General features: G+C 47.7%; 4 protein-coding genes and 1 long non-coding RNA gene across 7 annotated transcripts in view; 3 read left to right on the top strand and 2 right to left on the bottom strand.

Moving 5' to 3' along the window:
• Arhgef15 (Rho guanine nucleotide exchange factor 15) overlaps positions 1 to 4,756 on the top strand; it is a 14,359-nt gene extending 9,603 nt beyond the window's left edge. For both annotated transcript variants that reach the window (XM_006973484.4, XM_015992350.3), the window contains exons 11-16: positions 1 to 88; positions 163 to 323; positions 425 to 577; positions 943 to 1,025; positions 1,133 to 1,240; positions 2,957 to 4,756. The exon at positions 1 to 88 is cut by the window's left edge and continues 5 nt beyond it. In XM_006973484.4, coding sequence (XP_006973546.1) covers positions 1 to 88; positions 163 to 323; positions 425 to 577; positions 943 to 1,025; positions 1,133 to 1,240; positions 2,957 to 3,108 — 745 coding nt within the window. In that variant the 3' untranslated portion in view covers positions 3,109 to 4,756. The remainder of the gene's footprint in view (positions 89 to 162; positions 324 to 424; positions 578 to 942; positions 1,026 to 1,132; positions 1,241 to 2,956) is intronic.
• An 8,857-nt stretch (positions 4,757 to 13,613) lies between these two features.
• On the top strand, positions 13,614 to 19,034 carry Odf4 (outer dense fiber of sperm tails 4). Of its 2 annotated transcripts, XM_042282242.2 has the most exons (6): positions 13,614 to 13,728; positions 13,972 to 14,032; positions 14,207 to 14,496; positions 17,897 to 18,070; positions 18,353 to 18,487; positions 18,683 to 19,034. In XM_042282242.2, exons 2-6 carry the CDS (start codon positions 13,986 to 13,988, stop codon positions 18,850 to 18,852), a joined length of 816 nt encoding a protein of 271 aa, XP_042138176.1. In that variant the 5' UTR covers positions 13,614 to 13,728; positions 13,972 to 13,985; the 3' UTR covers positions 18,853 to 19,034. The 2 variants fall into 2 exon arrangements, with proteins under 2 accessions (XP_042138176.1, XP_015847838.1); XM_015992352.3 differs by lacking the exon at positions 13,614 to 13,728 and having other exon boundaries at positions 13,864 to 14,032.
• A 19,602-nt stretch (positions 19,035 to 38,636) lies between these two features.
• Rpl26 (ribosomal protein L26) lies at positions 38,637 to 41,903 on the bottom strand. Its single transcript, XM_006973486.4, has 4 exons — positions 41,756 to 41,903; positions 40,861 to 41,033; positions 39,825 to 39,965; positions 38,637 to 38,809 (listed from the first exon to the last, which is right to left on the bottom strand). Exons 2-4 carry the CDS (start codon positions 41,026 to 41,028, stop codon positions 38,681 to 38,683), a joined length of 438 nt encoding a protein of 145 aa, XP_006973548.3. The 5' UTR covers positions 41,029 to 41,033; positions 41,756 to 41,903; the 3' UTR covers positions 38,637 to 38,680.
• Positions 41,547 to 46,654, top strand: LOC143266888 (uncharacterized). The gene is made up of 3 exons (XR_013041697.1): positions 41,547 to 41,898; positions 44,113 to 44,254; positions 46,395 to 46,654. It is a non-coding gene; the product is annotated as an uncharacterized LOC143266888 (long non-coding RNA).
• Positions 46,359 to 52,898, bottom strand: Rnf222 (ring finger protein 222). Its single transcript, XM_076542646.1, has 3 exons — positions 52,765 to 52,898; positions 49,438 to 49,624; positions 46,359 to 48,811 (listed from the first exon to the last, which is right to left on the bottom strand). Exon 3 carries the CDS (start codon positions 48,783 to 48,785, stop codon positions 48,150 to 48,152), a length of 636 nt encoding a protein of 211 aa, XP_076398761.1. The 5' UTR covers positions 48,786 to 48,811; positions 49,438 to 49,624; positions 52,765 to 52,898; the 3' UTR covers positions 46,359 to 48,149.
• Between the last annotated feature and the right edge of the window lie 16,468 nt (positions 52,899 to 69,366).

Genomic DNA, 69,366 nt, shown 5'->3' with positions numbered 1-69,366 from the left:
CGAGCGCTGCAGCGCTGAGGTGGGGCGCATGAAGCAGACGGAAGAGCTGATCCGACTCACCCAAAGGTTGCGCTTCCACAAGGTCAAGGTTGGTGCCCAGACTCTCCATCGCGCCTTTCCTCACCATGCTGCGAGGCTAAACCCTTCTCCCTTTCCTCTCAGGCTCTGCCCCTGGTCTCCTGGTCACGGCGCCTGGAATTGCAGGGGGAGCTGACAGAGCTGGGGTTTCGGAGGGGGGGTGTGCTCTTCACCTCCCGCCCCCGCTTCACTCCCCTCTGCCTGCTGCTCTTCAGTGACCTGCTGCTTATCACTCAGCCCAAGAGGTGGGTCCTGCGTGGGAGGGGAGGAAGTCCAAGCCGGGGTGGAGGAGAGGCGTCTGGCAGGACGCCCCAGCTCTCCTCTGAACGCCCTCTTCCCTGGGCAGTGGGCAGCGGCTGCAGGTTCTGGACTATGCCCATCGCTCCCTGGTGCAGGCCCAGCAGGTTCCTGACCCGTCTGGACCCCCTACATTCCGCCTCTCCCTTCTAAGCAACCACCAGGGGCGCCCCACCCACAGGCTACTCCAAGCAGCCTCACTGTGAGTCATGTCTCTAGAAAACACTCGGGGGGTTGGGGGTGTGGCTCAGTGGTACAGAGCTTGCCTAGTATGCGTGAGACCCTGGATTCAATACCCAGCACTGCAGAGGAGAATAAAACAGCGTGGTGGCATACCTCTATAATCTGAGCACTGGGGAGCCTGGGGTAGGTAGGAGGACCGTGAGTTTGAGGCCAGCCTGGGCAGCTTTGTCAAAACATGCAAACAAACAAGCCACCCTAGGACGGTCACCTGACCTCCCCGACCATATTCTGTTGCTCCTCTCTCTCCTCTATGGCCCCTGTTATTTCATCCCCCAGGAGTGTCTGTCGGGCCAACCGTGACCCCCCTCCTATGTTCTCCACTAGGTCAGATATGCAGCGCTGGCTGGGAGCTTTTCCCACTCCGGGTCCCCTTCCCTGTTCCCCAGACACCATCTATGAGGACTGTGGTAAGCATCCGCCAAAGGGAGGAGGGAAAATGTGAGTCTTAGGGGGATCTTGGACGGCGACTAAACAGAATGGGGGTCCCACCGTAATGTTACCCATACTCCACCAGAGTGTTCCCAGGAGCTGTGTTCATCAGAGCCATCGACACCTTCCAAGACGGAGGGCCAAAGTCTGGATTCCAAGGTCCCCCGCAAGCATCCACACAAGAATCCTGAAGGTGAGAGAGCCTTTCACGGACTCATTCAGCAAATATTCATTGAGCACCATGAGCCAAACACATACCGTTTCATGCTCTGCTGGGGAACAGTTTTTCGCCCCTGGCGGTGCTGGGACGGAGTCCAGGGACTTACATGTGATAGGCGAGTGCTGCACTAATGAACTACACCCCCAGCCCTGGAGGATACTTTAACAGAGGAAGCGGACAATAAAGGCTAAAGGAGCCAGACATAGTGATGCTGGCGCTGGTCTCTGATTCTGTCGACAGGCAGGCAGATCTCTGTGAGTTCAAGGTCAGTCTGGTCTACACGGTGAGTTTTAGACCAGCAAGGGTTACATAATGAGTCTCTCTCTCTCTCTCTCTCTCTCTCTCTCTCTCTCTCTCTCTCTCCCCCTCTCTTTCCTAAGGTAGGGTTTCTCTGTGTACCTCTGGCTGTCCTGGAACTCTCTGTAGACCATGCTGGCCTTGAACTCACAGAGATCTGCCTGCCTCTGCCTTCCAAGTGTTAGGAGTAAAGGCGTGCACCACCACTGCCTGACTGAGACCCTTTCTCAAAAAAAAAAAAAAAAAGCCGGGCAGTGGTGGCACACGCCTTTAATTCCAGCACTCGGGAGGCAGAGCCAGGCAGATTTCTGTGAGTTCGAGGCCAGCCTGGGCTACCAAGTGAGTTCCAGGAAAGGCGCAAAGCTACACAGAGAAACCCTGTGTCTCAAAAAACAAAAAAACAATAAACAAAAAATCCAGTTCTGGGAATTCTTTATTGACAGCCTATTTGTGTAGTCCGAGTACTGGGGAGGTTGAAGCAGGAGGATTGTTGTTTCATTGGGTTACAGAACGAATTCTGAACCAGCCACAACTAGATAGCAAGACACTGTCTCAAACGAAACGAGTCTAAATGGTCTAAATAAGTATAGATTGTGTGTAGTGTGTTGGAAGGGGATGCGTGCCATGGGAAAATGGAGTAAGGGCGGGGAGTGCCAGGGTTTGGTAGGATCTCAAGTCCTCAGGTGAGGTAGACCTCACTAGGAGGCGATGTGTGAGCGGGACAGGGGTGATCAGTCTAGGCGTTCGGGGTCTGGAGGAAGGGTGGACCAGCTGCAGGGCACAGGCAGGGCGAAGGCCTAGGACCTGCTGTGCAATAAGGGAAGGGGGCCAGTGCCCAGACCGATCCAGAACAGGGGCTGGGAGCAAACGAGGTCACAGTGGTAACAGATAAGATCTCGCCCCTTCTAAGAGTTCTTTTTTTAGATTTATTTTTCCTTATTATTTATTTAGTAGATTTATCTATTTTATTATTTTGTGTGTATGAGTGTTTTGCATGCATTTATGTCTGATGCCTGCCGAGGTCAGAAGAGGGCACTGGATCCACTGAGACTGGAGTTACAGATGGTTGTGGGTTACCATGTGGGTGCTGGGAATCGAACCTGGGTCCTCTGGGAGAGCACCAAATTCTCTTAACCGCTGAGCCAGCTCTCAAGCCCAGAAGTTCTTCTGATTGACAGGAGCGGTCATTGCAGGACCCAACACAGAACTGCCACAGACCCTCTCAGATGCTGACGTCACTTCCTGGAGTGGGTAGTAACTGAGTTGAATTCTCGGCTCCATGCTTCTCCACTAATCCCCAACCCACTATGACCTGAGATCCCAGAGGGTCTCCTTTCCCCAGTCACCTGACCTCTGTCCCTGCTCCCCAGAAGCCTGTTTTTCTTTCCCCAGGTTGGCTGAAGGGGCTTCCTGGAGCCTTCCCTGCCCAATTGGTGTGTGAAGTCACGGGAGAACATGAAAGGAGAAAGCATCTTCGCCAGCACCAGAAGCTCCTCGAGGCTGGGGGACCCTCTTCAGGCACTTCTGACACCCCTCAACCTTGATCCAGGCTGGGGAGGGGGCGCAGATTGGGACTCTGGCAGCAGAGAGGAGAAGACAAAGTCTGCCCATCTGTCCATATCCATCCATCATCTATTTGCTGTCGGTGGGAACACTACCTCTAGTGGTACCCAATAGAGAGAGAGCTTCAGGACAGAGCAGCTAATGAAAGAGGCCATCTGAGCCCACAACAAGAAAGAATGAGGATGGCTTGAATGTGTTGCCAATGGAGACAGAGTGGCCAAGGCCAAGACCCTGGCTATCGAGTATCACTGAGGAAGAGGAAACCAGGGTGATGCGTTGAAATGGCGTCGTTGGAGTATCCCTGTAGACAACGGGGATGGGCAGGAACCCATTCAGCCAAAGAAGATGGTGACTTGGGTCCAAGAGACCAGTAACCACCCTACTTGGTTCTACAGAAGCCACTGGTCCTGTCCTTTGAATATAGGAAGTATTAAATTAATCTAATACTTCTATTTCTGGATTACTTCTTCTTCTTCTTCTTCTTCTTTTTTTTTTTTTTTTTTTTTGGTTTTTCGAGACAGGGTTTCTCTGTGTAGCTTTGCGCCTTTCCTGGAACTCACTTTGTAGACCAGGCTGGCCTTGAACTCACAGAGATCCGCCTGCCTCTGCCTCCCGAGTGCTGGGATTAAAGGCGTGCGCCACCCGGCTATTTCTGGACTACTTCTTATGCCCTTTCAAATCACTTCCTTTCTTCTAGAAGAATCCAGGGTGTATCTCGGAGAACATGTGTGCATGTGTGTCCATGTGTATATGTATCTAGAAAGGCAATTCTGCTGAACGTGGTGTGTGTGTGTGTGCATGCAAGAGAGAGAGAGAGGGAGGGCCAGTCTTGTTAGTGACTGAAAATGTCATTTTTTTCCCCTGTTATTTTCTCCAAAGAAGACGTTTGGCCAGAGTTCTAAAGAGAGTCCAGGGTACAGCTTGGCCAGAGGCTAGGACTGTGGATGAGAGCCATGGAACCTGGGTCTCTTGGATGTCTCCGGGTTTCACGACAGCTGAAGGGTGACGTTCTGAAGCAGTCAAATGGCCTGGCAGGGCACCCAGGAACTAAGTAGCTGGGATGAAAGATCCTCTGCAGTCTGTGAATATTTTCCTGTCCCAAACACTGACCTCCATAACCCGGGTCTGCTCTGCATGTCTCCCAAGCTGAACTGTCATCATGTCAGCCAGCCTCGGGCTGCAGAATGAGTCCCGGGCCAGCCGCTGACCGTCCTGGGATTCACTTCATCAGAAACAGAGGGCTGAGCTCAGTGGAGGGAGTAGAGAGCTGGGGGTGTTGCCCAGCCTCAACCACAGTTTCTGCCGATGAGAACCTGTCCTGCGTGATGCTGGAGAGGTGAGGGCAAGGACGGTAGAGTGGACGGTGCCTGGGGTTGGAGCTCAAGCCTGGGCAAAGTCTCTCTGCACGATTGCACAATGCCCTTCCTTCATATCCTTCATGCTCTTCAGTGTTCTTCTTACAACCTGCCCAGGCAGAAACCGCCGTGATGACTATGGGAGGTGACTCGAAGGCAGAAGGGCACTTGGCTTGTCCACAGCTTTCACCCAGCAAAGTGCCAGCCGCATGGGAGACCCTCAATAAATGTTGCTGGCTTTATCCCGAGGCTCATCGGGGCGTGAAGGAGCAAATGGTCTACAAATGAGGTGTTTTGTGGGGATGACACTGGATACAGGGGTGCCGAGGACAGGTGTCAGTTCCGCTGGAATTCGGGCTCAGAGCCCAGGTGCAAGGCCTGCCTGGAGCGTGTTGGCCCCTGCACAGCTTCTTAGAGCTCTGTGCCTGCAGTGGACTAGAGCAGCTGCGGCTGGGGCTGGGGCAGGCTGGGGAAGAAGGCAGGTCGGGGTCAGCCTGGCTGCAGCTGTGTGGAGGGTACAGCGGGAGGTCCCAGGAGCAGAGAATGGACAGCGGCCTTTCACTGACCGGCCAAGTTTGATTCCGTTCTATGCCCGCTTCTTGACCACCTCCTGTGTGCCATGCACAGTTCCAGGGGATAAAAAAAAGACAGTGTGAAAAGCGTCCTTCACCTTAGGAGGCCTGTATTGGTTTGAGTGGACTCCAAAATCAGCAAATGGATAGGTAAGATATAGTGAGGTCACCCTGTTAGGAAGAAAATACACCCAGCAAAGGCTGTGACACAGAATGGTGTTGGGGTGAGGGAGAGTAGCTTCAGGGAAGATCCTGGAGGAGACGACATCTGAGCTGAGACCCAGATGACAAGAGAGAAGCTGTGGAATGATCTAGGGTGTGTGACAAAGGGACTCTAGGCCGGGAGTTGTAAGTAGAAGATGGTGGAGATGGACCTGGTATATCTACACCGGTTTCTTTTCTTTTTGGGGGGTGGGGCATTGAAAGAGGGTTTCTCTGTATAGCTCTGGCTGTCCTGGAACTCTCTTTGTAGACCAGGCTGGCCTTGAACTCAGAGATCCACCTGCCTCTGGGATTTAAGGCATGTGCCCCCACTGCCTGGCACATGTTAATTCTTTTAACCCTCTCAATAATCCTGTAATTCAGATACAAATATTGCCATCATTATTGTTATGTGGATGAAGAAACTGAGGCACTGAGTTGAGAGGTCAAGTAACACAGCTAACAAACTGTAGACTGGGCACTGGAACACAGGCCAGCCAGCTCCAGGATGCAGGTGGGCTAATCACTGCCTTAGAGTTCAGTCTGCCAAGGCCCTTAACTACTCTTATAATTTCTGCTACTTGGCATCCATTATATGTATTTTCAGGGTACCCTGATCAGAGATTCATCCCTATAACAAGGGCTTACTACCCACCAAACTGTTCAGAAAACCCCTGAATTCTCAAGTAGATGATAATTTAATAGGGACACGTGAGTTTGGTTCAGTGAATCATGGGACCAGGCTGAAGAAGGATTGGCAGGATCAATGGATCTCATTTGTTTTGTCTGAGAACACAGTCTTGCAGTGTGTAATCGAGGCTGTTCACAAAAGCACCACAAGGAAAAAAGCGCAGATCTAAGACTGTACAGAGTGAAATTTATTGGGAGGTGGGGAAGATTTACTGACAATTAGATTAATAGTAGTAGCAAGAACAAGCAGATCCCTGTGAGAAGGGTGTGTATTTTGGATAGGACAAAATGACTTCTCCCAGATCAAATGTACTTGGTTTGCCTTAAACCAAAGGGAAGAGTTAAGCACATTTTTGGTGTCGGATTCTGCTCATAAACTCCACCTGAGCTGTTCTTAATTACCTACAGTTTACCAGGAAAGCAGAGGGGTTAATCCTGAACAATCTTGTTGTTGTAACTCGCCTCGCTTGACTTTGAGTACCCAGACAAACCCAGCTTGTAAGGAAAGCTTTGTTTTAACTCAGGGTTTCAGAGGTTTTAGCTATGCTTGCTTGCTCTGGCGCTCCAGGGCTGCAGCAGAGCAGAGGGTGCCTGGCAGTGGGAATCTGCACACCTCATGGTGGATAGGAACCAAAAGAGGAAATGATGGACGTTCCAATGTCCCTTCAAAGGCATGGTCTCAGGGCCCTAACTTCTATTAGGCCCTGCATTCTAAAGGTTCCTCCCACCAACTAACCTCAACTAAGCCTTCAATACATGCCCTCCAAAGGACATTTAAGATCCAAACCAGCAGGATCTGGTGGCACAGGTATGGACTACCTGTATTTAGAAGGCTAAAGCAAGACTTTGATTCAGTGTCATCCTGAGCTCCTAGCAAGATTCAAACAAAACAAATAAGGTCTGAACCATAATACAGCTCAAAATAGCCACAGTCAAGTCAAGCAGAGTCAAGCAGATAGCCTAGGATCTGAGTCCTAAGTAAGGGAAGAATCTTCTTCCAAATCCACTCACTCGTTGGTGGCATTTAGATCCCCCACTAACCTAGCAATGGCCACACTGCGCATCACTTTAGCCCTTCATTAGAACCTAAATCACTGAGTAAGGTGTGGCGGTGCACATTGTGAGGGAGAGGCAAGAAGATCCAGAGTTCAAGGCCAACTTCACAGAAAGTTTGAGGCCAGCCAGGCTGTTGAGCCAAGCCAGGGTGCATGCGCGAGCACGGCACACACACACACACACACACACACACACACACACACACACACACACACACACCTCGATCACTAAATGCCTATTCAAAAGGCAATACCGCTTATATAAACATGAACAGCTAGAGCAAGGAATGCTGATGCCTACCTGCTGTAGTCACTAAAGGCAAATGAAAAGCTTCCTCAACTCATCTTCCTTTAGTTAGATGTCAGTAATTAATTGTATTTTTGTTTGTTTCATTTTTCTTTTCTTTTTAGGCAGGGTCTCACTATGTCACCTGGCTGGACTGCTACTCTCTATACAGACCAGGGTGGCCTCAAACTCACAGAGATCCTCCTGTCTCTGCCTCTTGAGTGCTGGGATTAAAGGCATACACCACCGTACCCAGCTTTTGGGTTTGTTGTTGATGTTGTTAGTTTGGTTGGTTGGGTTTTGTTTTTGTTTAGTTTGTTTGTTTTTGAGACAGGGTCTCCCTCTGTGTCTGACCTCCAACTCACAGGAATCCTCCTGCCTCAGGCTCCCAAGTCCTGAGATGACAGACATGAACTACCAGACCTGGCCTGATTTTTATAAATCTTGCAGAAATATATGCCCATGTCACTCTACTTTAGGGTTCCCCAAGGGGGGTACCTAAAAAAAGCCAGTGCAAGTTAGGAGACCTGAAGCTTAAGATATAAGAAGCTGCCGGGCGGTGGTGGCGCACGCCTTTAATCCCAGCACTCGGGAGGCAGAGCCAGGCAGATCTCTGTGAGTTCGAGGCCAGCCTGGGCTACCAAGTGAGTCCCAGGAAAGGCACAAAGCTACACAGAGAAACCCTGTCTCAAAAAATCAAAAAGAAAAAGAAAAAAAAAGATATAAGAAGACAATATGTATTTATGTATTTAAAAGATATTTAAAGTTAGGGAAGTCATCTGGTTTACCTGACACAGAGTGTGGGGGGAGAGTCTTAACTTTGCTCTTGGTTTTAAGTCTGAATAGACGCTGCGCAAAATCAGTGTGGAAGTTCATCCTGCTCAGTGGTTTTAAAGAAATCTAGTTGTTCCAGTGTGTGTGTGTGTATGTGTGTGTGTGTGTGTGTGTGTGTGTGTGTGTTTTCTAAATTGCAGATGAAATACAATTTAGACTAAAGCTTTAAAATAAATAAATAAATTGCATTCCTGTGCCCACATAGAGCCATACCTCTATGTATTAGCTAGTACAGTATTTTAAAAAGTGGCATATCAGCCGGGTGGTGGTAGCCCATGCCTTTGATCCCAGCACTTGGGAGGCAGAGGCAGTTGGATCTCTGTGAGTTCGAGGCCAGCCTGGTCTGCAGAGTGAGTTCCAGGACAGTCAGGACTGTTACACAGAGAAACACTGTCTTGAAAAAAAAAAAAAAAAAAAAAAAAAAACCAAACCAAACAAACAAACAAAAAAGGTGGCCTGTCATTATTTGGGTTTCCTAAGAAGTAGACCACTAGACAAAGGTCAGAGTGTAGGAAATTACTGGGGAGGTGAAGCCCTGGCACACTTGAGAAAGATGTAAGGAAGTGAGACAGGAGGAGCCCAAGATCAGTAAGGGCTATCGAAACTGGAGACAACCGGGACAATTAGAGCCTAATCCCACCGGGAGTAGGTGACCCAGAGGATGGGGGGACAAAGTGTTATATACTGGAACAGCTGTCTGTGGAGACTTTTAGACTCCGCTAGCCAAGCTGGGTAGTTGTAAAGACGTACTCAAAAAACTTAAGAATATTCATGCGCGCGCGCGCGCGCGCGCGCGCGTGTGTGTGTGTGTGTGTGTGTGTGTGTGTGTCTGTGTCTGTGTCTGTGTCTGTGTGTACCTCAGTGTATGTCTGGGCATCATCTGCATATAGTAGTTTGTGGCTGTCACAGCAGCACCGGCTTCCCTAGAACTGGAGTGACAGTTGTGAGTTACCGTCCAGTGCTGGGAACTGAACCTGGATCCTCCGTAGGAGCAGTGAGTGCTTTTAACTGCTGAGCCGTCTCTCCGCCCTATAAAAGCCCTGTGTATTTATTATGTGGCCTTTTACAGAAACACAATTCCAGTTCTTCTTATAGGATGTGTCACTTACTCCAGTCAGGGGTTGAGACCTTGAGGAAATGGATTCACTGAGCCTGAATCTGCCAACCCTCCCTCTACTCACCTCTCTGCTTTACTCTTCCAGACTTCTTATTGGGTAACGTGGAGGCTGCTGTGTTCACCCGTGTCTGTCTTCACTGCATTCTTCCAAGCTTTGTAGCTTTGTCTGTCTGTTGATGCTAAGAGTGGAAATCCATCAAGCAGTGTTTACCTTATGTATTGTGACTCCGTAAACATTCTGCTGCTGAGCTGGAAGCCACTAAGATTACATTTCCTTTCTTGAACTGTTCTCCTTTCTTTACTGCACTCCCCACCCCCTTATTCAGATAGGATCATACCATGTAGCCCTGGTATGATTAAATATGTGTGAAACACATCTGGATTTGTCTTGGCTGTTGAGACAGGGTCTCCTGTAGGCTTGGAAATTCATTACACAGTTGGGGGTCATTTCGAATGCTTGATGCCCTGCCTTCGCCTCCCACGTGCTGGGATGAGAGGCGTGTTCTCGGCTCGAGCTGTTTTCAGGTATCTTCTGAAAAGTAATTCTTAAAATTTAAAATTGGAGCCGGGTGGCGGTGGCAGCGCACGCTTTTAATCCCAGCACTCCGGAGGTAGAGCCAGGCGGATCTCTATGAGTTCAAGGCCAGCCTGGTCTACAGAGTGAGATCCAGGACAGGCACCAAAACTACACAGAGAAACCCTGTCTTGAAAAAAACAAACAAAAAATTTTAATTGGATTGGAGAGATGGCTCAGAGCTTAAGAACACTGGCTGCTCTTCCAGAGGTCCTGAGCTCAATTCTCAGCACCCACATGGTGTGACTCACAACCACCTGTAGTGAGATCTGGTGCCCTCTTCTGGTGTGCAGGCAAATATGCAAGCAGAACAGTGTATAAGTGTATACATAATAAATAAATAAATAAATAAATTGAAATGACATTTATTTATTTTTAATTTATCTATTTTTATTTTATGTGCATTAGTGTTTTGCCTGCATGTATGTTTGTGTGAGGGTGTCAGATCTTGGAGTTATAGACAGTTGTAACTGCCATGTGGGTGTTGGGAAATGAACCCAAGTCCTTTGGAAGAACAGCATGTGCTCTTAACTATTGCACCATCTCCCCATCCCCCACATATATTTATTTTTAAGTTACATTTTATTCTCCCTTTCACTCTGTGTGTGTTCGGGGCCACAGGGATCAAAAATCGTCTCTAGGCTTGGCAACAGGTACCTTTACATTCTGAGCCACCTTGCTGGTCCACTGAACAACAATTATTAATTTTTTTTAAGATTATGGACTGGAGAGATGGCTGAGCGGTTAACACTGGTTGCTCTTCAGGACGATTTGGGTTCGGTTCTCAGCACACACATGGTGGTTCACAATCATCTGTAACTCCATTTCCAGGGGATCTGATGCCCTTTTCTGGCCTCTGAGAACACCAGGAGTGTACACGGTGCACAGACACCCATGCAGGCAAAACATCCATACGCATAAAGTAAAAATAAACCTGAAAAAAATAGTTCAGGTGTATGAGCGCCCACCACTTCACCCAGGAACTTGACTGTGATCAATAATTGCATGTATAAGCCGGTGTGGCCCCTCCGCCCACTCTTCAGCCTCTTCTGAGAAGTCACCACCACAGGAGACTTTTGCTTATTTTCCACTGCTTTTGAAAAAAAACAACAACAAAAAACTATGCAATGATGTGTGTGTGTGTGTAGTGTGTGTGTGTGTGTGTAAATCATGCTTTATCTAGTGGTCCTTGTTTGTAAGCTCTATAAAAAGTGGTATTGCATTCACGGCATAATCTTCCAGAAGTTACGTTCTTTAGAAACACATTTTCAAGAGTCTTCCAAGCGTTGCTGTGAGATCTGCTCGTTGTTAATAGAAGAAAGGCTTGGAAACTCGAGGAAACCCCAAAAAGGATCTGAGAAAGGAAACACTGGCGATCTCTGGCTCTGCAGAGTGACCATCCTACCGTCCTACCATCCTACCGGGTAGCCTCAGGGTTCAGCCTTGGATTAGCTGGCTGTTCTGAGGACAGTACTTATCTCGTAGGGCTCCAGAATGTTTGCACGTGGAACAGGGGCTATGGGATTAGAGGCACAGCTTGGGTGCTGGACCACCGTGTGCACAAGAGTCCTGGTCTGCCGAGAGGCAACAGGCTACTCAGGGAAGCAGGGAGGCCAGAATAGGAGGATGAGTCCCCAGTTGGAACCATCCCTGGCATCTGGCTGCTCAGTTAACTCTGAGATTCAGTGTTAACACTTCTTTTGCTTCAACTCCCTTGAACTCTGCAGCAGTAATGATTATGCGAGGATGTCAGCCAGGCACGGTCCTCTGTGCTTTTGTCTTTTCTCTGTTGCTGGTGAGACTTCAAAACAACTATAAATAGAATTGAACAGAGACAATACCATATGCTGGGAGCCAGCAAGGACTCCGTTCTTTATCTCAACCGTCAAATGGAGTCCCTGAGACAGTCTTACGGTCTGCCTTCCAGATGAATGGACTGAGGTACAAAAAAAGCGGTGTGGCCACATCCTGAGCATGCGGGACGTGCCACCTGGAGCTTGAGGAGCCACATGTGGGTACCGGAGACAATGCCAGGGACGGATAACTAAGGAAGAGATCCAAGAGTGGAAATGCACACCGACAGGAAAAGTGAAGAGCAACAAAAGAGCAAAACCAGTGAGAAAATTAAAATACAAAACTAATATCATAAGGGGGAAACACTGGAATGTTTTCTAACCAGGCAGGAAGAGCTTGCCTGCTACTCAAAAGGCCTTTCTCTTGAACCTCTGCAGTACTCCGTGAAAATGAAGCGAAGGAAGCTTTAGGATCGAGGTTCAGTTGTAATAAAGACACATCAGATACTCCACCCTCAAAAGATCAGTAAATTAGATGTTTCAAAAATACAGCCACGCTGGGCGGTGGTGGCGCACACCTTTAATCCCAGCATTCGGGAGGCAGAAGGCAGGCAGATGTTTGAGGCTAGCCTGGGCTACAGACTGAGTTCTAGGAAAGGCGTAAAACTACACAGTGAAACCCTGTCTCAAAAAACAAAACAAAACAACAACAAAATACAAAGCAGACAGCTGGCAGAAGCAGATGCAGAGAGGCAGAGAGGCAGAGGCAGGCAGATCTCTGAGTTTGAGGCCAGCCTGGTCTACAGAGTGAGGCCCACGACAGCCAGGGCTACACAGAGAAACTATGTCTCAAACAAACAAATGAACATACACATAAACGGGCCAAGAGGCAGCTCAGCAGGTAAAAGCTCTTGTTGAGCTTATCAATCAATCTGAGTTTGATCACCAGAACCCATGGTTTTTTTTTTTTTGTTTGTTTTTGTTTTTTGTTGTTGTTGTTTTTGTTTTTTTTTTAAAGGGCTAGAAAGTTCATCAGTCTACATGACACCTTAGTCTGTCTTCATTCCTGTCCTCCCTCTTCTGGTACTGAGAAGAAAAGATGAAGATGAAGAAAAAGAAAGAAGCCAGGGATGGCGGGTCTGGAGAGATGGCTCAGTGGTTAAGAGCACTGGCTGCTCTTCCAGAGGACCTGGATTCCATTCCCAGCACCCACATGGTGGCTCACAACTGTCTGTAAGTCCAGTTCCAGGGGAACCGGTACCCTCACACAGACATACATGCAGACAAAATACCAATGCACATAAAAATAAATAAATCCTAAGGAGAAGAAGAAGGAGGAGGAGGAGGAAGAAGGAGGAGGAGGAGGAAGGAGGAGGAGGAGGAAGGAGGAAGAGGAGGAAGGAGGAGGAGGAGGAGGAGAAAGAAGAAGAAGAAGAAGAAGAAGAAGAAGAAGAAGAAGAAGAAGAAGAAGAAGAAGAAGAAGAAGAAGAAGAAGAAGAAGAAGAAGAAGAAGTAGTCAGACACCGGTACCTCACCCCACACCTGGGAGGCAGAGGGAAGAGGATTGCTAATGAAGTCCTAGGTCACTGGTGCCTATTTAACATATCAAAGCAGACACTGGCTGCCGGTTCTCCCAGCATCCCTCAGTTCCTATATCCACCCCGCTGCCCTAAACTTCCCTATGTAGCCCAGCCTCTTTGGTTGCCCCTTGTCTTTTGGGTCTCCCGGCTTTTGCAGCTGGTTCCCCCCTCTCTCCCCTCTCTCCCCTCTCTCCCCTCCCGTCTCTTCCCGTGTGACTCCCCCAGGTGTCCCTGTCCCTGCCTCTGCTCTCATTGTATCTACATAAACTTCCTCCTCCACCTTACCTAGGAGCAGTCATGTCCTTTCCTTTCCTCTTTATTTCTTTTTTCATTCAGTCCTCCTGGGATATACAGTGAGTTCCAGGCCGGCCTGAGCTGCATAGGAACTCCTTGTCAAGAGAACGGGGCAGTGAGGGCCGGGGCCACATCCTTGATGGGGACTGAGTAGAAAGGCCTGACGGGAAAGCGGAAAAGCTGGGAAGAAGTGGGAAGGGTGCCGGATGTGTGGAAGAAGCATCCAAAAATAAAGAAGGAAGCTATTTAGGTCTTTCTCCCTCTCCTTCAGCAGCTAGGGGGGAGGCATTGGATCCACAGTTAGGGGGCTGGAGCCAGAGAAATAAAATTTTGAGAATGGGTCGGAGCTGAGTCCACAGCCCATCCCCCATCTCCCTGCTCCCCAGCAATATTCCATGGCAGTTAGGGCCCACTCAGCGGAATGGGGCGAGGCCTTCTCTTGGATTTGGAGCTCAGGTGCCTGACAAGAGGTCTCCCCATTCTTCTTCCTCAGACACTTGGCTTGTGATGGAACCTGATCTGACTGAGGAAGAAGTTGAGGAGATAAGAGCCAGGTGAGTGTGGAAAGGGTAGGGCGTGGGAGGCTGGAGAGGACAAACACCCAAGATGGCAGAGACTGGGCATCAGAGGCCTAGGAAGGAAGAGGAGGCCTGGTGGGGAGATGGAGGAGGGCTGGCCTGGGCAGGGCAGAGAGGACGTGGGCAGGACTCCTCCGGCCCTTCTCGCAGCAGGAACAGGCGGTCACTCACGGAGCAGCGCCGCAACTCCGTGCTGCCCCTTCAGTGGAGAATGAGACACAGCTCCCGCTGGATGGTCCAGGTGGTGGCCTCAGAATTCAGCCTGGTGGGCTTCCTCCTTCTTCTGGTCATGGTCTTCTCCAAGAAATGGCTGTACCCCTCCAAGAGTCGTTTCCATCAGCGCTACCCCAAAAACATCACCAATAGAGTCTACACCTCGATCCATAAAATGTCCACAGGGCTTCTGTACGTCTGCCTATCTGGAAGCTGCAGCGGGAAAGGTGAGTCCCTTCATCCCATCCCAGGTCTCCAGCCTGCCTTCACCCCGGGGTGGCCCCCACAATCTTGCTCCCTCCTATCAGCCATCTTCATTTGACTTGCAAGATGGCTCTGCTGGCATGGTGGCCTCTGAGGGTTATTTTCTTCCTTCGGTTTGGCCAAATCAATTCACCTGATCCAGTAGCTGTCACCTCTTTGGGAAAAGTCCAAAGGACTTTGCTTTAAGAATGTCAAGACGAGCTGAGCAGTGATGGTACACACCTTTAAACCCAGCACTTGGGAGATAGAGGCAGGCAGATCCCTGTGAGTTTAAGGTGAGTTCCACGACAGCCAGGGCTACACAGAATGTTGAGAGATGTCTGGATCATTCCCAAATAACTTCATTTTTCACCTGGGAGGAGCGGTTTCCGCCTAGGTTTGCATACCCAGGACCCTGAGTGTTCTCTTGCAATGCTTCCCCAGTTCCTGCCGGTTTCCTCTCCTTCTCCTGACGTCATGCCTCTGGGGGCCAGCTCTGCACTTCCACTTCATTGTTGGGCTTCCTCAGTCCTTCCTTTCCTAAATTCTCACAGCCGCTTCATTTCTGACTCAAGTTTCATTTCGTGCTCTCCCCTCACCCCTTCCGAAATGTCCAGTTCTGGATGTCCATTTCTGTCTGTTCATTCTCCTTCACAGAAGCAAAAAACAGGTATATAGCCATTGTCTCTTCTTAAGGAGAAATATGGGAAAACAAAAAAATATCGTCTATGGCATGCTATTTGTCCAGCCAAATTGTCCATCGACCACAAGAGATGGGGATAACTGACCTTATTTTGTAGATGGGAAGATTGGACCCGGGGCTCACACCACACGAACTAGCAATACTTGAGTGCTTTTCACCTACAAAGAAAGCGTAAACTTTACAAAGGCAGATACAGGATTATATGTATCTTGCTCTGTGGTGCTACTCAAAGGTGGCTAGGCACTTTCTTTCTTTCTTTCTTTCTTTCTTTCTTTCTTTCTTTCTTTCTTTCTTTCTTTCTTTCTTTCTTTTCTCCCTTCCTTCCTTCTCTTTCTTTCTTTCTTTCTTTCTTTCTTTCTTTCTTTCTTTCTTTCTTTCTTTCTTTCTTTCTTTCTTTCTTTCTTTCTTTCTTCTCCTCTTCCTCCTCCTCCTTCTTCATTTTTTGGAGACAAGGTTTCTCTGTGTAGCCTTGGCTGTCCTGGAACTCTATGTAGACCAGGCTGGCCTCGAACTCCTGAGTACTGGGATTAAAGGCATACACTGTCGCCACCACCACCACCGCCTGGTCAACATTTTCTTTTTGTGGTGCTCCCCACACATGCTAAGCGCCTACACGGAGTCACATCCCCAGTTTTTTTTTTGGAAAGTTTTAAATGGTTTTGCATAATTGTGCTCACTTTTTACTGCGTATTTGATTTTTATTTGTTTGTTTGTTTGTATTGTGCCAGGGCCTCACTCTGTAGTCCAGGCTATTCTAGAATTTGTTACATAGCCCAGGCTGACTCTAAACAGGCAGCCATCTTCAGCCTCCTGAGAGCTGGTGTCACAGGCATGAGCCACCACCCCTGGCCTCTGCACTCACTGCCTTTTTGCTTGTTTGGTTTGGTTTTTGGTTGAGACAGGGTTTCTCTGTGTAGCCCTTGCTGTCCTGGAACTCGCTCTGTAGACCAGGCTGGCCTCGAACTCACAGAGAGCCGCCTGCCTCTGCCTCCCTCTGCTTGGATTAAGGGTATGGGTCACCATGTCCCGCACTTTCTGCCTTCTAATCAGTGAAGAATCTATGCTTTTCACAGTTTACGCCCCACGCTCCCGCCACTGTGATGGCCCAATTATCTGGAGCCAAGTGACCACAGACTAAATTCCGAAGCCAAGAGCTCAAATAAATCTTTCTCATTTTAAGTTGTTCCTGTTGGGTATTTAGTCAGAGATGAACAGGCAACTAACACAGAAAGCTGGCTAGTCATGGAAGAGTGAGGGGGGCGGTCATTCCTGTAACCACATCTGAGCTCGTGGAAGGAAGAAGCCTTTGGGACTAGTGTGTGGGAAGAATCTGGTGCCATTTAGCCAGATTGCAGTGAGTTTGGGAGAAAAAAACAAAACAAAACAAAACAGGGTAAAGGGTCTGAAAAACATGCAGTCATGCCAGGAAAGGAACAACCTGAGAGGTGTGGCCCATGAGGCCATGGTCATTAACGAAGTTAGACTCATTCAGAAGGAGCCAACCACTTTGCCTTGGGACAATAGGGAAGATGTTTTGGAGTCAACCTCAGGAACTGGCCAGTTACCACCCATTCCAGGCTTCAGGGTCTAAAACTGTAAGTGCATTTGCAAGATTTCTCTTGAAAAGGGAGAGTCAGGAACACTTTTGCAAGTCCATTGACAGTTTGCATATTTTTTGTTTTGAGAATTACTGTTTGTGTCCTTATTTTTCTTTTCCTTCTTTCTTTCTTTTCTTTTTTTTTTTTTTTTTTTTTTTTTTTTTTTTTTTTTTTTTTGGTTTTTTTCGAGACAGGGTTTCTCTGTGTAGTTTTGCACCTTTCCTGGAACTTGCTTTGGAGATCAGGCTGGCCTCGAACTCACAGAGATCCACCTGCCTCTGCCTCCTGAGTGCTGGGATTAAAGGCATGCACTCTGTTGATTTTTTTGTTTTGTTGAGATCAGTTTTCTCTGTAGCCCTGGCTGTCCTGGCACTTGCTATATAGACTGGCTACATATATATATATATGACTGTATATATATATATATACACATATATATACATACATATATATACATATATATATATATATATGTGTGTGTGTGTGTGTGTGTGTATCTCTCTATATATACATATGACTGTAAGTTCAGACTGGCCTTGAACTTACAGAGATCTGCCTGACTCTGCCTCTGGAATGCCGACATTAAAGAAGTGGGCCACTATGCCTGGCTTTTAAAATTTTTTATTGTTTTGTTTTGCTTTGAAAGAGGGTCTCACTGTGTAGCTCACAGAGATTAGACCACCTCTGCTAGTGCTGGTATGAAAGGTGTGAGCCACCACACCCAGCTATTTTTATTTTTTTATTTTTTTGAAATACTACATTGTAGTCCAGCCTGGTCTGTAACTGACCATGTAGCTCAAGCTAGCCTCAAACCCAGGTCTCTCCTCCTCCTCAGCCTTGCTGGTCCTGAGCTCATAGGGGTGAGTCACCACCACCCTGGCTCTTCTTTATATATTCAAGTGGTTGGAATTACCAAGCAGTCTCTGGATCAGGAATGTTACTTGAGCAAAAGTATTTATGATCTTAGTTGTGCATTTCTTTGGTTCTGCACGACCTGAGTGGTTTTCCTCATATTTGTTCATTTGATCATATTTCACGTTTGCGAATCCTGAGTCCCTCCCTGTTTTATCATTTTCCCCCCAGACAGTTTTAAGCTGTGGACAATCCATCCACTTTTGGGGGTGGCTAAGATAAGTTTCATCCTGGCCTTGGGGCTGGGCTTTGCCCTCACCGCCTGGCTGCACCTGCCGTACCTGCCCCGCCTGCAGAGAATGCCTTTCTTTGGCTTGATTGGGATCGTCCTGAGCTTCTGTGAAGGTGCCCCCCAGCTCTGAAAAAGGTCCTTGATTCCCTGTCCCACGTCATCCTGGGCATGTCTCCCTCTCCTCTGGGGGTGGAGCGAGCGTTTGGGGCGCTGGGAGGCGAGCTGTGAGAGTGGGAGCGGAGATGACTCCTGGAATCCCGTAGACAGGAGGGTTGCTTTCCTCGAGCCTCCTCCTCCAGGGGTGTGAGTGGTTGGCGGCCGTAGCTCAGCAGATGAGGCAGAACTCCTGTCCGATTCTTAGGTGAGAATAAGATCTCTCCACCCTTGCCTCCCAGTCACCGTCATTTTCCTCACCCTCCTGTTGTTCCCCATTAACCTCTGGATCTACGAGCTGGAGAGAAACATATCGGTCCCCATCGGGTGGAGCTATTTCATTGGCTGGCTAGTGCTCGTCCTGTACATCACCTGTGGTGAGTGGTTAGCGCCCTCGGGAAGGAAGTGACTCGGGTGGGTCAGGGCAAGAGGATGTATGGGGGGAAGGGGCAGGCAGCCCCCACATGCCCACCCCGAGAATCCAGAGGGACCTAACCTCCCTCCCCCGTGGCTCACTCACCTGTCGCCTTCCATGCCTCTGCGGCTCCCTTTTTCTTGTGCCCCATCCCTAGGCGTCCTTTGCTACCTCAACCACAAAAACTTCTGGAGCCTGATGATGGGCAGCAGTTCCTCCTCCATCGACAGTCCTTGCAACAGCAGAGCCACGGGGCCTCTGATGACTACCGAACAGCCCCCCAGCAGCCAGAAGGACGTCCTGGATCCCGATAAGGAGGAGGATTAACCAAAAGGCACTAAATTTATCTAAAGGCGTCTTAGCCCCCTGCCCAGCCATCACTGGCTAGGTCTGTCCTCGTCGTGACAAAGAATGAGCACAGGAGGATTTGGGGACCAGCCTGCGTTCCCCTCCCAACTCGGCCTCGTCTGTGGCTCAGGTGATGTGGAATAAATTGTCCATCTCTTCTTCGTCATGTCTGGTGGTCATTGAGGAGACCTGGAGGAGGGATCGGAAGGGAGAGAAACAAAATTCGTTGCTGGGTTGGCTTCCCAGTCCTTCCTGCCTGTGAACTTTTTGACGCCCTTGGGTCCCTAAACCTACCTGCCCAGCCTCTACCATCGCAGATCCGTGGGTAGGTAGGAGGGACTCCATGCTAGAACACTTAACCTGGCGTTCCTGTGAGTTTGGGTTTGATGGAATAGCACTGAAAGCAGAAAAACCAAAGTAAACTTAGCCAGGCTTGGTATAGGCATAAGTATACTCATGCCTATAATCCCAGGAGGCTGAGGCAGGAGGATAGCCAGTCTGAGCTCCATAGTGAGACTATGGCCTCAAAAACAAAAATAAAATAACAAGCCAAACTACCCATGTGTGTCTGGCTGGAAAAAGCAACTGCAGCTTTTGCAGGGACCACAGACAAATACCTACAGGGCTAGCCAGACAGCACAGTGCAAATGGCACCATTCTCCAAGTCTGCATATAATCTATCCCCTTTAATAAGACCTAGTTTATGAGCTATTCATTGCTGGATGAAAATTTATTCCCTTGGCCGGGCCTTTAATCCCAGCACTCAGGAGACAGAGGCAGGTGGATCTCTGTGGGTTTGAGGCCAGCATGATCTACAGAGTGAGATCCAGGACAGGCAGAACTGTATCACAGAGAAACCCTGTCTCAAAAACAAAACAAAAAACAAACAAATAAAATGTATCCCCAACTTATTGCCTTGACGTAATACACATTATTTTACATAGAGTCGGAGGGACAGGACTCTAGAAGCACTTTAGTTAAATAGTTCTTTTTAAAAATTGGTTGTTCTTTTTTCTTTCTTTCTTTCTTTTTTTAGTTTTTCGAGACTGGGTTTCTCTGTGTAGCTTTGCGCCTTTCCTGGAACTCACTTTGGAGACCAGGCTGGCCTTGAACTCACAGAGATCCGCCTGGCTCTGCCTCCTGAGTGCTGGGATTAAAGGTGTGCGCAACCACCGCCCAGCGGTTGTTATTTTTCAATTGACAAATCAAACTTGTGTATATATGTACACGTATCATGATGTTTGAAGCCTGTACATAATGTGGAATGGCTTATGTGGGAAGATCACCTAAAATCTACATTTCTGATTTCTTTCAAAATATGATACAGCTGGGTGGTGGTGGTGGTGGCGGCGGCGGCAGTAGCAGCAGCAGCAGCAGCAGCAGCAGCGGTGCCGCACGCCTTTAATCCCAGCACTTGGTAGGCAGAGACAGGAGGATCTTTGTGAGTTCGAGGCTGGTCTACAGAGCGAGATCCAGGAAAGGTGCAAAGCTACACAGAGAAACCCTGTCTCGAAAAACAGCAGCAACAACAACAAAACAAAAAAACCAAAACAATAAAAAACTGTAGCAGCCAATATTCCATTGTGTACATATTCCATCTATTCTTTCACTCATCCCCCTTAGCAGGCACCTAAGGTGATTTCGTATCTTGGTTCCCGTGAGTAACACTGCAGTCGACAGGAAATGTAGACACCTCCGTGGCACGTTGATTCCATTTTCTTGGAATACAGAGTCAGGGAATGGAGTTGCCCTGTCTGTATGGCCCTTACCCAGGGTCTGTAATGAGGTTACAAGTCAAGATGATGGCTGCTGGGAAGGCAGGTGTGGTGGCGCACACCTTTAGTCCCAACACCCAGGAAGCAGAGGTGACTCTGTGAGTTTGAGGCCAGCCTGGTCTACAAAGCAAGCTGAAGGCAGTCCAGGACTACATAGGGAGACCTTATCTCAAAACAAAACAAAGAAAGAAAGAAAAAGAAAAGGACAAGAAGAGTGTCTGCATTCTTGGTTGGAGCTGGAGGATTCCTTCCGATAGGGTCCATTCCTGTCTGGTGGCAGAAAGCCCGAGTTCTTTGCTGCAGAAGGTTAATTGTGTCCAGAGTAAGCAGTCTAAGAGAGCAAGGAGGAAAACTAAGAGAGTTTGGAAAAAACACCAGGAGATCATCCAGGGCTGAGGCTATAACTCAGTGGTAGAGTCCTTGCCTGGCATTCAGAAGGCCCTGGCTTCCATCCCCAGCTCTGAAAAACAAGAGCAGAGGAAAACCAGGCACCCAGAGCCACCGGGCTTTTGTATGTGTAAGTAATTGCTCTCTTATAATTTTGTATTTTTTAATTAATATGAATACATTACAATTTGTTTATCTGTCCCCCTATAGGTAGACAATTAGGCTTTTAATTCTTTAGTTACGAAGAGGCTGCTATTAACATTCCTATACATCTTTTGTCTGTGTGCGGGTATGTGCATGTGTGTGCTGGTGCCTGGGGAGGCTGAAGGCGTCGTCAGATCCTCGAGGAGCTGGAATTACAGATAGTTATGAGCTGCCTGCTGAGGGTGCTGGGAATCTAACTCTGGTCCCCTGGAAAAGCAGCGCATGCTCTCAACCCCTGAGCTGTCCCTTCAGGCCCTTGTTTTGTTGCCAAGTCCTTGCACAGACTCCAGGAACTTGGTCTGACTGGGGCCACAAGGGAATGAAGAAAAGATAGACACACATACAGAAACACAGAAACGCTGGGGTCGGGTGCTTTGGAGTCTCAGTCGGAGAAGCCATAGCACAGCTGAACCAGGAGGCGTGGTCATTACACACAGCTGGACGGAGAGGCGTGGTCATTCACACAGCTGGACAGAGAGGCGTGGTCATTACACACAGCTGGACAGAGAGGCGTGGTCATTACACACAGCTGGACACACACATCTGGACAGGGAGGCGTGGTCATTACACACAGCTGGACGGAGAGGCGTGGTCATTCACACAGCTGGACAGAGAGGCGTGGTCATTACACACAGCTGAAGAGAGAGGCGTGGTCATTACACACAGCTGGACAGGGAGGCGTGGTCATTACACACAGCTGGACAGAGAGGCGTGGTCATTACACACAGCTGGACAGGGAGGCGTGGTCATTACACACAGCTGAACGGGGAGGCGTGGTCATTACACACAGCTGGACAGGGAGGCGTGGTCATTACACACAGCTGGACAGGGAGGCGTGGTCATTACACACAGCTGAACAGGGAGGCGTGGTCATTACACACAGCTGGACAGGGAGGCGTGGTCATTACACACAGCTGAACAGGGAGGCGTGGTCATTACACACAGCTGAACAGGGAGGCGTGGTCATTACACACAGCTGAACGGGGAGGCGGGGTCATTACACACAGATAGCAATAAGGCGGGGTTATCATATAGAACTGGATCAAAGAGGCCAGTTTAGCTCACCTCAGTAGAAGTCTCTGTAGAGGAGCAGTCTTCAGATCTTAAACACCCCCGGGAGAAAGCTACGGTGAATATTTTTGCACACACTATCAACATCTGCACTAGGAGGAGAGGAAGGCTTTGCTTGTCTCTGAGACTCACCCCTCCCCTAGGGGGTGTTTGCCATTTTCCTATGGATCTGAGGCTAGAAGCTTTGACATGGCTTCCTACTCCAATATATATATATATATATATTTACTTACTTGTTTGTTTATTTATTGTTTTTTTTTTTAAATGTCCAGGCTGGCCTCAAACTCACAGAGATCTGCCTGCCTCTGCCTCCCAAGTGCTGGGATTAAAGGCATGTACCATCACTTCCTGGCTTTTTTTTTAAATGTTAAGCAAGACTTCATTCCTGGGATAAACTTCACTTGGTCATGGTTAGTTAACTTTGTTATAAATTGTTAGATTTGATGCACTGATATGTTAGGGGAACTTCCATGTATTTTCACAAGAAATATTAGTCTATACTTAAAATATTCTTTTTCAATATTTCAGTCTTTGTGGTATCAGTATTATACTGGTCTCATAAGTTAGAAAATGATGAGCATTCTGAAAAAAAAAAAAAAAAGCTACATGAATCTTGGCCGCATCTACTCAAGAACGAAGACAGTTCTCAGCAACCAGGCTGCAGATGTTCTGGAAAATGTCGACATCACTCTGAAGGGCCCCAGAGAACCCTCTAAGGGGATTTCAGTCATACTAATTAGAGCTGAGTCTCCTTGGAAAGAAAAAGAGGCTCCGGGTTGACAAATGTGGGGGGAAACAAAGGAACTGGCCGCTGTCCGCACCATCTGCAGCCATGTTCTGAACACAATCAAGAGTGGTACCCCGGTGTACCTGTCTGTAACACATCTTCCGTAACAAGGCGAGGTCTGTGTGTGCCCATGTCCCCATAATTCAGGAGACAGGGTTTTTGCTTGAAATCCCAAATTTCTTGGGTGAAAAATGAATCCTCAGGGTCCAGATGAGGATGCATGTTTCTTGTTCTGTCTCTCAAGCCCAGGAGGGTGAATTAATCCTTGATAGAAATAAATAATAATTGAAATTGTTTTAAATGAAGGGGCTTTGATTTCACAAGCCACGACAGGTTAAAAACAAGGATTTTGGAAAGGTTTTGGATGGTATCTAAGTGTCTGAGGAGGAAATAGTGCAGCAGGCTGATGAGCAAAACCTGAGTCGCTCAGCTCCAGAAACAAGATCCTGAATTATGAGATGGGTTGTCTCTGGGGACAATAAAAGACTTGTACTGAAAAATTAAAAAACTCACATTAAAAAAAAAACTGTATTAGTTGGGAGTGGTGGCATACATCTTTTATTCTAGTATTCAGAAGGCAGAGGTTGTGGATCTCTGAGTTCAAGGCCAGCCTGGCCTAGAAAGTAAGTTCCAGGACAGCCAAGGCTACACAGAGAAACCCTGCCTCAAAAAATCAAAACCAAAAACAACAAGAAAACAAAACAAAACAAAACCCTTTATATGTGTGTGTGTGTGTGTGCTCGCGCGCGCGTGCGTGCGCACGCAATCTTGTACCATAGTCTCGGTGTGGAAGTCAGGACAGCTTGTGATGTTGTTTCTCTCCTACCACATGGATTGTGAGGCGTCTCAAGTGCCGTAACTGGCTGAGCCGTCCGCTGCCCCCTCTTTTGGCGTTTTTGAGATTGGGTTGCATGAGGCTCAGGCTTACTGTGTAGCCAAGGATGTGAACTAAAGGTGACCTTGAGCTTCTAATTCCCCTGCCTTCGCCTCCCGGTCGCTGGGAATACAGGCGTGCAATCCCCATGCCTGATTTTACTCAGTACTAGGAACCAAACACAAGCTAGGCAAGCACTCTACCAAGGAAGTTAACATCCCCCAAACACCTCTCCCCGCATCTTTCTTTGTTTTCCGAGTGACTTTATATAGCATTAATGTTACTTTTCCCGTATGTATGTGGTAGTATTGAGAAAGGCCATCCATCCACAGTAGATTTGTATTGTGTCAGCTTAGTGAGATTGGAACTATTTTCCCAAAGTCTCCTTCTTCCTATTTTGAACCACAGGGACATTTTTAACAACATTTGAAAGTGAGCATGGTTCCATTTTCAGCCATTTTCCCCTTTTTTTACAAGAAAGGCTATGCCAAGTGTCAGGGCAGCCGCTCAGCTCTGTTGCTGCTCCACCTGGTCGGGGTGGGGGTGGGGGGCAGCTCCCAGGCGCGTCTTCCAGCTCCAGATCCCCCCTCACTTTCTTCAGTTCTAGGGCCATGCTTATGTTCAAGTCTCTGATGAAGGACAGAAGCTTCAGCCGGGCAGTGGTGGCGCACGCCTTTAATCTCAGCACTCAGGAGGCAGAGCCAGTGGATCTTCCAGTTCAAGGCCAGCCTGGTCTACAGAGAGAGTTCCAAGACAGCCAGGGCTACACAGAGAAACCCTGTCTCCAAAAATCAAAAAAGAACCTGTGCTTGTTACTACTGAGCCCTCTCCCCAGGCCCCACAGTTGTTTTTGAGACATGGTCTTACTGTGTAGCCCAGGCTATACTGTTTCTGTCTCTCAAGAATCTTGTTAGGGTTTCATGAGTAAAGGCACTTGCCACCAAGCCTGATGACCTCAGTTTAATCTCCAGGACCCATATGGTGGGTGGCAGACAGAAGGAACCAATTTCTCCTCCACATGTGCACATGGCACCCATACACACATGCACACACATACATGTCACACATGTCACCACATACACACACCCCATAGAGCCTTATGGTTTTGTAGGCTGTATTGTCTGGCACACTCTGAGATGTTCACACAGCATAAGAGAGCGTTTCTCAGGCCCTCACCTAGTCATTAAGTGATGTATGGACCGTACTTAGCTGGGATATTGGGGCTAAGTCTGCTGTTCCATCTTGTTCTTGGTCTGGGTGAGAAATTCTGCCGATTTTTCTCTTTTATTTTTATTATATTTTTGGGACAAGGTCTCATAGTATAGCTCAAGCTGGCCTTGAACACACAACCTCCTCCCTCATCTTTCTGAGTGTGCTCGATTGCTTCTGTTCTTGGGTTCTGGGGATAGAACTCAGGTTGCCAGGCTTATCAGCAAGCCCCCCTGCTGCTCACTAAGTCTCATCAGCCCTACTTCTGTTCTGTCTCTCTGTCTCTGTCTCTCTGTCTCTCTCTCTCTCTTCCCTTTCTTGGTGTTTTTGAGAAGAATCTCTCTGGTTGTCCTGGAACTGGCTCTGTAGACCAGGCTGGCCTTGAACTCACAAAGATCCACCTGCGTCTGCCTCCCGAGTGCTGAGATTAAAGGTGTGTACCACTACTGCTTGGTCTAGTTTACATTTTTCATTAATGTATTAATTTATAAATTCCTCCTAAGCATAGTTTTCTCTGCACTCCCCAAAATCATAATAAATATATAGTGTCTTAGTTAGGGTTTCTGTTGCTGTGAAGAGACATCATGACCATGGCAACTCTCATAAAGGAAAACATTTAATTGGGGTGGCTTACATTTTCAGAGGTTTAATCCATTATCATCATGGTGCGATATGGTAGTGTGTAGGCAGACATGGTACTGGAGCTGAGAGCCCTTACATCTTGTTCCAAAGGCAACAGGAAGTGAACCCAAACACTGGCTGTGGCTTGAGCATATATGAGACCTCAAAGCCTTCCTCTACAGTGACACACTTCCTCCAACAAGACCATACCCACTCCAACCAGGCCACACTTCCCAATAGTGCCACTCCCTTTGGGGGCCAATTTCTTTCAAACTCCACGTGTGGTGCTTACATTACCATTTGGTTCGTAATATTTTCTAATTTTCCTTTGGCTGTTTTTGTTTTGACCCACGGGTTATGCAGACATGGAATATATGATTTTCTTTGTTTGTTTTGTTGTTTTTTTGAGACAGGGTTTCTCTGTGTAGCTTTGGTGCCTGTCCTGGATCTCACTCTGTAAACCAGGCTGGCCTGGAACTCACAGAGATCCACCTGGATCTGCCTCCCGAGTGCTGGGATCAAAGGCATGCACCACCACCGCCTGGCTCAACCTGCTTTCTTTTAGAACCCAGGACCAAGACCCCAGGGATGGGACGCTCACATGGGCCGGGCCCTCCCCATCAATCACTAATTAAGAAAGTGCCTTTACAGGCCTGCCTGCCTACAGCCTGCTCTTACAGAGTCATTTTCTCCGTTGAGGTTTCCTCCTCTCAAATGGTCTAGCCTGTGTCAAGTAGACATAACTGCCCAGCACAGGCATTAAAGTATGATTCTCCACTTGTTTACTTCCTCCATTTGTAATGTCAAGGTTTGTTTGGTTTCGGTCATAGTAACTGAGCTAACAGCCCTGGTTCTGTCTATTTTCGATTCAAATGTCCTGAAGCTCCACTGCTTATTTAAACATTTAAGGTTGTGTATCTTTATTTGCGACAGAGTCTCACTTATGTAATCCTCCTGGCTGGCCTGGAACTCACTATGTAGACCAGACTTGGCCTGGAAGTTACTGAGATCCTTGGCTCTGCCCCTGCTGGGATTAAAGGAGTGTGGTTTTTGGATGAATTGGTCCTTTACTGTGATAAAACACAGTTTTGTTGTTGTTTTGTTTTTGTTGAGACAGGGTCTCTCAAAGTAGCCCATGCAGGACTTAAGTTCTCTACTCTTCTGTCTGGGCCTCCCAGGGTGTTGGAATCACTGTACACACCACCACACCTCTCTCAACACCTTTCTTTAGTCCAGTAACACTTTTGATTTTACATCTACATTGTCTGATATGAAGTCGATCATATTTACTTTCTTTCTTTTTTTTTTTTTTTTAGTTTTTTTGATACAGAGTCTCACCATGTAATTCTGGCTAGCCTGGAGCTCACAGAAGCTCTGCCTGCTTCTGCCTTCCAGGGCTGAGAACTTATTCTTTTAAAAACTAAAATGTATTTCTTATAGACAACTTGGCCACCCCAACACACACCATTTTTTAAGCTTCCTATTTTCTCCTTTATCAAGCTCCGAGCAACCTCCACTGGCCCATCTACGACCATCATTTGACTCTCCCAGTCAACTCATGTAGTAGACTCCTACGGCATTTGATGTTTCGTGTTTTCACAAGTTTCAACTAGAATGATGTCTTTAAGAAGCATTAATGAGCATAAAGAAGGTGGGCAGTGATGGCACACATCTTGGGAGGCAGAGTCAGGCAGATCTCTGTGAGTTCAAGGCCAGCCTGTTCTACAAAGCAAGTTCCAGGGATAGACAGAACTGTTATACAGAGAAACCCTGTCTCAAAAAAACCTAAACAACCAAAAAAACTGGCCATTTGTGTGTGTTACATATATAAATACATATTCAACATGTGTATGAACTATTTAAAAGACATGTAAGCTTAGGCGGCAGCCACTGAGCTTCTGACTTTTCAAGGCTCTGGTCCACTTCTTTCCTTGGAGCTCCCTCCCTCCCTCCCTCCCTCCCTCCCTCCCTCCCTCCCTCCCTCCCTCCCTCCTTTCCTCTCTTCCCTTCTTCTGTCTATGTCTCTCTCTTTCCTTCTATTTTTTCTTTCTCTCTCTTTCTTTCTCTCTCTCCTTCTTTCTTTCTTTCTTTTTTGTGTTTTGAGACAGCTGGCCTGGAATTCCCTATGTAGACCAGGTTGACCTTGAACTCAAAGAGATCCTCTCGCCTCTTCCTCTTTGTTGCTGAGATCAAAGGCGTCTACCACCACACCTGGCGTGTACTCCTCAGACCTCCATGTGCATGCCCCTCGCACACTAAATAAAACTTTAAAAACCCACAACAATGAGATATTAGCACTCCCATTAGAATGGTAAAAATCCAAACACTGACACCACCAAATGCTGGTAAGGATATGACAGGAATTCTCACTCACCGTAGCAAGAGTACACAGCAGTGTAGCCACGTGGATAACAGCTGGACAACTTCTTCAAACTGAGCACACTCTTACCACATGGTCCACCGGTCTCACTCACAGTGATCATATTTCCTTGCACAAGCTATGCTGAATGTAACAACAGAAGATCTTGCTGCAGACTCTGCACTCAGCTGCCAGATCTCTTTATCCTTCTTTGATTGGAGTAGTTCTTCAGTCTTTGTCTTTCAGGATACTGAAGTGTTGTTGTTTTGTAAGGAATACATACAGAGCAGATATTTTGTAGGATGTCTGAGTTTATCTCGTGTTTCTTTTCTTTTTTTAAAATTAATTTATTTCTATTTTATGAACATTGGTGTTTTGCCATGGGTGTCGGGTCCCCTGAAACTGGAGTTACAGACAGTTGTGAGCTGCCATATGCATGCTGGGAATTGAACCCAGGTCCTTTGGAAGAGCAGTCAGTGCTCTTAACCACTGAGCCATCTCTCCAGCCCCTCTCCTATTTCTTTATAATTAAATTAGACTTGTGATTTTTTTTTTGGTAGAAATACCACAGAAATATTGCTGTGTCTTTCTCAGTGCCTCAAACTGAAAAGCAGAGGAGATCTTCCCAAATGTGGTATTTTAACTTTGACTCCTGAATGATATGTCAGGTTTCTCCAATGAGAATCTTGTCAAGTATATTTCCTCTGCAAGAAATCCTGTATACAAAGTAGGCAGAATGTACTACAAAGCAGGCTGCAGAAATGGCTCAGTGGTCAACAGCACCTGTTGTTTTTGCAGAGAACCCAGATTCTGTTTCCAGCACCCACATCAGGTTGCTCACAGCCACCTGTAACTCTGGTTCCAGAGGATCTGATGCCCTCTTCTGGCCTCTGTGGGTACTGCACACACAGTACACACATATACACAGCCATACATGCACACCTATTTGAGCACGCACACACAGAAAATAAATAAATCTAAGTAGGCAGAAAGGGCAATGTTCATTGGTGAACTACAATCTTTCAAAATTCAGCTTAATTGATGTTTGTGGGGAGCCCTTGCTAAGCCCTCTTCACAGAAAGGAGTTTGCTTCGTGCCCTGTTTCTTCTTCAGTGTTTTCGTGTGTACCACATGATGCGTGGTACACAGTTGATGTTTATCAGTGTTGAATTAATTAAATTGACAGGCTAGAGAGGGTGGGTGTAAGGAAAGGGAGCAGAAGAAAGTCCATCCACTGAGGTTTCTTTCTTTTCCTTTCTTCCTTCCCTTCCTTGACAGGGTATTATGTAACCTGCCTGGCTCCAAACTAACTGTGTAGCTAAAGCAGACCTTGAACTTCTGATACTCCTGCCTCTACCTCCTGAGTGCTAGGATTGTAGATTTATGCATTTCTGGAGGTTGAATTTAGGGTTTTGTGAATGCTAGGCAAGTACTCTACCAGCTGAGTTCCATCTCCCACCCTTGAGGATGGATGTCAGGGTCCCTTCAGGAAACACAACTCCTTTGTACCCGGAGAAGAAGAGGAGTAGCAACCTCTAGTCATCCACACTGGTCCCTCTTCATCCCTTCAGCAGCAGAGAGTTGGGACTGTGAAGGCAATATGAAGGCCTAGACTTGACTTTACAGACTCCATCTTAGGGAAAGGCCGCCATCTTAGACCACCTGGTGACCGGGGGCTGTACTCAGTTCCAGGAAGAACCTCAGGAATGTGCCATGACAACTCGAACAGACACCCTAGAAGCAGTCAATTAAGAAACAGGGCAGTAACATTTAGCAAGATCCAGATGCTCCTGCAGACACTCTGTCTGCAGTTTATGGCCCTTGCAGATATCCAGATAATCCTGTCAGCAGGTAGTGGTTCCTTGCCAAAAGTCTAACCCAATAGTTTCAAATGTGGTTTCACGTCAAAAGTCTAGACCAGTAATTTAAAAAAATCACCTTGCCCCATATCCCTTCTACCCAATCCCAAGATGCCAAGGCATGTGGCTTGTGGTTTTTCCCTTTAAAAACTCCTACCCCCAGGTTTGAACCTGACAATAAAAAGACCCTTGTGTGCATGCATCGGAAACCAGCTCCTTGGTGGTCTCTGGGGGTTTCGAAACACCGGTACAACAGGACTAAAGGATGGTTGTGTCATTTCAGGTGATCTGGGTTATGTGCTGACCAAGATCCTTACAGTAGTCATTTCTGAGAAGACAGTGGAGGTGTGGACAGGCTGTGTGCTGGGGGAGGGCTACTAGGTGCCTCACCAGTCAGGAGTGACCAACCAAAGTCACAAGCAAGGCATTTGTGCAAGCCAAAGTCACAAGCAAGGCATTTGTGCAAGCCTAGAGGAAAGGCTGAGCATCCGCCAAGGCAGAGCCCTCAGCATGGCAGGAAGCGTCTACCAGTGAAAAAGCAATCTTAGGCCAAAGGTTCCCGTGTGGAGAGGTTGCTCTGAGGAACAGCAGGTCAGCGGAAGGAATGGAGGCATTCTAAAGGAACAGAACAGCAAAGATTTGCAAAGGAGACCCAGGAGGCAAACTATCAGCACCAGCTTTAAATGGAAAGGTTAAAATGCGCCCTGCTCTTCCCTGGAATCATAAACCGGTTGCGAAGAAGGAAAGCAACCGCAGGGGCGAGCATGTTGCAAAGGCAAAGCGTCTTTCGGACTCACGTAGAGGGGTAGAGCCGCGGCTCTCAGGAAGCTCCCATTTCCTGCCTTCTTTGTTTGCTTGGAAAACTCCAAGGAGTCTGCCATCTGGAGTAATTAATTGTAGGGTTTAAAAAAAAAAAAAAAAACAACCCTGCCAGAACCTGGGTAAACAAAGATTAGCACCAGGATAACAAAAATAAAGGAACAAGAAACAAAAAAGACCGTACAGGGAAAGGAAGCTAAGTTCAACGGGATGAAATTTGCAAGAAAAATCTAAAGATTTCAGGTAAAATTTATTCTGCTGTCAGTTAGCTTTTTGAGTGAGAGTCCTGAGAAGGCTCTAGCCTTTTATATATAATATATATTAGAAGATCTTTATTTTCTGTGTGGGGGTGTTTTGCCTGAGGTACGCATGTGCACCACATGTGTGCCTGGTACCCTCACAGACCAGAAGAGAGCATCTACGAGACCAGTTGTGAGCCACCATGTGGTTGCTGGGAATTGAACTCAGGACCCCTGGAAGAGCAGCCAGTGCTTTTTCATCCTCTGAGTCATCTCTCAACAGCCCAAGCTTGGAATTTAAAAGCATTTGAATCTTGGGCTACTTATTAACTTTCCTTAGGGGAATTCAGTTCTGGTTTTTCGAGACAGGGTTTCTCTGTGTAGCCCTGGTTTTCCTGAACTTGCTTTGTAGACCAGGCTGGCCTCTCAAACTCAGAGAGATCTGCCTGCCTATGACTCCCAAGTGCTGGGATTAAGGGTGTGCACCAACCTCCACCTAGTGGGAAATTAAATTCTTAAATTACCTTGTCTATTTACATTCATTTCTACAGATTAATCACACTTGGTAGGGTTTTGAAGATTTAATTTTAAAAATTAGTTTGAAGTGCTCAGTATTGTAGATGAATCATGGTCTGGCCAATAATGTTAATTTTTATTAGTCTGAGCAGAGGGAGCGCCAGTCCAGAAGACTCACTGATAATGGGAGGCAACAAGAGCCTGGGGCAGGTGTTGATGTTTGCAAAGGGATTGGAACAGATGAGGAATCAGGAAGTGGGGCTGGAGAAATGGCTCAGTGGTCAAGAGCACTGACTGCTTTATGGAACACAGAGGACCCAGGTTCGATTCCTACCACCCACATAGCAGTTCACAACCAGTTTTAAAGGATCTCCTGGCCTCTACACTCACACACAATACGCAGACATACATACATGCAGGTAAAACACCCATATACATAAAATAATGATTCTTTTTGGTTGACATAAAATAATGATTCTTTTTGGTTGTTGTTTCTCTGTTTTTTGAGACAGGGCTTTAATATATAGCCCCGGCTGTCCTGGAACTCACTCTGTAGACCAGACTGCCCTCAAACTCAGAGATCTGCCTGCCTCTGTGCTGGGATCAAAGGCATGCCGTGCACCATCACCTCCCGGCAAAATAATGAAATTTTAAAAATATTTTAAAACTTTAAAAAAAAGAATGAGAAAGAGTCTTTGCATTTAACAGTTGGAAACGCTCTGCTGATCTTTGAGAGCACTAAATACAATGTACCATCTAGTGCTGGTGTGGCTTTCTATGGTTCTTTTAAAAATTTAACAAAAATTGTTATTGTGGGGCAGGGAAGAACATGCATGTCTCCGCATGTGTGTGGAGGTCAGAGAACAATGTTGTGCAGTCTGCTCCTGCTTACACTTGAGTCTCTGGCATGGAGCTCAGGTTGTCAGGTTTATAGCAAACACCTTTACACATTGAGCCATCTTGCCTGCCCTCTTTATAGTACATGAAACATTTACCCAAGGGCTGGGACCCCCTGCTGGAAAATAACACACATCCTGTGCCTAGCAGTTCACTGAAAGGCAAGCCCAGTTCTTTCCCGAGCATTCCTTAACTTTGGGGGCAGGAGAGCCCTGTGCGCTTCTCTTAGGAGCAATAAGGCAGTGTAGTCAACCCTGAAGGGTCAGCCTATGACCTGGTAAGTGGCTGGGCATGTGAACAGGCAGGACGGTGGCATAAGGGCTCTGAACGCCACTCTAGCGGCCTGGGCCCAGACAGGACCGACCCAGACTGGCTCACGCTGTCCTGGCTCCTTTCTTTGCTACTTTTCCTGTTGAGAAGTAAGATGTTACCATGGTTTTGCTGGTCACGAGGAGGAAGTTGACATCTCCCAGCCCCTTTCCAAACTTACCATCCTCCCATCATAGCCCTGAGACTTGGAGCAAGTATCATGCCTTTTACAGAAGAAGACAGGACTTACTCAAGGTTATCTACCTGCTTTAATTGAGTCAGAGCGTAAGCTTAGGAAAAATCACAGGTTCCTTACCCCATCATTAAAAAACAAGAATCAGCCAGGCGGTGGTGTCGCATGCCTTTATTTCCAGCACTCGGGAGGCAGAGCCAGGCGGATCTCTATGAGTTCAAGGCCAGCCTGGTCTACAAAATGAGTTCCAGAACAGGCTCCAAAGCTACAGAGAAACCCTGTCTTGAAAAACAAAAAAACAAACAAACAAAAAACCAAAAACAACAACAACAACAAAAAAAAAACCCACAAACCCAAACCCCCAAATCTTCCTTCCTCAGCCCACTTTACACTTTTCATAGTCAAATTAAGTTCTATAAAGATAAACATGCAAATCCTCATAATGAACAGAGTCCCGGAAAGGTATGGCAACCCTCCCCTTGCGCACACGTGGAGAGACACCGCCTTCCACGGTGAAACTAGCCCAAAGAGTCTGCTTGCCCAGGTATTTGGGAGCTGTGCCTCTGAAGCCGCTTGTTTCCTATGTACAGAACCGAGACTCTCTCTCTGGGGTGGATCCGACCTGTTTTCTGATAGGACAAAAGGTCTGCCTTTTAGAGTGCTATTTGGGCTGAGGGATTGTTCTGAGTCCCCCAGCACTTCTAAACAACTGTTGCCTTCTAGCTGCTCTTAAATCCCACCACCGCCCAGCATTCTCAGTGGTTCTGAAACTATCCCTCAAACGATGCTGAAATCCTAACCTCCTAGTACCCATGAATCCAACCTTTTGAAGTTCTAAAAACCCACACCATCCCAGTCAGCTTTCTCTCTGCCTTGTGCCTGTGGATAAGATGTAAGCTCTCAGCCGGGCGGTGGTGGTGCACACCTTTAATCCTAGTACTCGGGAGGCAGAGGCAGGCGGATCTCTGTGACTTCGAGGCCAGCCTGGGCTACCAAGTGAGTTCCAGGAAAGGCGCAAAGCTACACAGAGAAACCCTGTCTCGAAAAACAAAACAAAACAAACAAACAAACAAACAAAAAATTAGAATGAGCCTTTAATCCCAGCACTCGGGAGGCAGAGCCAGACGAATCTCTGTGAGTTCGAGGCCAGCCTGGGCTACCAAGTGAGCTCCAGGAAAGGCGCAAAGCTATGCAGAGAAACCCTGTCTCGAAAAACCAAAAAAAAAAAAAAAAAAAAAAAATTAGAATGAACAACTATAGAATGCTTCACGAATGTATGTGTCATCCTTGCACAGGAACCACACTGGTCTCTTCTGGATCATTCCAACTGTAGTATGTGTGCTCTCTCTCAGTCTTTTGAAACTTTCAATTGGAATCCATGTGATCCTCATGCCTCCTGGATGCCAGGTGTGTTCACCACCATGCCTGGCACAACAGTACACTTTTTGAAAAACAAAACATGAGGATAAAATATATTCCTAGCTGAGCACAGCCTATGGTGCGCCAGTGGGTGATCTCAATCCTGACACTGAGATACGATAACATGGCGAAGGCTGTTAGGAGAATCCACTTCCCCTCTGCACTGCCAGCATGAAGCCAAGGAAAGAGATGCCTGCATCTGCAAACCTCCTGGGAAAGAAAGCGGTGCTGCGGCTCACCGCGCCCCTCGCCCACCAGCACAGGTGGTGGCTGGGTCACCAGGGCGGTGAAGCAACCAGGAGGTAGATGGTCAGCCCGAGGGAGGGGATGGAACAGTCTCAGTAAGCCGGGCCTCCTACACCCTGCTAGATTATTACAAAGGACAATGTCTTGGAAGGAGACTGGAATGTGACCTACTGGCCCGGGACAGAACTAGACTTTGGACCCTAAAACAAGCAGGGAAATGATGTCCTTTCCTATCTAAAAATAATGCAGCTTCCCTTCATACGCAATAGCTTTGGCTCATCCAGAAGGTAACAGCAGGGGCTGGAGAGATTGCTCAGCAGTTAAGAGTACATGCTGCCTCACATCCACAACCATCTTGAACTTCAGTTCTAGAGGATCTGATAACCTCCTTTGGCCTCCACGGGCACTAGGCATGTATGGTGCATGCACACACATTCAGACCAAACATCCCTACACAGAAAATAAATCTTTTAAAAAGTAATGGTAAAGGCCCGGTGGTGGTGGTGGTGGTGGTGGTGGTGGTGGTGGTGGTGGTGGTGGTGGTGGTGGTGGTGGTGGTGGTGGTGGTGGTGGTGGTGGTGGGTGCACACCTTTAATCCCAGCACTTGGGAGGCAGAAGTCTCCAGCTCTTCATAGAAGGTAAGATCTGCCACTGCTGGTGGGTAAAGTCTCTTCATATGTGTGAACTTACTTCTCTTTGAGGTAGGCTGCTATTGCCCCCCAAGAGGAGGGACCCAGCATGAAGGACAATCGGAATAGTTTCTAGTGGGCCCTGGAACATCTGGAAGACAGATATGGAGAATAAAAGGCTGTAAATCCGTCTTTCTCCCCTGTGCACATCTCTGCACAATCATTTATTATTTTATTTTGATACAGGGTTTGTGTGTGTGGCCCTGGCTGTCCTGAAATTCACTCTGTAGACCAGGCTGGCCTTGATGTCAGATATCTGTCTGCCTCTGCCTCCTGAGTGCTGGGATTAAAGGCCTGTGCCAGCATACTTGGCTTGCAGGATCATTTATTCATCTAGCTCTCCAAAAACCTTCCATGAGCTACTTTCTTCTAGGCCTTGAGAATGCAGCAGTACAGCGATTCTTTGCCTGGATCACAGTCAACCTGACTCTGAATTGTGACCCACACTAGGTTTTACTCTGCTCTTCTCTGCTGGAGCAGTGACCTCATGCCAACTCTTGTTTTGCTCCAGAGACCTGTTGTTTCCATGATGATCAATCACTTCCTGGAATGCACTGACCTGTGCCAAGAATACAACATGATTTTTTTATGTTCTTGAGGTGTACATGAGAGGCAGACTTAAGCCAAGATCCAGTCAGTTCTGACCTACGTTTAAATATTTCAAGCAGATCACACAATTCTTCCTGCAGATCACTATGAGAATACACAGTTTGAGTTAGAGGTTGGGAGCTACTGAACGTGGGTGCTGGGGACTGAACTCAGGTCCTCTGCAAGAACAGTGTATATATGTATATGTGCTCGTAACTGCTGAGCCAACTCCCCAGCCTCCAATGTGGTTTTTTTTTTTTTTTTTTTTTTTGTTTTTTTTTTGGTTTTTCGAGACAGGGTTTCTCTGTGTAGCTTTACACCTTTCCTGGATCTCGGCCAATGTGTTTTTTTGTGTTTCTAAGTTTTTATTTTTATACATGAGTATTTTGCCTGCATGCATATAAGTGCACTATGTGCCCACAGAGGCCAGAGGATGGCATCAGGACCCTTAGAAATTGGAGTTCAGCCAGTTGTGAGCTGTCAAGTGATGCTGGGAACTGAAGCTGGGTCCTCTGCAAAGAAATGTTCCTAAGTGCTGAGCCATCTCTCTAGCCCCCATGCCCAACTTTTTACAAGTGTTGGGGACCTGAAGTCGGGTCCAAATGCTTATGTTGCAAGCACTTTACTTACAACTGAGCCCCAGCCCCAGGGTTTAAGTATGTTTTCTTAAGGAGGTTTTCTCTTTTTGATATAGAATTTCTCTATGCAACACCTCTGGCTGTCCTGGGACTCACTCTGTAGACCAGGCTGGCCTTGAACTCAGATATCTGTCTGCCTCTACCTTCCGAGTGCTGGGATTAAATGGTGTGTACCACCATTGCCCGGTCCTCAGTATGTTTTCTTATGCCCTGGTAAGTCAGCTTTTCTGAGTGATCTGTGCTGGTGGGGTAGGCGCCCAAAGAACTGGATCTCAAGCCACTCCCCCTCCTCCCCATTTTTGGCTTTGACTCTTCCTGTCTTGGAATGTCATTCCACAGAGCTTCCAAGTCAGCCACCTTCCTGAAGCACTAAGACTCCAGCTCACCACCACCTCTCCTTCACTGACGGCCTGCAGCACTTCCAGAAGCCCTCAGTTTTACATTCTCTCAGCTGGCTGAGATGTCAACAGCCTACAGGGTGAAGCTGAGGGTTCTCTCCACCTGCACCCCCTCATGGCTCCGGTGCTGAGTACAAAGGTGTTCAAGTCATGGTCAAAGGCATAGCTTACAAGAATCTGGTAATGATGCAGCGCACCCACGTCTACATTTGAGAATTCCCTTCCTGAATTCACTGCTCACTAGGGTGAAGCTACTGGGGCTTGTTTTCTTACAAAAGTGTAAACACAACAAGGCATGGTAGATCTCTGAGTTCGAGGCCAGCCTGAGTAGTGAGTACCAAGATGGCCAGAGCCACATAGTGAGACCCTTTCAAAGTGGGGAAATGCTAGCATTCCTCACAACCAGGTTTTGATGAAGCATTTAACACAGCATCCTGCAAAGAAACCCAACTTATTCCTGAGGTTTAGGTATGGTCAGAACTGTACTCTAGAGCCTGTTTTTCCAAAGTGGGTTTGGACTATCTCCTTGTGCTAACCCATCTGTCCCAGGGTTCTAGGCTACCAGCTTTATTTACTTTTGGTTTTTCAAGACAGGGTTTCTCTGCTGTCCTCAAATTCAAGAGACCTGCCTACCTCTGCCTCCCCAGTGCTGGGATTAAAGGTGTGGGCAACCATGCCTGGTCAAGGCTGCCAGCTTTCAAATGCAGGTGAAGTAGGATTTGCAAGTTGGACATGCAGACATCTCACGGCTGGACCCTGCCCACCTCTGCTGCAGCCATGGACTCTTAGCAGTATACTCAATGTCCCAGTCACTATTGCTCAACATGCCCAACACACTCTCCAGACCCAGCTCAAGAACTGTGACTTGGGAGCAGGAGGACTTATCTTGCTAGTTTGATCCAGGCTGGCCTCAAAATCCTTTTGCCTCCAGCTCAGCTGGGATTTCTGATGTATCCCACTGTTTGCTAGACGTTTTCATATGGCAACCCACAGGTTAGCTGGGCCACCCAACAGCACTGAAGCAACACTACCCCAGGAAAAGGATCAAATTCTCACTGTAGTGAGGTCCCAGCAGCCACTGTCTGAAGCTAGACTTTCTATCCAGCGACACAACTGCAGCCAGTGTTTTTCCAAGCCAGGAGAAGGTTTACTGGTTAGAGCCAGCTGCTCCTCCAGAGGAAGTTCCCTTCTGGGCACTCACAATTTGGCTAAAGAGGATCTGATGCCCTCTTCTGGCCACCGAGGCATGTGGTGCACATACATGCACAGACAAGAGCCACAAGGGTAAATCTTGTTTTTTACACCCCCCCAATGAATTTTAAGTAGTTTAGGCCTGTGAGAGGTGGTATCCACCCCCAAGCCTGACCACCCCACACGCACCATGAAGTGTGTCCCTACCCCAAAGTAAAATGTACTTTATTCAGACACCAGCCCACTGGTAGTGTTCTCAACTGGCCATCCCTGTCAACCTGCTTAATAAGCCCCTCAGGATACAACCCACCCCAAGATGCTGAGGCCTACTAACAAATACAAAGGCTAAACACCCTCACGTTGTAATGTTTGGGGTCAAGCCATCTGAGGGTGGCTGTCCTTTCCAGATCCAAAGACTGACAGCAGAGAAAGTCACGGGCAACAAGGCGCCTCTCAAAACACCACACGGACCAGGACTATTGAAGCAGTCTTTAATGAAAAATGTGGAGGTCACACCCCTACTCCTGCATCTTCTCAATCGTTTCTTCCTTGTACTTGCCCTTCTCCTTTCCGACTTGCCGAGACTTGGCTTTCCTTTCCAGGATCTTTTTGCGGTCTTTGTCCAGCTTTAGCCTGGTGATAACCACCTGCAGGAAAAGAAACCACCCGAAGCTTTAAGCAATTACCTAGGCCCACCTAGAGGTCCCATCCCATTTCCATTCCAATTAGGCGGTGGATGCCTTTTGAAAATTCTGCAAGTGATCAGTTTTGGAACCTCTGTTCAGGGCTGGAACCACTAGCCTCTATCTCCAGTCCAGACTGGAGTGAGAAAAGCCAAAGACCCAATGTATCAACACTGCACCAAGGACAAAAGACAGAATGGCCACTGTGTCTGTAACCCTGAAAACCAAGTCAGTGGGAGGCAACAAATAGGATTGGAGTCTGCTTCAAACAAGAATGTTCTTGCTGATAAAAGACACCTCCCCAAGAGGTGATGTGCTGGGCTGGAGAGATGATCAATAGACCCATGTGCATATATGCAGTAAATAGACATACACAGAGCAAAAACACTTACACATGTAAGAAATTAAAAAGGTGATGGGGTCCTGACAGTGCAGCGCACTATGTGGTGGGGAAGGGAAAAGAAACCGCGGCACAACCTTAATACTGACACGAAGGTCTTAATTACATCTTCGCACCAAAGCCTAAGCCCTAACACTCAGTATTAGGTGGTCACTGTTCATTACCTACACATTAAAGATCCCAATCACAAATCTGGGATAAATGACACGAAGTCTAGGACAAGTATCTATTATGGGATGCTCTATTTTGGCTGAGACACAACCAGTTTGCGGGACTACAACCTCAGCTCTAGGTTGCTTCCCAACACCGGTGGCTAACCCACCCCGTAAGGGTGTCAGAAAGTGGCTACTGCTCCCTCAGCTCCACTGGAGGCGCACCAGCACCATCAATCAGGCTGAAGCTCCACTCATCCCAGTTCTCAGACTTCAAGGACACTGATTCTGCTGGTCTCAGTAACCCCAAAGTTCAGAACTACAGCATTGCTTTACAACACATTCTAGCACACCCAGCACAGGGCCACCCCAGGGAGCCCCATAAATAAGCACCCCAAGTGCTGCGGTTTCCTCTCAAAACACCCACCTTGCTGGGGTGGATGCCCACGTGGACGGTGGTCCCGTTAGCCTTTTCTCGCTGCACTCGTTCGATGTAGATGACGTATTTCTTCCTGTACACTTGGACCACTTTGCCAATCTGCTGGCCTTTGTAGTGTCCTCGGACAACCTGAATGCAAGTTAAAAAATACGTGATAAAGAGCAAGAGTTCCATGGTGTAACCAGAGCATCTGAACCCATTCCCCCCCCCCTTTTGAGATGGGGTTTCTCTATGTAACAGCCCCAGCTGTCCTGGAACTCGCTCTGTAGACCAGGCTGGCCTCGAACTCACAGAGATCCGCCTGCCTTTGCACCCCAAGTGCTGGGATTAAAGGAGTGCACCACCACAGCTGGCTAAACTGCTCACCTTTAACAGATCCATGTATTTTCCTTTTTGGGGGTGGGGGGAGTTATTAGGGCTCAAATCCAGGAATTGCACATACTAGGTAAACACTATTAACTAGATCTCCTACCCTAACCCCCTTTGGTCTGGAAAGATTGAAAACACACCAGGCCACCTGGCTTTAGCAAGGGCAGGCTGTTGAAAGGTATGAGTCCACTCTGGCTTTTTTGCACAAGTAGTCCAGACTGTTTCCAAGGTCTACTGGCAAGTCTGAATAACAAGGCAGAGGCCCATGGCTGTTTGCAGCCCATACCGATCATGTCTGGGAAACTGTGTCATTTTATTTGAATGGGCACCAACCCCTGAACAGTACTAACTGCAAATGACACCTACAGAAATTTTCACACAAACAACTCTCCAATTTACCGGAGAACAGAAACCCCTCACATAGATTAAGACATTAGCTGCCAGAACAGTTACAGTAAGAGTTGAGGTGGGGCCCAAAAAAGCAACTCTTCCAAACCTAAATGCAGACACGATTAAACGAAAAGATAGGGAATCGTTCTTGTGGCCTTGTATTTGCTCACTGAAGAGACAGTGGACGGAATTGTCGGGATTTCTTTTTTTTCTCCGATCAATAATTGGAAAGTTCTAGTAAAACTCACTAAGCAAGGATTCATACCTGAACTTCATCGTCCTTTCGAATGGGCATAGACCGAACATTGTACTTCTGCCTCAGCTCTTTGGAAAGGGGGGAAGACATGATCTTCCTCCGAATGTGAGAAGGTGCATTGAAATGCCGTTTGCGGTTCTTGCTTCGGTCCGAAGTCACAAAGGGATTGAACTTCATTTTGGCTAAAACAACAACAACAAAAAACCCCAGAGGCCCGTTAATGCCTCAAGTCTCAACCGGTTCCCCAAGCAGCAGCAGCAGCAATTCCACTTCCAACACAGAAAACGTCCACTGGAAGATGTCACGTTCGGCTACTCCATCAGACCTCGCCATCGCCGAGTCTCGGCTTTACAAGGATTTTTTTCCCCTTTCGGAGCGGACACTGCCATTAGGGGCACAGGTGTCTCAAACCTCAGGCGTCTCGTGGGGGTCGACCTTTAAAAACCTCTTCGTTAGGGCAAAGCACGCCGACCACTTAACTCTGCACACAGCTTTTTAAGAGGGGTCGGCCTTTTCCCTGCCCGTGTGCGGACCCGAGGGTGAGCGCACTTCGCCCGCCCAAAGCGAACCAACAGCGGGGCTGCCCACTCGAGCCTGGGAACCAGGGCCCATCGCGCACCCGCAAACCCTTCCAGGCGGCGAGCGGACTAACAAGCGGCTGGCTCGAGACTACTAACTAACCAACCAACCAACTAACTAACTAACTCCGTCTCCACCGGGCCCGGCGGCCTTCGGCCCACGGGTCTGCTCCCCGCCCCTCTCCAGCCCCGCGGTCCCCGGCGAGGTCTCATCCCGCACGGCTCCCTGGCTGACGTCGGGCCAGCAAGGCCGTCTCGGGGCCCCGGGACGGAGAGCCTCGCTGCCTAAGCGCGGATGGCAGCGGATGGCCGCGCCAAACACTCACCGGCGACGACGCAGCGATGGCTGCAGGAGGAAAGAGGTCTCTCGCCCGACTTCCGGCTCCGTAAGTGGACGGGAGATGTCGCGAGAGTCTCGGGACGAGAAGGGAGAGGAGGTCGAGCGAGAAGAGGAAACTAGGAATGGAAGGTCTGCGCCCCCTAGCGGCTCGGAGGGGAACTGCGAGGGCTCCCCGGTGTCATCCTTTCGAGGTGTGGGTGCTCGGCTGAGTCCCTGGAGAAGGAAGTGCCCGGGGGGGGGGGGACGGAGAGGGGTGCTTAGGGTTCGTAGGCCGGGAAGATGGAGAAGATAGTGCACCTGGGCGACCCCAACCTTACATTTCTGGGCGCTGGGCGTCCCCCTAACTGGGAAAGCGCCAAGTCCTAGTTAAGCCGCCAAGGGGCTCCGGGACCTTGGCCAGACGGTTCCCTAGGTGACGCACCCTCCCAAAGGCGTGGGCTTGGCCAAGGAGTTAGTCCTTATAATTAGCTCCAGCCCTCCGTCCCCACATCTGGGTAGGTTCTGACGGCTCTGAGATTGTGATCTCAGTCTTTCTCCGAGATTGCGATCGTCCCCCGCCTGGATGGTCGGAACTAGAGCTTGGCCGGCTAATGATGCCAAGGTGCTGGTTCAGATCACGCTGAAGGAAACAGACACGGGGAGGGCTGTCAGTGCAGACTAGTGTACTCCTTAAAACTACAACTACAAAACACTTCCGCCTGCTCTCAGTTCCAGATCGGGTGGAGGCAGGGCAAGGGGGTCCGCTTCCTTGCAGATGGATTCTGAGGCATCGGTTTCTGTCGAATGAATAATATGGGTGTCATACTGACAGGAGGTACACATTTCATAAGACACAGGGAGCTTCCTGAACGCTAGGCACACTCTTCTATGCCCTTTACATTACTAACGTCTTTATGCTGATGCGGGTGTACAGCGTACAGATTAGGTAACTGAGCCACAGAGCCAGGAGAGGAAGAGCCTATGATTTACAGCAGAACCGGTAGGCTGGCTCCCCAGGCAACCCTGGAAACTATATGGCTTCTTTTGTAGGAACCTCCTGTCAAGTTGAAGAACCACTTTGAACCACACCTTTGAGGGTTCAAAGTAGAGTCATGTATTTTCATGATTTTAAAATAGTTGTGCTATCAAATATTCTGTAAAGGAAGGAGCCCCAATTTTATATGTAATTGAAAATTTGAAAACTGGGCGGTGGTGGTGCACACCTTTAATCCCAGCACTTGGGAGGCAGAGGCAGGTGGGTCTCTGAGTTTGAGGCCACCCTGGCCTACAAAGTGAATTCCAGGATGGTCAGGGCTACACAGAGAAACCTTGTCTCGAAAACAAAACAAAATAGAACAAAACAAAAGAAAGAAAAGGAAAAAAAAATGAACAAAACCAGCAATTCTAGTCAACAAACGCTGATGGCGTGCCCTTCATGGGCCAGCCTTGAGCCACGGAGTGACAAGATAATTCCAGATTTGTTCTTGCAGGAAGTCATGATCCAAGAGGTAGATATGGGAAGCAGCAAGTTCAGGATCACAGGAAACTGGAGCCAGCTGCCCTTAGCTCTGGGGTCAGGCAGACTTCCTGGGTGAGGCCAGCCCTGACTGAGTTTTTTTGTTTTTTTTTTTTCTTGGAGACAGGGTTTCTCTGTGTAGCTCTGCACCTTTCCTATAACTTACTTGGTAGCCCAGGCTGGCCTCGAACTCATGGAGATCCCTGACTGAGTTTTGAAGAATGCTAAAATTAGCTCCACGAGGCAGTGGGATAGCTTAAGGGAAAGGATGAGGCAAGGAGGTGAGAAGCAGATGGCATTTTTTTTTTCCAGGAACTAGGTTCTGTGGCTAAAGAAAGAGGCATTTAGAGAGAAGCCCAGAGTTCTGGGGTCTTAGGGAATGCCCACAGCTCCTGCCCTTCCTCCTTTTCAGACTCACTAGCTTGCTTTCAGGAAGAGCTGGGTGGTGGTGGTGGTGCAGGCCTTTAATCCCAGCACTCAGGAGGCAGAGACAGGTGGATCTCTGTGATCCGCACAGAGATGCAAATTGCCAGGAGCCCAGTTACAGTCTTATAGTCTGCTTATCACAGCCAGTGCCTGTTGGTGTCCTGGTTCCACCTTCTGTCTTCTCATCCTCCTTCCTGGACCAAAAAGATCCTTACATTGATGCTCTAGGATCATTTTGAAGCAGGTCTTTGTAAAGCTGAGATGCATGGAAGCAGGGATTTTTATCCAGATTTCACACCTAAATTGAACTATGCATGTTTTTCTAGGCACCAAGGCACCAGGTATGCATTACACAAATTTTATTTTTTATGTAGCTCTTATCTTTTATGTAGCGCTCACTATTTACTAAATTCTGTGCCCAGTTCTGTAAGCTCTAGCCTCCCCTGAAGGAGCACTTTGCCCAGGAGGAGACACAAGGCATCAAAGAGACATAATACAATGGTCCCAGGAAGAAGATGGGATGCAGTGTGTGTAGGAAATACAGCAACAGTCAGTTCACCTGAGGTAGGGTGCAGGAAAGTCTCTGGGGGTCACCTTTTCATTGTTTCTGGAGAGTTAAGTCTGGGGAGTAAGTTCTATGGTCTATCTATTTATCTGTCAAATTTTATCTTCCTGTGCCTTAAGCAGCTACCTTTCCCAAGATAGTTGCTGAAGTGATACAATTTTAGGAAAATAAAGGAAAAGAAGAAAAAGGGGAATCAAAGCAAACACACTGAAGCCAGGATGGGGGGTGGCGGCAGCAGCAGTGGTGGCGCCCACCTTTAATCCCAGCACTCGGGAGGCAGAGGCAGATGGATCTCTGTGATTTGGAGGCTAACCTGGTCTCCAGAGCAAGTTCCAGGACAGCCAAGGCTGCACAAAGAAGCCCTGTCTCGAAAAACCAAACCAAACCAAACAAACAAACAAACCAAACATATTGAATGATGGGACCCAAAGAAATCCACAAGAATTTAGGAACATCAGCAAGATGAAACATATTTTTGTACTTCTTGGTACCTGCTATGAGAAGACGTTGTGTGTCTAAATTAGAAAAAACAGCCCTACAGAGCAAGTACCCGACACTCTTAATCCATAGGACCAGTGCTTTGGCAGGTCTCAAGTGTTCTTTTTAAAGTTATTTGTAATTTTAAATATTTATTTCATGTGTATATGTTTTGCCTGCACATATATGTTTATGCAACATGTGCATGCCTGGTGCCTGTGGAGACCCGGAGAGGGTGTCAGATGCTCTGGGACTGGAGTTCTAGATGGTTGTGAGCAGCCTTGTGGGTGTGGGAGTTGAATCTGGGTCTTCCAGAAGAGGAGCGGTTGCTCTTCGCTGCTGTGCCCTCTTTCCGGCTCCACTTTACAATCTTATTAATGTAGTGTATGAGTGTTTGGCCTGCGTGTATGCGGTGTACATCACATGGTATGTCTAGTTCCCACGGAGACCAGAAGAGGGCATCAAATCCCCTGGAGTTGAAGTTACCCACGACTGTGAGCCACTGTGTGGGTGCTGGGGATGGAACACGTGTATTCTGGAAGAACAGTAAGAGCCATTTCTCTAGCCCTCAGATATTCTTGGGATGGTCTCCCATCCGGGAAAGAGGGGTGTTCACTAAAGACTATCTTTAGTATTGATTATTTTTCAATTGTATTTTATTTATTTTTCTTTCTTTTGGGTCATAGGTATTGAACCCAGGGCCTGTCTCCTGCTAAGCACATTCTCTACCACTGAGCTATCATCTCAGCCCTCTGTTCAGGTTCTGAATAAACATTTGCTTGACTTAAAAGTCCAAAATCATAAAAGACAAAGTGAGGTCTTCCATCCCATCAGTTTCTCATCCCTTTCTATGATTAATCATTGTATCAGTTGTTTTCTTTTCTTTTCTTTTTTTCCCTATTTTCCCCAGGTAATGCACATATAAACAAGCAGGATTTTGTTTTGTTTTGTGTTTTGTTTTTTTGAGACAGGGTTTCTTGGTGTAACAGTCCTGGCTGTCCTGGAACTCACTTTGTAGACCAGGCTGTCCTGGAACTCACAGAGATCCGTCTGCCTCTGCCTCCCAAGTGCTGGGATTAAAGGTGAGCACCACCATATACTGGAATATATTTATTTATTCCCTTTTCCACATAAATCATAGTGTCCAGGACCCAGTGTCCTGTGCCTGGCTTGCCTCTTTAGGACTGCAGGCCCTGGACTTCAGGATTAATAACAGGTGGCTGTTGATGATCACTTCGGGTTTTTCTAACCCTTTGTTACTACAAATACAACCACAATTATATAGCATTGTGTGTAAGCCACCACCCATCTAGATAGCTGGACCAAGAAGACACATTTCTAGAACACAAATTGCTGGGCCAAAGTGGAAATTGAGTGATATGTGTCAGATTTCATTTGATGAGGCTTTACAAATATGCATTCCCACCAACATTTCATCTGCTGCCACCACCCCCCAGCCTCACTCACTGGCAGAGCAGGATCTAATAAGCTAAGTGGTAAACAGAGGCCATTGGTTTTGATTCCCATTTCTTTTACAAGTGAGTGTCAGTGTCCCAGGGGCTTTGGGATCTGAATATTCAGTCTAGAGAATCATTCACGAGTCTACACACATTGCAAAGCCTCTGGACTCTGAGAAAATATATACTTTTATTTTAAAAATAGCTTTAGACCTTGTGTTGAAAACGAAAGAAGTAGCTTCTACAGGTGGCAGCTGAACAATATGAAAACATCACAGGTAGTTTGGAAAGGACTCGGCAAACACGACAGAATCTGAGAGGCCTCGAATCGGTTCCCTAGAAGCTCATGACACAGGTTAGCGCAGCCTGCCCAGGTGACGCCGACTCCCAAGACTGCAAGGCCATGTTCCTTGTTTCTCCAATAAATATCGTCCACCTCCCACAATCTACCTGTTCCCTCCACATGCACACAGCACCTGTGTTCTCTAGTCTCAAAAGGCGTATGAAGCAGCTGGTGAGTACCCCAAAGCCGCCCTGCTTCGTCGCATACGTCCCCTGAAGGATGAGCCGCTTCCCTAATGGTCCCCAGATGTCAACCATGCAGACATCAGAGAACTAGCTAAGAGTTCTTTCTTTCCACACAGACAGTAAACTTCTGAGGAGAAGGGTGTAAGGGGCAGATGGGCTTAGCTACTGGCACACCCTCCATGCCAACCCCCTCTTATTTGTGACAGTAGCTGGAGGTCCCTGTTGTTTTCGGTCACAAGGGACTAGCTTCCTCGAGGACTTCCTCAAGAGGGGACCCACTCGGAGGCCTTCCTTATAGGCTTCATCAGTGAGGTACCCAGCCACTCCATCGTGGGGCGCCTGGCCCTCCGCATTTGTTGAGACAGCAGTGTCCCTGACAAGCACAGCTGTTTTCTTCCCCACCCTTCCTCACCCAGCTCAGCCCTAGAGAATCCACCCGGGAAACTGGCCCAGCTGGTGTGGCCTCTAATGAGTGGTTGGGTCATGAGGAGGTGGACTTGGCAGGGAGGGAGGCGGGAGCCCCCAGGGGTTAATTTGCTCACATAGCTCTCAGCTGACTCAAGTCTCACCTGTAGGGCGTCCCCTCCACCCCTTGTCTTTTATTTTACCCTTGAGAACCCCAAGACTCAAAATCAGGCCTGCTCCTTGGGCAGGAGCAGGTTTGCAGAAACCCCGCCTCTGTGGCCTCTTTCACATGTCCCCTGTTGTGATCTTGACTACCCAGAAACCCCTTTTTCTGTTGCCCCTCACCTCCCTCCCCCGTCCTGAGATCATCTTCTCCCTCAAAGAAGCCCTTTCAAGATGGTGGGTTGGAGACAAGAAGACTTAGCAGCGCGATGGTTGAGGGTCATATTGGGGGCTAAGAGGCCGGGACACTGGACTTGGGACTCCGTATCAACTTCTGTTTGTTCCTGAGAGCACGGTAGAGAATCCTCTGAGGGAGGGTTCTGGCCTGGAAGAGGCCTTCCATGGGGCCCCACCTGGCAGGGCCGGCCAGCAGAACTTCCTTATACCTAGAAGGCCTACCTGGCTTTAGGTTGGTTGCTTGGCAGGTACAGTCTGTGACCCTAGAGGAGGGCAGTGGCCACCCACCTTCTAGCTTGCTTAGTTCCAGCCTAGAGAAGGCGTGCTTATTGGGGAGTCTCATGAGGCCACACCTGGGGAGTCAGCTGCTCGGTTCAGCGCTAGCCGAGGAGGATCCCTGCCCCTCCGCATCCCAAAGCCCTCGCTGACAAGGGATGGAAAGGCTGGAGACAAAGCCCTCAAACTTCCAGTTTAGCCCCACCCACTCTGAGCCTAGCACCTCCCCTTGGAGCTTGCTTGTCCCAGGGCTGCACTAGGACCCTCCACCCTCTCCCAAGCCGTGGCCTGCGCAGCACCGAGCCCAGCTTCGATGCCGGGCCTCGCTCCTCCGTCCTCTGCATGCCGCCACTCAAGCCTGCTTCCTCACCAGCAGCACCCAGGGCAGGATGGCAGCTACCACGGCCACCACGGCGATGAGGGTGATGAGCAGGAGGGCCCGAGACCTGCAGCAGAAGGAGCGGGTGGCGCTGGGAGCTGGGGACGCCTCGGAGATCTCCGCCAGGCTGCGTCGGGGCAGCACACTGTCCTGTTCCCCCAGTGGCATCCCATGGCGGCTGATGATGAAGATCTGGGACTCTCGGGGCAGGGTGGGCAGCAGGTCCAGGGGGAGCTGAGTCCCCTGGCTTGGCGATTGTCTCCAGACCTGCTGGGAGACAGCCAGGGGGTTTGTGTGGCCCCCGCGGTCCGGGGAGGGCATGGAGGGCAGGCCCACGGGCACGGTCAGGGTCTGTGAGCTCTTGTCCAGCATGGAGGGCCAGCGGGAGCTCTTTTTGCTGAGGAAGGTGACGTAGCGGCAGATGGGGCAGACGATAGTCCTCTGCACCTGTCCATCCACCCGGGTAGAGAGCAGGTACTTGACCAAGCAGTCGTGGCAGAACACATGGCCGCAGCTCAGGGTCCGGCTGGCACCCTCCAGATCCCGGAACTTCTCGTAGCACACAGGGCACTCGCTGCCCGAACTGTCCTTGCTCCCCCCTTCTGACATGGCCCTTCAGAGAGAGCAGGCTTCAGCTGGGGACGGGAGAGGGAAGGAAGGGCTGTGAACATCTGGGAGTCTGTCCTTCTTTCCCTCCCTTCCCGACTCCCGCTCACATCCCCTCTCCACCCGTTCTTTCTCCTGTGGCTTTCTCCTCCTCTTTCCTTTTCTGGTCCTCCTCTCCTTGGAGGCCTACCTGGGTCAAACTAAGACGCAGGGCCTAGGATCCATAGAGGGGTTGAGCAGGTTCTCCCGGGGCTGGCAGCAGGAAACAGGTAAGATCCCAACAGAGCTAGGCTTGGGTAGGAAGTGTGTGGAGCGGGATGAATACCTGAAGTACCCGATGCCTCCACAGCGATGACAAGCACTGCTGACGTCACCACCTCAGCTCTTCCTGATTCAAGGACTGACCTGGTCTCCCCCGGGGCAAATAGGTGCTGGGGAGATACATGGCCAGATGCATAGGCAGCCCTAGTCAGGGTTTAGTTTGGGTCTACACTACATACTACATGTACTCTTCTTCAAGCTTCTCCCTCAGCAGGGCTTGGCTGATCTGTGGCTGAGCTAGGATCCCATGTCTCCTATTACCACTTCCACAATTCTGTTTCCGGTGGCAGGAGTAACCATAAAGCAATTAAAAAAAATAAAGCTCAGAACTTACACATGCAACTGCCTGCTGGGCCCTGAGTGGTCACACACCAGCCATGTCCAATCATTCTTCAGATTCTCCTTGTGTGGTGACCAGCGGTGGGCAGAAGATTCGGATCCAGCCTCAGTAAAAGTAGATTCTCACTCTTGGAGGATGTGTCTGGTGTTTTGGAAATGGGCAAAGTCACCGAGGTCTGAGTCTGGTGAAAAATGAGTGGTCAGAGTCTACACAGTGTTTGGAATCAAAGCTATGGAGTCACTCTGAAGTTCCCAGCGGTTTCAGACCGCTCTGAGAGGAAACGGGAGACCCAGCAACTCCCTCCGCAGGACTGTGGGTGACTTTGAAGGGGAACATCTGCTTGGATGTGTGGCGAACCCAAGTCACTGTGTATACGTGTCTCTGGTATCACAACTGTGTAGCCTAAACGTGTCCAGAACAGCCTTTAGGGAAAGAACCAAAATGCTTCTAACTGGTACATGGTGCCATCAGTGACAAGGACCAGTGACCCCAAGATTCCCTGGGGACTGCATGGCTGCCCTGAGGTCTGACAGACGACATGGTAGGCACAGGATTAGCTACCGGGAAGAAGAATCGATAAAGATCACAAATCTTTTTGGAACCACTCACACATTCCTCCCTTTGTTTAGTTAAAAATCCCCTTTGTTGAGTTGAAAATGCATTAATATTTAAAACATTAAAAAAAAAAAAAAAAAAGGTAGTGGTGGTGGTGATGGGACCTGGAGCCATAGAAACAGTCCCGAATCTTCGTGGAGGTGTCTTTGATCTCTAAGGTGGCTAATGTGGCCTCCAGGCTGGGGGATGGAAGTCCAGCTCTCAGATGGAAGAACTGGGTTGAACGTCTTTTCTCTTGTATTAGTCTCTACCACAGCCACCGCTCCCTGTTAACATCTGAGCCCCAGTTTCTCTGTAGGGTGAGACTGAGAGCTGGACATGGTGGTCCATGCCTTTTACAACTGAGTTCCAGGACAGTCAGGGCTACATAGTCAGGGCCTGTAAACAAAAAAGATGAGATGGACAGGCGTACCCCCTTCCTCCCACAACTGGGGGTGGCACTGGCGAGTGAAGAGCATGGCACACAGTAAGTGCTCAGGAACAAGGAGAATGTCAGCGCCAAGATAGCTCAGATCCTCCCTTTTCCCCTGGAGGGGCCTGGAGATCCCTGTCACGAATCTTGTTTGCAGAGCCACACACCCCTTGACAAAGGTCAGCTCTTCTCAAAGTAGAATAAGCAGACAAGATGACAATCGATCAGGGACACCATGGGCAGGGGGGGAGTTAGGACAGCCATAGCAAATTCTCCTCTTTGTTTCCTTATAGACTGGCAAAGTCTTAACGGAATGGGCTGCTATCAGGATGACTTAAAACACCACCACCACCACCACCACCACCACCACCACCACCACCACCACCACCACCACCACCACCACCACAAACTGTTCCTCTGTACTGTATAACCAACTCCCCAGGAGATACAGTGGCGACTCCTTCCATCTGCTCATTCGTCTATCTGTCCACCCACCAGATTTCAACAGCTATTTGCCAAATACTGAGATTGTACTCTGGGGGTAAAGAGAGATTACAAAATCCTTCATGAAGCCTAGCGGACATATATGAGTTTTCTTTTTCTTTCTTTCTTGTTTCTTGGAGACAGGGTCTCATGAAGCCCGGGTTGGCATGGAACTAGGCTCTAAAGCTAAGGCTGACTGGGACTCTTGGTCCTTCCTGCCTCTACTCACTGGTTTCAGGCAGGCACCACCATGCTTGGGTATGAGTTGTGTTCTCTTAATAGATTTTTTTAGAGGAGGATTGATGATCAGGAACATAAGTTGTTTGGATAACTGAGAAATGGAGCTCAAGGTAGGCGAGAGACCCAGTGTGAATTAAAGAGTATGAGGAGGAAGACAGGGTTTAGTATCGTTTAGTGAAAACTTGTAGCTTTCTAAATCAGGATATTCAGCTTTAGAGATGGGGAGGGGTGTGTGTGTGTGTGTGACTCAAGATCATCTGGCAGTGACGGAAAGAGAGAAGAGGAGAAAGATTCGCGGATGATGCAGAGAACGTTCGTTATTAGGCCCTGTTGATAGACAGACTGGGTGACGTTAGCCAGGTCGGGAGTCATGCTAGGCTGACGGGGGAGGAGGAGTTTGCTTCTTCTCTGAGTTCTAGGAAAAGTCGAAAGGCGGTCCAGGCAGTGTCGAAGACATCTGGGGCACACACCGGAACCTCTCAGACCCATGTGCCTCAGGAGAGCCACACCATTCATGCTTGGGCCGTGCATGTCCCCCCTCTTCTCAACTTCAGCTCTCGGCGTTTTCCTGACCCCTCCCTCCTTCGTTCCTCCTTTCTCTCCATTCCGCCCCATGCTGTCCATGCTGAATGCTCGAGGGGGCTGACTCTGTCTTCAGAGCTGGGGTGCGGGACAGACAGCACACTAGGAGCGTGCTGTAGTGCGGGCACAGGCTAGGTAAGCACCATTGGAAAGCATCTATACCAAAGACAGCCACCCCGGCGCCTTCGGGAACCCGGGGCAAGGGGAGGACCGAGAAGTCTTCCTGGCTAAAGTGAGACCAGTGTTGAGTTAGTAATAAATAATTATAACAGCGGCCGTTTATTGACCACTAATTACATGTTTGGCATTTCAAATCCCTTCCTCACCGAATCCTGACAACAAGTTTGGGAGGTAGGAATTATCTCCATTTTACAGACGGGGAACCTGAGGCTTAGGGCTTCGGGAACTTTGTCAAAGTCCTAATACTAGTATAGGGAAGACCTAAGCCTCGAACTCAGCACGACTTAGCTAGACGGCCCATAGGATGTATCACCGTGTCTACTGGGGTTCAGATAGGCCTCCAAGGAGGACCTTTCAGACTTGAGTAGATGATGCAGCCCCAGAAGAAAGGTGGCTACCCCCCGTTTCTCGAGTGACCCTAAAGAAGGCTGTCCCTCTAGCCATTTATGAAGGGAGGAGAAGACAGTGGGTAGCTGAAGGGAGCCAACCTCGTGAAGCTCCTGTACCCAGGCTTCTTTACAGGAACATCATATTTCCAGGATAGAGAGGAGGAACAGGTGTCACCCACCTAAGGACCCCCCTCCCCCAGGAGACAGAGTGCTACTTCTAGACACCCGAGGTTCCCTCCCAGAGCCCTGGTGCAAGTCGGGCAGTTTCAGCTGACTGCTTCCCCACCCATGAGCAACACACACACTTGCTTTCTGTCTCCTTTCCCTCACACATCTTTCCAGTTCACAGCATCGCCCCGCTCCTTCCTCCGCCCCAGCCAGAATCCCCCCACCCCCACCCGCACACACTTTGACTGGTACCTGAGTGGTGTCCGTCTCTCCGTCTCTCGTCTCCACGGAGCAGATGGAGCCACCCAGAGGCACTGGGCTGACAGGCTGCTGTCACTGTGCCGGCTGTGGAGGCATTTCCTAATGACTGAGCAGGTCGGGAGGACCGCGCAGGGAAGTGAATGCTGCCCAACCCGTTTGAGGCCAGGGGTTGGGCAGCTGCTGGTGTCAGGTGATTCCAACGAGGATGCTGAGGAGCCCTGGCCTGAGTCAGAGGGTCTCATCATGGAAGCAGTTACTCAGGGTCCCTTTGACGGGGGCTTCCCTGGTCAGGGGTGGTCTCCCCAGCCAAAACGGTGGGAAAATCACACATAGGGATCCCCATCTCTGATCCTACGCAGAGTAAAGGGGCCAACAGGTCAGAGCCCATGTAGACTGTGACACCCAAAATCCTACACTAAGTTTGGTGTGAAGTGCCCACGTGTGACTGTTACTCGTTACACAGAGGGGCTTGGGGTGGCCGATAGGTCAATCACTACCATCGTAAACAGGCACAAGCTGGTTTGGGGGCAATGACTGTGAATGTTCAAAAGTAAATTTGGACAGCTATCATTGATAACATTATGTATTTCATAATAACTAGTAGAGGGTTTTGAATGCTCTCAACACAGAGAAATGGTTTATCATTTATATCTGAATTTATGGATATGCCAGTCACGCTGATCTAATCATTAAAGATTGAAATGCCATGCCCCACACTCTACCCCCTATATGTGTACACTTACGTATCAATTGAATATTAAAAGTTAATAAAATAGTACTGAGGAGCCTGGGGATGAAGATCAGTAGGTGAAGTGCTTGCTCTGTGTGCACAAAGCCCTGGGTTTGATTCCCAGCTCTGGATAAACCTGGTGGTAGCACCTGCATGTAACCCCAGCACTCAGAAGGTAGAGACAGAAGGATCACAAGTCCAAGGTCATCCAGCCTGGGATACACGAGACTCTGTCCCCCCAACACTTTTTTAAAAGTTGAGGTAGGGACTCATGGTTAAGAGCTTGCTCTAGAGGAGGACCCAGGTTTGGTTCTCAGACCCACATGGTGCTTCACAACCATCCATAACTCCAGTTCCAGGACATTCGATGCCCTGTTCTGACCTCGGTTGACAGCAAGCACGCACATAGCGCACATATGTCCATGTAGGCCAAACACACAAATGTAAAATAAAATGAATAAATCTAAAAAAAAAAAATAGTTAAGCTGGGCGTGGTGGAGCACACCTTTAATCCCAGCACTTGGGAGGCAGAGGCAGGAGGATCGTCTGTTTTGAAAAGCCAAAAAAAAAGTTGAGGCAGAAAAAAAAAAAAAAAAAAAAAAAAGCAGCGATGTGCACATACACAGAAGTCATTGACTGTGGGACAAAGATTCAAGTGTCAGAACTGTCTGGAGGAAAGATTGATGCGTGACAAAGTTTATAAGGAGAAATCTGAAGGGAGACATATCAAGCTGCTAATAGGAGTTATCTTTCAAGGGAATTTTTTTAAACCCTGAATATGTCTTTGTTTATTTTTAATTTTGGAGGGGGAGGTGTAGGTGCCACTGAGCACTTGTGGAGGACAGAGGACAGGACAGTGACGACGTGGGTTCTCTCCTTCCACCATGTGGGACCGGAGGACACACTGAGGTCATCAAGCTTGGTGGGTGGCGAGTGCTCTTATCTGCTGAGCCATCTCACTGGTTCTCTCTCTCTTTTAAAAATCATTAGTAGTATTGTATGTTGTGTTGGACGGGCGTGGAGGGGTGGAGGTGGGGGGGTGGTTAGGGCACATGTGCCATGACTTGCATATGGCAGTCAGGGGACTTTATGGAGTTCGTTTCATCTTTACTGGGCATGGGGATGGAACACAGGTGTGGGCTTGTGTGGTAAACATCTTTACTCCCAACCCATCCTGCCAGCCAGTAATGTGCGTTTCTTTTTTCTTTTTCTTTTCTTTTTTTTTTTTTGGAGCTGAGGACCGAACCCAGGGCCTTGCGCTTGCTAGGCAAGCGCTCTACCACTGAGCTAAATCCCCAGCTCTGTGCATTTCTTTTGTGATCATAAACAATCAAGAATAAAGAAAAATCAAAGGTGGAAATATTTTGGGGACATTCCCTCTCAGTTCCCTCAGGAGGTCTCCCAAAGCCATTTATTTTTCTTCCTGAAAGGAAAAAAAAAGGCTACTAGATACAAAGCATAGCCAGGCAGGTGTGGCCCATGGGGTGACCATTCTGCCCACCGGCCACAGTCCTGTCTCCAGGGGCATCTTGCTCCCAGACGAGGACATTCCAGAGCATCTAGTCACTTCACCAGGGACACACATCTGGGCAGGAGAGCTGTCATGGTAATCTCTCATGCTCTTTTTCCAGGAGCTCCAGGGAGTCCCAGATTTAGAAAATAAAATCACAATATGCCTAGATAAATCTGACTTTCAGATAGACACCAAATGCAGTTTGTCACCTGTCTGCCAGAGTCACACCTATACTAGAAAATAAATAAGTATCTGGAACCCCAATTTAGTTGGGTCTGGTGGGGTACAGCTTTCTTGAGACCCTAAAACAGGCAGATCGTAGGTTCCAGGCCAACCTGTGCAATCTAGTGAGAACTTGTTTCAAGTAAAAAGATCAAAACATCCGGGGATAGAGCTCAGCAGTAGAGGGTTTATTTAGTATTCCTGAGGTCCTCAGTTCAAAGCCTTGTGCTATCACCAAAATATCATCAGATAAAATTGCAGAGTTTTCAGATCCTTCAGCAGTATGGCTTATAACTCTGTCTAGGGGTTTCTGGGGTTCTAAGAAGTACCGGTCCTAGGGTTGGGGATTTAGTTTAGTGGTAGAGCACTTGCCTAGGAAGTGCAAGGCCCTGGGTTCGGTCCTCAGCTCCAGGAAAAAAAAAAAAAGAAGTACTGGTTCCCACTGTATCTTCCAGGGAGGAGACTGAATCAGACCATGTGATCTGACTTGGACTTGAACTTACTTATCTGATTTTTAGAGTGATAGGAAGCTCCTAAGTCTATTTCCCCCTGGCCTGCTATGAAGCTTGCCTTTGAAGATGACCCTTAATAGATAAATACTTATTATCATACTCTATCATGGTGCACTACATGTGTCCATACCTAGTAGTGACTAAAGAGAAATGCCATGTCCCTCCGGGAAACATGATCTGTCTGTACCTTGGTGGCTTCATTCATAAAAAATGGGGATAATGGCATTTACTCTAATAGAATTGGGGCAATAAAATGAATGATGCACATGTGTCTGGGACAACATGGGTCTGTTGTAGGGTCCTGTCAGTGCTGACATCATCATCATCATCATCGTCACCATCACCATCAATTGGCAAGAAGGAGATCGAGGGGGCATGGCTATCCCCAGATTCTAGTGGCCTGGATGCTCTGGCCTTGGAGTAGTAGATAAGATGCCCATTCAAACTAACACTGTACTGAGATATCCTGGTTTTCTCTGCACCCTGAACTGTGGGAGCAGAATTTCCAGCTCTGGAGGGATGGAAGCAGGCATTTCTTCTCTGGACCGGCCACACTGGAAAGTTGTAGTCTATTCCGGAGCGGCACTGGATGTCCTGTTCCAGAGTTTCTGAGGCACTGACGTGTCCTGGAGAAGAGGTGGGCTGAGAGTGGGTGAGTCTGGAGACTTTATTGGCTCCTAGGAGACAGGACCTTCCTCAGAAGCAGGGTGTGGTGATGCCTGTAATCCTAGAGCTCAGGAGGCTGCAGGGGGATCACAGGTTTGGGGGCAGCCTGGGCTACATGAGAACCTGACCCAAACAACAATCGTCCTTCTTGGAGAGACACTTTTGTAAAGGTAACAGGCTTCCAGGCTGAGGAAGAATCCCTGAGAAGCTGGCTGGCCACTGGCTAACTACAGGTACAATGTCTGCATGGGGTGTACATCTGGACAGATGTTTCTCAATGCCAAAATCCCCTGGAAAACTGAGTAAGAATCCAATGCTTCAGGCCCTTGTGAAGGACTCAGCAGAAGTTAGGAGAGGCCCAGGAAGCTATAGTCTTCATTTGTTTTTAAATATTAGAAGGATTGACGGGCAGATTTGTGATCATGCAAAATAGTGTGTCCAGGCCTTGGCTACCTTGATTCTCGTTGTCTGAACCTTTCAACTTTGCTGTCCCAAGCTTTTCAAAGTAAGTGTTGACAAAAGAACGCATTCAGAGGATTCAGCTAGGGTCCCTTCCCAGTTCTTCAACGTGGCTATTACCACGCACCTCTCCACATACCACACATTATAGGTTCGGATATAAACCTCAGAAAATAAGTGTTAGGAGTTGGGGGCCCTTGTGCCCTCCTGGAGGGAGTGTAAAATGACGTGGTGTCTGTGGAAAGCACTGTGGTGACAGAGTTGGGGATTTAGCTCAGTCGTAGAGCGCTTGCCTAGCAAGCGCAAGGCCCTGGGTTCGATCCTCAGCTCCAAAAAAAAAAAAAAAAAAGTTTGAACGTAGAATTACCATATGACCTAGCAATTTCAGTCCCGGGAATATAATCAAAAGTCTTATGGTGCTGGAGATGTAGAGCAGCTGGTTAGGAGTGCTTGCTTACTGTGCAAGAGGCCCTGGGTTCAGTCCTCAACAGGGCACGAAACCAGGCACCTTGGCACAGATCTGCAACCCCAGCACTCTGTGGTGGAAGCAGAAGGTTTGAGGTCAGCCTCAGCGACTCCAGGCACAATGGCACAGCTGGCAGAACAAGGGATGCCTTTCACCCCTGACTCTCCTCTCGGGTGTCCTGAGCCCACTCAGCCTGGCCTGACAACAAAATGCAGTGACCAGGGAGAGTCTAAAGTTTCACAGTTCTTGAGTTTTTAAGAGTTGAGCCTGCCGTCTAACCCTGAGTTACGACAGCCGAAGCTCAGTCTTTTGTCGTGGGCCCCCTCCCGGCTGCCTGATTCCTCCCTGACTCCTAGACCTACAGCAGCGACTGCCACCACAAAACCGGGCCTCACTGGCTATAGAGGCGCACACCTTTAATCCCAGCGCTCGGGAGGCAGAGGCAAGCTGAGTTCTGTGAGTTCAAGGACAGCCTGGTCTCCAGAGCGAGATCCAGGACAGCCAGGGCTACACAGAGAAACCCTATCTTGGGGAGAAAAAAAAAAAAAGAAAGAGCCCTATTTTATACTTCAATGCCTCATCCTTAGCAGCCACACCTTAAGAATATACATACTTTTCAATCCGTTGGGGGAGTCCAACTTTATCGATGCCATTACAACCCAAGCCTGGGAGTTCAGGTTTGCAATTCTAATTCTGTTTTCAATAAATGGTAAAATTAACACATACTTTTAGGTGAAAAACAGGTTCATGTGGTTATCACCTAAAATCGTGGTCTGCAAACCTTGGCATGCTCTGCCTTGGACACAGTGACTGAATGTTCACTACTTGAGAGCCCTGAGCGTAAGACTCAGCTTGGCAGCCGATCACGGCGGGTCATGCCTGAAACCCCAGCATTTGGGAGACAGACACAGGAAGGACCAGGAGTTCAAGGTCAGTCTGGGCAACAAGGTGAGACCCTGTCTTGAACAGCAAACACAAAGAAAGAAAGACGACTCCTTGTGACTGAGCCCAAGGTCAGGTTTACATACTTGACCTGAGAGCCCTTGGGACAGGGAAGCTCTAGACGACAAAAACAGCTTGGATGCCAGGAGAAACTCAAGGAAGGCCTGTGTCCGGGAAGGAGGCTGACCCAAGGGGTGGGGCACGGGGGAGCAGGCTTGGGGCCGCCTTCCGCCTTCCTGACACTCAACTGGGCTACCTGTGCTTTCTGCCCTCCGACTGCCTCTCACTTGCCAGCAAAATGCCCAAGTGCAGGTGCAGGGACGGGTGAGTGACAGATGCAGGAGCTAGCGCACAGTGAGGTTTGTCCTCAGGAACGCTGGAGTGGCAGCGGAGCAGTGGAAACAGAGGGGGAGGTAAGCTGCCTCTGGGGCAGGATTTAGATCGTCATCACGCCTCACCCCAGAACCTAAGTGTTCCTTGACAGCTGAGAGGCCTCAGCTTCTGAAGCCAGTCAGGCCGAATCAAGGACAGGATAAGCACTTTAAAAAACAACTTTTTTTTTTTTTTATGATAAAAATAGTACAACATTGAAAATGAATGTGGGAAATTCATAAAAACACAGACACAAAATAAAAACACAGGAAGCATGCCATTTCTGCAGATAACCAGTCTTACTATTTTGGTGTTTATTCTTCCAAGATAAAATACAACCACACATAACATATTGTTATGCTAAAATAACTATCTATTACATGTCCACAGATAATATATAATTATTTTTAAGAGAAGTGGGATCATATTGTATACATTCTTTTAAGACCTCATTTTTTTCAACAGCTATCACGTGATCCCAATAAACATTCCTTTGTACCCTCGTTTTAGGTTTTATTGTTTATTTATTTTTATGGTACTGGGGAGCCGGGAGCCTTTTGGATGTTTTGCAAGAGCTCTGCCATTGTGCAAGCCAAGCCCTTTCTCCAATTTTCTTTTCTAAATAAAAAAACAATTATTTTATATGTACCAAGTATGTCTGTACACCGTGTGTGTGCAGTGCCCATGGAGACCAGAAGAGGGCATCTGATCCCCAGGACTGGAGGAGCAGAGGGCTGTGAGACAGACAGTGTGGATGCTGCGGTTCACATCCGGGTCCTCCGAAAGAGCAAAAGAGCTTAACCACTGAGCCATCTCTCTAGCCCCATTCTTTTTTCTTTAAAACCTTTTTACTTTGTGTGTGTGTGTGTGTGTGTGTGTGTGTGTGTGTGTGTGTGTGTGTGTGTGTGTGTGTGATGCACATGCCACAGTGTGCAAGTGGAGAACCTGAAGTTGGATCCTAGGGATCAAACTCAGGTCCTTAGGCTTGTCAGCAAGTGCCTTTGCCTGCTGGGCCATCTCCCTGGCTCTTCTTTTGTATTTAAAAAGTTTTATGGTAGCCAGGAGTGGTGGTGCACACTTTTAATCCCAAGCACTCTGGAGGTAGAGGCAGGGGGATCTCTGTGAGTTCAAGGCCAGTCTGTTCTATATGAGGATATGTAATAATAATAATCATTAAAAAAAATAGAGCTGGGGATAGAATTTGGAATCTGCTGAAATTCACATAAGGGCTCTGTTTCTGGGCTACACCCTCAACCATGGTATTAATTTTATTTATTGTTTTTTGATTTGTTTTTCTTATTTAAGTGTACCTATTTCTGTGTGACTGTGTGTGTGTTTGTGTGTGCGCGCTGCTGAGCCATCTCTCCAGCCCCCCAGCCATGTTTTTTTTTTTAAATTTTATTTTACAATACCATTCAGTTCTACATATCAGCCATAGGTTCCCCTATTCTTCCCCCTCCCACCCCCTCCCCTTACCCCCAGGCTACCCTCCATTCTCACCTCCTCCAGGACAAGTCCTCCCCCGAGGACTGCGATCAACCTGGTAGACTTAGTCCAGGGAGGTCCAGTCCCTTCTCCCAGACTGAGCCAAGTGTCCCTGCATAAGCTCCAGGTTTCAAACAGCCAACTCATGCAGTGAGCACAGGACTTGGTCCCACTGCCTAGCTGCCTCCCAAACTGGTCAAGCCAATCAACTGTCTCACCTATTCAGAGGGCCTGATCCAGCTGGGGGCCCCTCAGTCTTTGGTTCATAGTTCATGTGTTTCCATTCATTTGGCTATTTTTTTTCAATAACTGAGTAAAACTGAAATTTATTATAAGCCACAGTCGTCCTAGAGACCTCCATGCTATATATATAGCCTCTATGGTTCTATGGGTTGTGGTCTGATTGTTCTTTATTTTATATCTAGAATCCACATATGAGTGAGTACATACCATAACTGTCTTTCTGGGTTTGGGTTACCTCACTCAGGATGATTTTTTTCTAGTTCCATCCATTTGCCTGCAAATTTCACGCTTTCATTGTTTTTCTCTGCTGAGTAGTACTCCATTGTGTAGATGTACCACATTTTTTTCATCCATTCTTCCGTTGATGGGCATCTAGGTTGTTTCCAGGTTCTGGCTATTACAAATAGTGCTGCTATGAACATAGCTGAGCATGTATCTTTATGGTATGAATCAGCATTCCTTGGGTATATGCCCAAGAGTGGGATGGCTGGGTCTTGAGGTAGTTTGATTCCTAATTTTCTGAGAAACGGCCATACTGATTTCCACAGTGGTTGTACAAGTTTACATTCCCACCAACAGTGGAGGAGTGTTCCCTTTGCTCCACATCCTCTCCAACATTGGTTGTCATTGGTTTTTTTGATCGTAGCCATTCTAACAGGTGTAAGGTGGTATCTCAGAGTCGTTTTGATTTGCATTTCTCTGATGGTTAAGGATGTTGAGCATTTCTTTAAATGTCTTTCAGCCATTTGTAGTTCTTGTTTTGTGAATTCTCTGTTTAGCTCTTTAGCCCATTTTTTAATTGGACTGTTCAGTACTTTGATGTCTAGTTTCTTGAGTTCTTTATATTGTGGAGATCAATCAGCCATGGTTTTTAATAGACTGCAGTAATTAGTTAATCTGAGGTTGACTGGTGTTCAGGTTGTTTCTGATTAGTCCCTAGTGTAAAATTTCTCTGCAATAAATGTGTCTATTAAAAATCTGGTCTTGGGGCTGGAGAGAGGGCTCAGAGGTTAAGAGCACTGGCTGCTCTTCTAGAGGACCTGGATCCCAGCATCCACATGGCAGCTCACAACTGTCTATAAATCCAGTTCCAGGGGACCCGGCACCCTGACACAGACATACATGTAGGCAAAACACCAATGCACATAGAATAAAAATAAATTAATTAAAAAATCTCGGTCTTATGGTGATGTGTATTTCTATGAGGCATGCAGAAACTGTTTGTGAAATTTTAGTTATGATGACTGTAGATCGTACATGATGGCATTGTTTAAGAATGCTTTGCCTGTAAAATGTGAAGGGAAATCAAAGGCTCCTGTTCTGATTTTCAAGTAGGCCTCTGAAGCATCAAGCTGTCTCCTCGTGTGTGGTCTCACTAAACAGCTCTCGGAATTGGGCATTTGTATCAAGTTGCTGAGCAAAGTTGAGAGCCACATTAATTCACCAACTTGAGAAGACGATTTGGCAAGGGTTGGGTATACAATTTTTAAACCCTCTTTACATCCCAAGGTGGGAAGATTACATTTATATTGACTAGAGCTATTCAAAAAGTATACTTTTCTATTCTGTAGAAGCAGGAAAGAAAAAGAAATCACACAGAAAATAGACACACCATTCTGTGTCTCTGTGTGTGAAAGTTTGGTTTTTATCTTTAAAAATGAATGAATGCCCATTAGTGAATTTGCTATTCCAAGGATTAATATCTCTTTAAAGATGTGAGTTGAAAGCTGGGCGGTGGTGGTGCACACCTTTAATTCCAGCACTTGGGAGGCAGAGCCAGGGGGAATCTCTCTGAGTTTGAGGCCAGCCTGGTCTACAGAGCAAGATCCAGGACAGGGATCAAAACTACACAGAGAAACCCTGTCTCAAAAAACAAAAACAAAAACAAAACAAAACAAAACAAAAAACCCAACCAACCAACCAAAACACGAAAAAATGTGATTTGGGCGGCCAGCTTTCTTTTCAGAATAGTGGTACCAACTTGAGCTCCTCCAGCAGCACACGGCACCGCCTCTGGTCCCCTTTAAGCCTTGTGTATGCAGTCGTGACTTCAGTGTCACCAGAAGACAGAGGCCCATAGTCTCCCACTTCTGTTGTCAGCATCAATAGTCTTGCTCAAGATACCGTAGGCCGCTTGGGTGGAATTCTAAACACAGCCTTTTAGCTTCTCTTCCCGGCCTGTTGACTCTCTTCTCACCCCCCTCCTCTCCTGTCAGTCTCCCAGAGAGTGGTCAGAATTACCTTTTTAAGAAGTGTGCCCTTTTTAAGAAGTGTGCGTTCTATGACTTTTGCTTCTGCCATGGGCGGATTGTATCATCAGATGTGGATGCCTTCTGAGAACAATGTAAAAGATCTTCAGCAACACACAGATACAGACACACACACACACACACACACACACACACACACACACACACACACACAGCTGCTTTAATTCATCAGAAAGCAGTCAACTTGGGTAGTACTGACGTAAACAGTTGTGGAGAGGAAACAGTCTGAAGCGAGGGAGATCACTTCTTTTGCTTTTATCCTCAAGCGATTTGTCCATTTGCTTGGGAGACATTGCAGCAAGGCAGAAAATGGCCTAAATCCTTGGCAATACTGCAGGGCTGGAAAACTGCAGTCCACTGGCTGGCGAGGTGGCCCAGTGAGTGAAGGGACTTGCCGCCTTTCCTATCCTGAGTTCCAAGCCTGGAGCAGACAGCTGACCCCTGCACGTTATCCTCCGACCTCCATAAGCAGGCCATCCACATACTTTTTTAAAATGTAATTTAAAAATTGGAATCTGGGGCTGGAGAGATGGCTCAGAGGTTAAGAGCACTGGCTGTTCTTCCAGAGGACCTGGGTTCAACTCCCAGCAACCACATGGTGGCTCACAAACATCTATAATGAGATCTGGTGCCCTCTTCTGGCCTGCAGGCATACATTCAGGGAGAACACTGTATACATAATAAACAAACAAACAAATAAATAAAATCATAAAAAAAAGTTGGAATATAAGCTGGCTGTATTGGTGCACACACTACCCAGTGAGTTCCAGGACAGCCAGAGCTACATAGAAAGACCCTGTTTCAAAACAAACAAAAACCAACCAAAACAACCAACCCACCAACAAACAGAAACAATGGAATCCAAAGCAACAAGAATTTGAGGAACAAAGATTAGGTAAAGGGCATAAGAGAAATGAGCCCCACATCCCAAGTAGCCCTTTCATTCAGATAATTTGCTAAATAACACTCGATCCGTGTTGGGGAATGGGGATGGCCAGAAACAAAGCAGAGGGCTACTGTAGAGTGAAGCATGGCTTTTGACCTCAGAGAGCGGCAGGCTCAACCCTGGAGTCCGGCACCTGATGAGAAGCTGACATGGTGACATGCCTCTGTAATGCCAGCACTCAGGAGCTACAGACAGGAGGACCTGAGCTGAAGTGCTAGCCTGTGCAAGTGCTAGCCTGTGCTGCCTATCGAGAGCCTGGGGAATGCCCGGAGCAGGAGTGGGCGAGGCTGTTCCTTGAGAACAGGATTCTCGTTATCACACAGGTGCTGATACATTAAAAAGGAAGATAACGAGAAACATATATGTATGTATATATGTAAATATATTTTATATATAAATATATATGTATAAAATCAAATGTAAAAGATGGGGTAGAAGAAAGGATTAGTAAAGGTGAAGACATGTCCTTAGGAAATACTCAGTGTAAAGCACAGAGTGAAAAATACAGACAAGCACATAGCTGCTTCTGGAGCATAGTGTAAGGCTTAAATACGACAATTAGAATATCTTTTTTTGTTTGTTTGTTTTGCTTTTTGGTTTTTGAAATAGGGTTTCTCTGTGTAGCTTTGTGCCTTTCCTGGATCTCGATCTGTAGACCAGGCTGGCCTCGAACTCACAGAGATCCACCTGCCTCTGCTTCCCAAGTGCTGGGATTAAAGGCATGCACCACCACCGCCCGGCTAGAATCTCTTAAGAAGGGCTGGAGAGATGGCTCAGTGATTAAGAGCAGTGGCTGCTCTTCCTAGAGGTCTTGAGTTCAATTCCCAGTAACCACATGACAGATCACAACTGTCTGTAACTCCAAGATCTGACACCCTCACACAAACATACCTCCAGGCAAAGTATCAGTGCACATAAAATAAAATGAAAAATGAAAAAGACATAGAAGTAGCTACAGTGAGAACGCTGACAACTCAAGGCATGTTTACAATGGATGTTAAGGACACACACGGTCATCTTCAAGAGGCTGAAAGAAAGTAGATGTCTATTTAGATTTTTTTCCCCTTTTGAGTATCCCAGGCTGGCCTCAGACTCGCTGTTTAGCCAAGGATGACCTTGAGCTCCTGGTCCTCCTGCCTCCACCTCCCAAGTGCTGGGATGACAGGTCTGTGCCACCAGGATCCAACTCAGGGAAAGCACTCTTAACCCTCACTTCCCAGACCTAAAGGAAGATCTTCAGCAGAAAAATGACTGCCAGGAAAGCACAGAAATACAGGAGCAAATCACTCCAAAAGAGCAAATACAGAGGTAATTCCAGCTGCTGTCTCGAACTTAAAACAATGTCTTCAGTCTAAAAACATTTGAAGAGTTCCGTCTTACCCATCCATCAAGATGGTTTCTTTCTTCTTGCTTTCTACATCATATATTTCCCTAGGCTGAGGAAAGTTTAAAATTTAGTGCTTCCCATATTTTTGGGCTCTCTAAAAATAGCATTAGATGAATAATAATAGCTATTATTGGGGATATTATTCATTACCATGTATTTTGTTTTCTACCTGAAACTAGGATAAGTTTCCTTATTCTTTTCTTTTTAAGCAACCAGGAGATTTAATGTTATGGCTATATATGTCTTTCTTTTCTTTCTTTCCTTTTTTTGTTTGTTTTTTTAAATATTTATTTATTATGTATACAAGTATTCTACCTGCATGTATGCAGGCAGGCCAGAAGAGGGCACCAGATCTAACTACATCAGATCTAAGTACAGATGATTGGGAGCCACCATGTGGTTGCTGGGAATTGAACTTGGGACCTCTGGAAGAGCAGCCACTACTCAACCTCTGAGCCATCTCTCCAGCCCTGTTTGTTTATTTTGTGATACAGAGTTTCTCTGTGTAGCCGTGGCTGTCCTGGAACTCACTCTGTAGACCAGGCTAGCCTCGAACTCACAGAGATCCACCTGTCTTTGCCTCCTGAGTGCTAGGATTAAAGGCACATACCATCACTATTGGCCCTAATTCTTCATATATATTTGGATTTTTTAAATGTTTTATTCAAGCTGGGCAGTGGTGGCGCACGCCTTTAATCCCAGCCCTCGGGAGGCAGAGGCAGGTGGATCTCTGTGAGTGTGAGGCCAGCTAGGGCATACTAGTGAGATCCTGTCTCAAATATCTGTTTCTGTATGAAGAATTGACAACAGCTAACAGGCAGAGTCAAACAATTTGATTTAAATGACTCTGAGGAATGGTAAAATACTAGTTATAATAGACTGATAATTTAAGGATATATGTAATCTCCAAGGCAACTATTAAAAAAGACTAATAGAAGAATGTGCAACTAAGTTCATGGAGAAATGAAAAAAATATTTAAAGTTCTAATTATTATCAAAGACCGGTGTAAACTAAATAAAAATTACAAATATTCTTTGAGACAGGGTCAATATCTCTATGTAGCTCTGGTGGTCCTGGAACTCGATATGTAGACCAGGCTGACTTCATGGAGATCTGCCTATCTCTGTTTGCCTGAATGCTGGGATTAAAGGAGTGTACCACCTCGCCTGGCTTAAAATCATTTAGAAAGACTTATTTTATTTTATGTGTCTGAATGTTCTGCCTTGAATGCCTGGTGCCCTGGGAGGTCAGAAGATGGGATCTGCCAGAATGGGAGTCATAATGGCTGTGAGCTACAGGATGGGTGCTGAGAACCAAGCCCGGCTCCTTTGCAAGAGAAACACGTCCTCTAAACCACTGGGTCATCTCTCCAGACCCAAAACTAATAAAAAAATTAAGTGTCTTTTCCTTTTTCGTTCTTTCTGCTATGAGTCTGTGTCTTTCATCCAATTTTCTTTTGGGGTGGCTTCCTTACTGTTTTTCACTTTGTTTTTAAGGTTCTCACTATGTAACCCTGGCTGTCTTGAAGCCCTCCATGTAGACCAGGCTTGCCTAGAACTCCCTGAGATCCTCCTGTCTCTGCCTCCCAAGTGCTGGGATTAAAGGTGTGCGCTGCCTTGCCAGGCTCTTAGATGGCTGTAAACATAGGTAACTAGGGACATATCCATGTGAATGCTAAAGATGTTTCATTGCTGGACCAATCAAATCTTTATGCTTTTATTCTTAGTTGGAACACAAAGGGTGACGACCCTAGTCGGAAGGGTGTCCCCGGGAAGTCTTAATGTTTTCCATGCTAGTACTAAGGCCTGATGACCTGGACCGAATTGAGAAGGCCGAGAAAGCAAACGTGGAGTGATGCACTGTTGTTATTTAGAGAGTAAGGAATTGTCTGAACCAGTCATTTCCTGAAAAAGGAATGGTGAATGTTGAAGGAGCATAACTAAACCCCGAGAGAAATATACAGAGGCTCGGGCAGAGCTGCTGGGAGGTGATACCCCAGCAGGAACGAGGGACTAGAACCAGCAGGTGGCGCTCTATAGACATCCCATCGCTGTCCAGATTTCCACTCTGGTCCAAGGTCTTGCTGGCATATTCAGAATGTTGAAATTCGACTGGTGTGGAGAGCTTCCCAGTTCTAGCTTTTGACTCTGTGCTCCATCCAGGGGTGAAATTCTCAAAATCAAGAGCCCTGTGAGGTTTAGGGTTTTGTTTTCTTATGCTTGCTTTGCTTTTGGATACCTGTACAGTACCACCCATCAATTCAGTGTGAGCCTATGTGGCCTCTCTTTGAAGAGCACACTGGGTACCTAGTTTTCCTGTGATGATGTAAATTCTGATACTGTAGCTGTCGGGTGGGGCCTGATTCTGCTTTCCTTCCTTCCTTCCTTCCTTCCTTCCTTCCTTCCTTCCTTCCTTCCTTCCTTTCTTTCTTTCTTTCTTTCTTTCTTTCTTGTTTTTTTGAGACAGGGTTTCTCCTTGTAGTTTTGGTGCCTGTCCTGGATCTCGCTCTGTAGATAGGCTGGCCTCAAACTCACAGAGATTGGCCTAGCTCTGCCTCCCGAGTGCTGGGATTAAAGGCGTGCACCACCACTACCCATCCTGATTCTGCTTTTCTAACAAATTCCCTTTTTGGTGATGACTCATGCTCAGACGTTCTGAGTTTCGTGTGGGCTTACAGTGCAATGCCCTGTCTCTGTGAAACGGAATGGAGAGGGAAGTACACCTGGGCTCTTCCCTTGAAGACGTCACAGTGTCCCAGAGCAAATCTAAATTCCTTTTGTTGTTATATTTATTTATTTATTGTGTGTGTGTTCACCTTCAGAGGCACAGAGGGTTGAACTAAAGATACAGGGGGTTGAGAAGATACAGGCACAGTACCAGTCTGGGTGCTGGAAACTGAACCTCAGTCCTCTGGAAGAACAGCCAGTGCTCTTAACTGCTGAGCCGTCTCTCCAGCCCCCACAGTTTCACAGATGCATGCAAATGATTACTTTGGATCCACTCACTGTGTGAGCTTGGGCAACTTTTGTGAACACGTTGGCTCTCAGTTTCTAGATCTGTAAATAGGAACAGCCTCTGCGTTACAGAGTTCCTTGACGTTAAATCAGGATGGCTAAAAAACAAACAATAAAAAACCCTTAGTGCAATGCCTAGCACATAGTAAACTTCAACAAAGCTTGGAGAATTGGATCCAGGTGAGCAATTCTGGTGGCAAGGTCCATTGCAGAAAACAAAGGGTGGGACATCCATCTCAGCTGCCAGGACAGCCATCATCTGAGAAGAAGGGGGTCAGGGAGATGAGGGCAGAGAGCCAGCGGCCAGGTCTCTTGGTCAGCAGGTAGCAAACCTGGTCTGAGGGGAGTTGGGTTTAGCAGGCTAAGCAGGTTTCATCTGGAGGTGGATGGGGTGAGTGGCAGGAGACCTTCAGGCAGCCGGGCAGCTTTTGGTACACACCCTTTTCTCTCCTCCTCCTCCTCTTCTTCCTCCTCCTCCTCCTTGGTCTTTTTTTTTAGACATAGTTTCTCTGTATAACCCTGGATGTCTTGGAACTTGCTCTGTAGACCAGGCTAGCCTCAAAATCAGACCCACCTGCCTCTGCCTCCCAAGTTCTGTAATTAAAGGTGTGCAGCACCTCCACCACCTGACTAGCACACACCTTTTTCACATCTCTCAGAGCTTTGGAGGACTGAGAACCATGAGAATGGCTTTTAAAGCATACCAGAGTGGCCTTGGCCTTGCCTTCACGCAGAGCTTCGCCCTAACCTACAAAACCCTGACCCTACTGCTATGGATTTCTCGGCTCAGGTACCAAAGCTGGTCTGTGTACTTTTGTGTGGATTCAGTTTGACGTGACCACAGCCATCTTGAGTCATAGCCACCACACCATGATTGCCCCTGAGTAACCCCAGCTGGTTTTTCCTGTGTAGTCTCCCAACAAACCACAAATAGATAAAACCACTAGAGTCAAATATGGGGCTTGACACAGCCAGACCCTAGCCCCAGGAATGCATCCAACTCTTTGATATTAAGATAAACGGGGTGCATTCCAGCCAGGATGAAGTCACTTTTGTCCCAGCCCATAAGCACACTCCTCTTTCTGACCCAGGTTGTGGGCTGTCATTTGTTTTACTGACACTCAAGATTATACTTCCCTTAGCAAGTCCTACAATAAATTGCTCTCTGTGTAATCCAAGATGTCTGCCTACCTGTCTGTGGTATCATGTCGCCTTGGGGGTCAGTTCTCAGACAGTAGGACTAGGTTGACCAAGAACAGCTTTAAATGGGGGCCATGTTTCTATCAGATCGACAGGATCCACGAATATGTCTAGACTAACTTCCGGTACTTGCTGGCTCCTCCTAGGCACAGAGAGGCAAATATG

Source organism: Peromyscus maniculatus, chromosome 8 (genome assembly GCF_049852395.1).
Source record: "Peromyscus maniculatus bairdii isolate BWxNUB_F1_BW_parent chromosome 8, HU_Pman_BW_mat_3.1, whole genome shotgun sequence".
Classification (NCBI taxonomy): domain Eukaryota; kingdom Metazoa; phylum Chordata; class Mammalia; order Rodentia; family Cricetidae; genus Peromyscus; species Peromyscus maniculatus.
The sequence above is the reverse complement of the archived record's forward strand: the minus strand, read 5'-3'. Positions and strand labels throughout refer to the sequence as shown.

What these genes read in the sequence shown, in the direction of transcription:
- Odf4 (XM_042282242.2), top strand. Translation starts at nt 13,986, where the DNA reads ATGGAACCTGATCTGACTGAGGAAGAAGTTGAGGAGATAAGAGCCAG. An exon ending in GTTGAGGAGATAAGAGCCAG is followed by an intron (nt 14,033 to 14,206) that starts GTGAGTGTGGAA and finishes CCCTTCTCGCAG; the next exon opens with CAGGAACAGGCGGTCACTCA. An exon ending in TGGAAGCTGCAGCGGGAAAG is followed by an intron (nt 14,497 to 17,896) that starts GTGAGTCCCTTC and finishes TTTTCCCCCCAG; the next exon opens with ACAGTTTTAAGCTGTGGACA.
- Rpl26 (XM_006973486.4), bottom strand. Translation starts at nt 41,028, where the DNA reads ATGAAGTTCAATCCCTTTGTGACTTCGGACCGAAGCAAGAACCGCAAA. An exon ending in GAAAGGACGATGAAGTTCAG is followed by an intron (nt 39,966 to 40,860) that starts GTATGAATCCTT and finishes ACTTGCATTCAG; the next exon opens with GTTGTCCGAGGACACTACAA. An exon ending in TGGGCATCCACCCCAGCAAG is followed by an intron (nt 38,810 to 39,824) that starts GTGGGTGTTTTG and finishes CTTTTCCTGCAG; the next exon opens with GTGGTTATCACCAGGCTAAA.
- Rnf222 (XM_076542646.1), bottom strand. Translation starts at nt 48,785, where the DNA reads ATGTCAGAAGGGGGGAGCAAGGACAGTTCGGGCAGCGAGTGCCCTGTG.